Raw genomic sequence first — 72,089 nt, forward strand, 5'->3', positions numbered from 1 at the left:
AGAAAGATACGTTGCTTTTAGTAGCTATGTCCATGACTCAGTGTAGGAGAATCCTGCATGGGCCCCTGACCACCCCAACATTCTAACGTCTCCCTGGATGCAAACAAGCACTGTTATCCAACAGCATGAAACTCCATGTCAACTCAGGCCTCTTGGAACTTCGCCCCAGAGACACCAGATCGAACCTGCCATGTTTCTCAGCTGCAAAGGTCATTGGAGTTGTGCTTTCCTGGCATCCATGCGAGATTGCTCTGCTACCCAAACTTTCCATATGGGGAAACTGGACCAAAGAAACCAGACTCCCCCTGTCCAGTAGAAGGAAACCTTGCTGTTTGGAGCATCTCACAAGACCCAGCATGGGAAATCCTCCATGACCTCGGGACACCACCCCGCCATTTGTTGGTCATCATAGACTCAAACTCCAGTGTGGGCAAGCATCTGACATCCGCCCTTAGTTAGGTGCTGGATATCTCAAATCAACCACTGCACACTGGAGCTGCCTACCGCTTGGCATTGAATTTAACCATAGCTTGTGTTTACAATTCCATTTTCAACCTCCTGGTCCACAAACCCACTTTATAGGGAATTCTGGAGCCACAACACAGCATTCTGCCTACCACACAGAAAGAAGTTCTGCCTGTGATTCTGCCCAGAATCCCCACATGAGAATCCACCTGAATGGCCCTCGATGACACCTTAATATCATAGGCTGCAATGGGCACTCAGGCTCTGTCTGACACAACCTGAGCCACAATGTCCAGACAGCCATGCAGACAGGTGGTCCACATATTCTGCAGGAGGGAAATGCCGTGGCCCGAAGCCATCATCTCTACTCAACCTGGGTATTCATGTGTCTCTCCCCAGACTGTAGCTCAAATCCCTGCCTATAGGGGAACCTTAAGCACAAGAGTACTCCTCATTCCCGATGGCAGGAAACCTGGCTGTTGAGATGGGTGTCCACCCCTCAGAGTGGGAACCAGCTACATGGCCTATGAGATCACGGCCACTCATGAGAGCCGCCTTGGGCATAAAGAGTCATTGCAACTCTCAGCGTGAGCCTACATTCAAACAAACTCACTCAGTAGCTGGACTAGGAACCTGCAGAGCGGGCCTGTCAGGTTCCAAGGTCCAAATCCTCACATTCATTCATGTTTTCTAGGTGCCCAGAACAAGGATCTGTCTCTGGAATTCCTCTTGTGGGTGTCCCCTGAGACAGAAAACAGCAGTCTTCCCTTCCCCCAGAGACATCACACTCTTGGGAACTGGCAAAATCCCCAGAGACGAGAAATCTCCCATAGCACCATGAAACACTCTTACATTTTGTGACCGTCCTGGACACACAATCCAAATAAAAAAGCCTGCGCTACCGCCTCTATGACACCTTAATTTCAGTACAATATGAGCTGCACTCAGGGCCTGCAGATCGGGCCTGTGACCACCTCGGCCCTCACCCTAACCCTAGTTCATGTTTCCAGATTTCTGTCCCCAAAGCCCTGGCCCACATGCCCTCAGTTCAGGGCCTCTGGAGCCACACCAGACGACTGTTCCTACCCTCCTGAAGGAAACTCTATCTTCATTGTTGCCAAAACCCTGAAGATTAGGAGCAAAGTACAAAGCCCCTGAGCACACCTCTGTTTTTTTAAGAATGCTCTGCACCCAAATGCACATTCTGACACACAATGAGACCCTGCCTCCAGGCAGACATCCAAGTCAAAGGCTCTGAGTCTGCAGATTGAACCTGACATGCCTCTAGGACTTCATCGATACCAGAACTTAGATTTTCAGGTGCCTATTTAAAGGGGCCTGTTCCCCAATACCAACTTATATTCCAACATGTGGTCCCTGAGCCACACTACAAAACCACTCCTGTCCCCAGAAGTATGCCTTGCTTTTGGTAGCTGTGTCCAAGTCACAGTGTAGGAGAATCCTGCATGGCCCTCTGACAACACCAACATTCTAACTTCTTCATGGATCCCAACCAGAATTGTGATCCAAGAGCATGAAACTACATGTCAACTCAGGCCGCTTGGAACTTAGCCCCAAAGTCACCAGATCGAACCTGCCATTTCCTCAGCTGCAATGGATCATGGAGTTGTGCTTTCTAGGCATCAACGCAGGAGAGCTCTGCTACCCAAACTTTCCATATGGGGGACCCTGGAGCAAAAAAACAAATTTCCCCTGTCCAGTAAAAGGAAACCTTGCTGTTTGGAGCATCTTACAAGTCACAGCATGGGAAATCCTCCATGGCCTCTTGTGCCACCCCTCCATTTGTTGGTCATCATAGACACAAACTAAAATGTGAACAAACATCTGACATCCGTCATTACTCAGGTGCTGGATAGCTCGAATCAGCCTTCTGATTGGCACTAGATTGAACTGTAGTTTGTGTTTACCATTCCATCCTCACCCTTCTGGTCCCCAAAGCCTCTTGACAGGGAATTCTGGAGCCACGATTCAGCATTCTGCCTGTCCCACAGAAAGAAGTGCCTGGTAAGTCTGCCAAGAAAAGCCACATGAGGATCCACCTGCATGACCCTTGACGGAACCCTAATATCATAGGCCGCTGTGGGAACTCAGGCTCTGCCTGACACAGCCTGAGCCATGACCTCCATTCAGCCACGCAGACAGCGGGTCCCATATTCTGCAGGTGGGACCTGTTGGCCCGAAGCCTGATGGCCCGAAGCCATTACATCTACTCAACCTGGATATTCAGGCATCTCTCCCCAGACCATAGCTCAAATCCCTGCCTATGGGGAAAACTGAAGACCAGGAGTACTTTTTCTTCCTGATGGCAGGAAACCTGACTGTTGGGATTTGTGTTCAACCCTCAGATTGGGAACCAGCTGTGTGGCCCAAGAGGCCACGGTCACTCATGGGAGCCGCCCTGGGCACAAAGACACATTGTGACCTTCAGCCTGAGCATGCTTTCAAAAAATCCCTCTCAGCTTCACCACCAGGATCCCACATTGAAGGCCTGATACTCCCCTAGTCCCAAATACTAACCCTTGTTGGGATATTCCAGGGGCCCAGACCCAGAGCCTGTTTCTGGAATCACTGTTTGGGGTCACCCCTAAGATGGAAACAACACTCTTCATTTCCCCAAGTGAAGCCACCAAAAAAGGCAATAGTTTGGTGGCCTTTTTTACCCAGAAAAGCCACCAAACTATTGGGAGCTGCTAGGATCCTAAGAGAGGAAAAATTTCCCATGTAACCATGAGACAACATCTGCATTCCGAGGCCATCCAGGACAAGAGTCCAGATATAAAAGCTTGTGCTACTGTCTCGCATCACCCTAATTACAATTCCTGACGAACAGCCCGCCAGGTCTACGCACTGGGCCTGCGATCACTTCGTCACTAACCCTAGCCCTAGTTTGTGTTTGCAGACTTCTCTCTCAAACCATGGATCACATTCCCTCCAGGATGGTGTCTCTGGAGCCACACCACAGGACTTTGCCTGCCATACCCAAGGAAACTTTGCCCAACCCACTTGCCCAAACCCTCCAGATTAGAAAAACCTGCAAGGCCCCTGAGCCCACCCCAATACTGGAGGCTGCTCTAGACTCAAATGCACAGTCTGAAATACCCTTAGTCCCTACATCTAGGCAGACAATCAAGTCAATGGTCCGGCGTCTGAAGTCTGAATCACCATTAGTCCCTACATCTAGGCAGACAATCAAGTCAATGGTCCAGAGTCTGAAGATTGAAACACACATGCCACTAGGACCTCATTGGAACTCCAATTAGGTTTTCATGCATCTGTCCTCAAAGGCCTGTTCTGGAATACCAACTTATGATACAACATGTGGTCCCTAAGCTACACAGCAGAAAAACTCCTGTCCCCAGAAGGAAAACGTGCTCTTGAACCTGTGTCAAACCCTCAAGTAAGGATACTCCTGAATGGCATTTTAGCCACCACTACAGTCTAAGATCTCCCTGGTAACAAACCAGCATTGTAACCCCTGTGCAAGACATTCCATGTCAACTCAAGGCCTTGGTACTTCACCCCAGAGCCAACAGAACGAAACTGCCATGTTCCTCAGCTGCGTGATCCATTGAGTTATGCTTTCGGGGCATCCATGCGGGAGAGTTCTGCTACCCAAAATTGCCATTGGGGGACCCTGGAGCTAACACGCCAAACTCCACCTGTCCAGTAGGACAGGAGCATCTCACAAGCCTCAGTGTGGGAAATCCTCCATGTCTTCTGGATGCTAACACACCATTTGTCGGTCATCATAGACACAAACTCCAGTGTGAGCAAGCATCTGACATCCACCCTTACTCACATGCTGGATACCTCGCATAAAAAGCAGCCCATTGGAACTGCCTTCCGCCTGGCACTGAATTTAACCATAGCTTGTGTTTACAATTCCATCCTCACCCGACTGGTCTCCAAGCCCACTTGATAGGGAATGCTGGAGCCACAATGCAACTTTCTGCCTTCCCCATAAAAAGAAGAAGTGTCTGGTGAGTCTGCCCAGGAACCCCACATGAGGATCAATCTACTCCTGCCTTGAGGGAACCCTAATTTATAGACTGCCCTGGCCACTAATGCTGTGTCTGACAGAGCCTGTGCCCTGATCTCATATCAGCCTTCCAGAGAGCAGGGCCTGAATCCAGCATGTAAGACCATCCATGGCCCATGGCCATAATCTCTACCCATCCTTGGTATTCAGGCATTTGTCCCCAGACCTTTGCTGGAATCCCTGTCAATGGGGGAATCTGAAGCACAATGGAGAACTCCTCCTTCCCCATGGCAGGAAACCTGGCTGTTGGGATGGGTGTCCAACCCTCAAAGTGGGAGCCAGCTGCATGGCCAATTAGACCACGCCCACTCCTGAGAGCCGCCCTGGGCACAAACCAGCATTGTGACCCTAAACCTGAGCATGCTTTCAAACAAGCCCTCTCAGTTACACCACCAGGATACAGCATTGCAGGCCTGGGGCAAACCTAGGCCCAAATCCTAACGCTTGGTTGGATTATCCAGATGCCCAGACACAGAGACCATCTCTGGAATCCCTGTTTTGGGACACCCCTAAGATGGAAATAAGCACTCTTCCTTTCCCCGAAAAAGCCACCGAACTATTGGGAACTGCCAGGATACGTTGAGGGGAAAAATCTCTCATGGATTCATGAGACAACACTTGTATTCCGAGGCCATTGTGGACACACAATCCAGATATAAAAGCCTGTGCTACTGCCTAGAGTCAGCCTAATTACAATTCCTGTCAATCTGTGCTCCAGGTCTACACACTGGGCTTGTGATCACATCGGCACTAACCCTAACCAAAGTTTGTGTTGGCAGACTTCTCTCTCAAAACTATGGCTCACATGCCCTCCAGGATCTTGTCTCTGGAGCCACACCACATGACTGTGTCTCCATCCCCAAGGAAACTTTGGCCGTCATAGTTGCCCAAACCCTCCAGATTAGGAGAAACCTGCAAAGCTCCTGAGCCCACCCCAATATTGGAGGCCACTCTGGACGTGAATGCGCAGTCTGAAACACCCTGATTCCCTACATCCAGACAGATATCCAAGTCAGTGGTTCAGAGTCTGAAGATTGAATCTGACACGACCCTAGTACAGCATTGGAACTCCAATTCGGTTTTCAGGCATCTGTCCTCAGAGGCCTGTTCTGGAATAACAACCTATAATACAACATGTGGTCCCTGAGCCACACAACAGTGTATCTCCTGTCCCCAAAAGGAAACTGTGCTCTTGGACCTGTGTCAAACCCTCAGGGTAGGAGAATCCTGCATGGCACCTTAGCCACCAACACGTTCTAAGATCTCCCTTGTAACAAACCAGAATGGTGACCCCTTTGTTAGAGATTCCATATCAACTCAAGGCCTTGGTACTTCGTCACAGAGCCACCAGAATGAACTTGCCATGCTCCTAAGCTGCATGGTCCATGGAGATGTACTTTCCAGGCATCCATGTGGGAGAGCTCTGCTATCCAAACGTTCCACATGGGGGACCCTGGAGCAATCAAATGAGACTCCACCTGTCCAGTAGAGGGAAAACTTGCTGTTTGGAGCATCTCACAAGCCTCAGTGTGGGAAATCCTCCAGGGCATCTTTACGCCACCTTTCCATTTGTTGCTCATCATAGAGACAAACTCCAGTGTGAGCAAACATGTGACATCCGCCCTTTCTCACGTGCTGGATATCTCGAATAAGACACTGCAAATTAGAACCGTCTTCAGCCTGGCACTGAATTTAACCGTGTCTTTCATTTACAATTCCATTCTCACCCTACTCTTCACCATGCCCTCTTGATAGGTAATTCTGGAGCCAAAATGCAGCATTCTGCCTTCCCCATACAAAGAAGAAGTGCCTGAGAGACTGCCAGGAAATTCCACATGAGGATCTGTATGCTCGGCCCTCAAGGGAACCCCGATTTATAGGTTCACTGGCCACTAGTGCTATGTCTGACAGAGCCTGAGCCCCGACCTCGTTTCAGCCACACAGAGAGTTGGACCCATGTCCAGCATGTAAGAGCAGCCATGGCCAACATCCATCCTCTCGACCCATCCTTGGTAGTCAAGCATCTGTACCCAGACTTGTGCTAGAATCCCTGCCAATGGGGGAACCTTGAGCACAATAGTGAACTCTATTTTCCCCAAGGCAGGAAACGTGGCTTTTGGGATGGTTTTCCAACCCTCAGAGTAGAAGCCAGCTGCATTGCCAATGAGACTACGCCCACTAATGTGGGCCGCCCTGGGCACAAACAGGCAAGTAGACCCTCAGCCTGAGCATGCTTCCAAGGCAGCCCTCTTTTGCACCACCATGATATAGCTTTGAAGGCCTGGTATGCCCCTAGGCCGAACTCTTAACCCTTGGTGGAATTTTCCATGCGCCCAACCCAGAGTCCTTCTCTGGAATCCCTGTTTTGGATACCCATTAAATGGAAAACAGCACTCTTCCCTTCCCTGAAAAAGCCAACAAAAGATTGGGAAACACTGGGATCCTCAGAGAGGAAAAATCTCCCATGGATCCATGAGACCACACCTGCATTCCGAGCCATCCTGGACAAACAATCCAGATAGAAAAGCCTGTGCTACTGCCTTAGAGTCACAGTAAGGAGTTCCTGACGATCTGCCATCCAGGTCTATGCATTGGGCATGCGATCACCTCACCACTAACCCAAACCCAAGTTTTCGTTTGCAGACTTCTCTCCCAAAACCATGGCTCACATGCCCTCCAGGATTGGGTCTCTGGATCCACAACACAAGACTGTGCCTACCATTCCTAAGGAAAATGTGCCAATCACAGTTGCCCAAACCCTCCAGATTAGGAGAAACCTGCAAGGCCCCTGAGCCCACCCTAATATTGGAGGCCGCTCAGGATGCAAATGCGCAGTCTGTAAAACCCTGTTCACCTACATCCAGGCAGACACCCAAGTCAATCTTCCTGAGTCAGAAGATTGAACCTGACATACCTCTAGGATCTCATTGGAACCCTAGATTAGGTTTTCAGGCCTCTGTCCTCAGAAGCCTGTTCTGGAATACCAACGTATGATACAACATGTGGTCCCTGAGCCACACAACAGAACATCTCCTATCCCCATAAGGAAACCGTGCTCTTCGACCTGTGTCAAACCCTCAGGGTGGGAGAATCCTGCACAGCCCCTTAGCCACCAGCACATTCTAAGATCTCCCTGATAACAAACCAGCATTTTGACCCATCTGCAAGTGATTACCTCTCAACTCAAGGTCTTGGTACTCTCCCTAGAGCCATCAGAACAAACCTGCCATGTTCCTCAGCTACAATGGTCAATGGAGGTGTGCTTTCCAGGCATCCATGTGGTAGAGCTCTGCTACCCAAACTTTCCACATGGAGGACCGTGGAGCAAACAAACCAGTCTCCACCTGTCCAGTAGAAGGAAACCTTGCTCTTTGGAGCATCTCACAAGCCTCAGCTAAGGAGATCCCCCATGGCCGTTTGACGCCACCCCTCCATTTGTCAGTCATCATAGACACAAACTCCATTGTGAGCAAACATCTGACATTCACCCTTACTCAGGTGCTGGATATCTCGAATCAGCTGCTGCACATTGGAACTGCCTTTGCTTGGCACTGAATCAACCATAGGGTGTGTTTACAATTCCACCCTCACCTTACTGGTCGCCAAGCCCTCTTGATAAGGAATTCTGGAGCCACAACACAGCATTCTGCCTTCCCCACTGAAAGTAGTGGTGCCTGGTGAGATTGCCGGGAAATTCCATATGAGGTTCAATCTGCTTGGCCCTCGAGGGATTTATAGGCTGCCTCGATTTATAGGCTGCCCTGGCCATTAGTTCTGTGTCTGACAGGGCCTGAGCCCCGACCTCCTGTCAGCCACCCAGAGAGCCGGGCCCATATCCAGCAAGTTAGACCAGCCATGTCACAGGTCCTTCAGCTCTACCCATCCTTAGTATTCAGGCATCTGTCCCCAGACCTTTACTGGAATCCCTGCCAATGGGGGAACCTGAAGCACAATAGAGAACTCCTATTCCCGCAAGGCAGGAAACGTGGCTTTTGGGATAGGTTTCCAACCCTCAGAGGGGGAGCCAGCTGCATGACCAATGAGACCATGTCCACTCCTCAGGGCTGCCATGGGCACAAACAGGCATTGTGACACTCACCTTTAGCATACTTTCAAGCCAGCCCTCTCAGTTGCACAACCAGGATCGGGCATTGAAGGCCTAGTACGCCCCTAGGACCAAATACTAACCCTTGGTGGGATTTTCCAAGCACCCAGACCCAGATCCCATCTCTGCAATCCCTATTTTGGGGCACCCCTATGTTGGAAACCACCACTCTTCCCTTCCACGAAAAAGCCACCAAAGTATTGGGAGCCACTGGGATCCTTAGAGATGAAAAATCTCTCATGGACCCGTGAGACTACACCTGCATTTTGAGGGCATCCGGGACACACAATCCAGATATTAAAGCCTGTACTACCACTTTAGAGTCACCCTAATTACAGTTCCTGATCAACTCCAGTTCTATGCATTGGGCCTGCAATCACCTCGCCACTACCCCTAACCTGAGTTCGTATTTGCAGACTTCTCTCCGAAAACCATGCTCACATGCCCTCCAAGATGGGGTCTCTGCAGCCACACCAGAGGGCTGTGCCGGCCATCTCCAAGGAAACTGTGCCCATCACAGTTGCCCAAACCCACCAGTTCAGGAGAAACCTGCAAGGACCCTGAGCCCACCCCAATATTGGAAGCCGGTCTGGATGCAAATGTGTGTCTGAAACACCCTGATCACCTCCATCGAGGTAGACACCCAAATCAATGGGCCTGAGTCAGAAGATTGAACCTGACATGCCCCTAGGACCTCATTGGAACCCTAGATTAGGTTTTCAGGCATCTGTCCTCAGAGGCCTGTTCTGGAATACCAACGTATGATACAACATGTGTTCCTTGAGCCACGCAACAGAACATCTCCTGTACCTAGAAGAAAACTGTGCCCTTAGACCTGTGTCAGTCCCTCAAGGTGAGAGAATCCTGCATGATCCATTAGACACTAGCACATTCTACGATCTCCCTGGTAACAAACTAGCATTGAGACCCATCAGCAAGAAATTTCATGTGAAGTCAAGTGAATTCTCCAGCCACATCACAGCATTCTGCCATCCCCATAGAAAGAAGAAGTGCCTGGTGAGTCTGTCCCAAAACCCTACTTGAGGATCAATCTGCTTGGCCCTCGAGGGAACCACAATTTATAGGCTGCTTTGGCCACTAGTTCTTTGTCTGACAGAGCCTGAGCCCCTACCTAGTGCCCTCCTCCAAGAGAGCAGGGCCCATACCCAGCATGTGAGACCAATCATGGCTCAAGTCCATCATCTCTACCCATCCTTGTTATTCAGTCATCTCCCCCCTGTCCTTTCCTGGAATCCCTGAAAATTGGGGTGTTAGTGTCCATAATCAAAGAAGCAGGACTGATACAGAGTGGAGATCAAGCAAAGCTTTATTTCATGCCAAGCATCGAGAATCAAACTGACCGGTCAAAGCCATCTCTTGCAAAGAGGTGACCCCTCCCAGCTTCACAGACTAACTTTTATAGAGGTAGTTTAGCCAGGCTATACACAGGTGGCCAATGAGATTGCAGTACACAGAGAATACTGCACATGCATGGTATGTCTGCCTCACACAGAAAAAAAATGCTAAGTAACACACGTGTGCCCAACTGAATTTCAATTTACCTTAGGAGATATATGCGTGCCCCAATAATTGGATGTCTTCATCTGGCCTGACCCGCCCTTGTATCTAGGCTCTGCAATTAAGTTCATCTGGGAAGGGCAGGGTCAATCTAAGTTTAGTGCAGAGGGTCAATCTAAGTTCACTACATAAACACAAAATGACACCCTCTGGCCAACCAGGCCCTTACATTCCCTCTTTTCTTTGAAGAGTAGTCAAATCCTTGATTTTCAGCCAGTTCTATGTTCTCTGGTTTTAAGGGGTTATATTGAGCATTTAAGTCTAACATTTTTATCGCTCTAGTTTTCTGTTGTACAAATGACACTAGTGCACAGTCGGCTGATGAGTTAGCCATTTACTGCTTCATCTAAAATTTCCTACCTATACTTTACATAAACAGGTAACAATAAGAGCAACAATAAACTCATAGTCTTTTGAGTCTTAGCTTTAGTCACTGGTCAGCGGGGCCCATTGGCTGAGGCTTCTACATCTGGGGGGCATCTTCATACTCAGCTCGCTTGACGTGACCATCGTGAATCCAGGCTCTGATGCCTTCTACATTTATTGCTGTGGGGGTGGTCAGGATAACAGTAAATATTCCCTTTTTGCAAGGTTCCAAGTTCTCCACTTGATAGCGATGTATCCAATCCAAGTCCTTGTGTTGGTAAGGTTGTGGTTCCACCTCCATCTCCATACCAGTGCAGGCAGTCTGGATTTCAGCATGGGCTTTTTTAAAAGACTGACTGTAATGCCTGCAGTGCCTGGAGTACTGAGTGATCAGAAATTTCTGCTAGGGCAACCTCTTGTAGCCGAGGAGAGAGTGGGAGGGGTCTCCCAAACATTATTTCAAATGGGGTCACCTTGTTTAAATAGGGTGTACATCGTTCCCTGAGGAGGGCAAAGGAAGGAGATCTACCCATCCACCGCCAGTCTCCAGAATTAGCTTTGTCAAGGTCTCTTTAAGAGTCTGGTTCATTCTCTCTACTTGCTCGGAACTCTGGGGCCGATAGGCACAATGTAGTTTCCAATTTGTGCCCACGGTCTTGGCCAATGTCTGTGAGACTGAGCTCACAAATGCAGGGCCACTGTCTGACCCAATCGCGAGAGGCAGCCCAAACCTAGGAATTATTTCTTCTAGTAACCTTTTTTGGCCTACCACTCCTGCCATCTCACGTTTGGTGGAAAAAGCCTCTACCTAGCCTGAAAAGGTATCTACAAAAACTAACATATATTTGAGGCCATATTTTAGAGGTTTCATTTCTGTAAAATCAATTTCCCAATAAATTCCTGGTTCCTTAACTCTTTCTCTTTCCCCTCTTCGAATTCTATTTCCTCCCACCTCAACTGCCTGGCATTGAGCATATCTATCAAGTACATCCTGAACCATATGTCCTAATTTAGAAACCTGGAATTGCTTGCCTATAAGGTCCTTGGGTTTGCGTATCACCAAATAAGTACCCTGATGTATCTGGTCTACTAACTTCTTACCTAGTCTTCGAAGAAGAATTAAATTTCCTCTTTTAGTCTTAGCCCAGTCTCTTTCATAGTCTAATTTATCTCATTTTGGTAAATAGTTTAAATCTTCATCTGAATAGTCGGTTTTTCTCGTAGGGCTAGAGCCGGGAGTATAACCAGCTTTTGCACTTTTCTCAGGCTGCTCGCTTTGTGGCTTGATCTGCTAAGTGGTTTCCTTTTGAAATCAGATCAGTCCCCTTGGTAACATCTGGGATGGCCAATGCTGGGGCACTCAATAAGGCTGTTTGTAATTCCTGAAATGCTCCTTCTGCCTCAGCTGTCCACTCTATCATAGTGAGCCCTCCTTTTGCCAGTTCGTGGAGAAGTCAGGTAATCTCTGCAAACTGCAGTATCCACAGCCTACAGTAGCACACTGTCCCAAGAAACTCCCTTACTTGTCGGGACATGGTGGGGCAGGCGTATTGGGTGATCACCAGTTTCCTGGACTCAGACAATGAACACACTCCATCATGGAGATCAAAGCCTTTAAGTAGTATGGCTTTGACAGAGCTGTGCTTTCTTTGCTGACACCCAATACTCTTTTTCGTGCAGAGTCTGTAAGAGAGCTCTTGTCCCTTGCAAACATGACTCATAGTCCTCAGTGGCTACTGGCAAGTCATCAACGTACTGTAACAGAGTGAGTCCTGGGTTGGAGGTTCTGTACTCATGCAAATCCTCATGTAGGTGCTCATAGAAGATAGTGGGTGAATTCTTGAACCCTTGGGGAAGTCTTGTCCAGGTGAGCTGACCTTGGAATCCTTCCTGTGGGTCAGACCACTCAAAAGCAAAAAGGTGCTGAGAATTCCTTTGCTAAAGACATGCAGAAAAAATGCATCCTTGAGCTCTAAGATGGTATACACAGTTCTTTTGGGGCCCTGGAGGTAGAGTAGGGTATAGGGGTTAGGCACCATTGGGTGGATATCTTCAACCCATTTATTAACTTCCCACAAGTCCTGTACCGGTCGGTACACCCCAGTCACGGCCTTGTTGATGGGCAACGAAGGTGTGTTCCATGGAGATTTGTAAGGAACTAGGATCCCCTCTCCTTGGAGGTGGTTAATGTGTTTTCTTATCCCTTCCTTTGCTTCCTGGGGAAGGTGGGTATAACCAAATGCAAACAGCCATAGCTGACGCCTTTAATTGTACCACCACAGGAGGTTGTATCTTGGCCAAGACAATGGGTTTCCCTTTTGCCCAGACCTCGGGAAACTCCTCCTGTAGGATTTGGAGAAGGCTCTCCCAACTTTGTTTCCTCTGGGTTTGATACTGGCTGGTAAAGGAGGTATTCGTCTACTGCTGCCATAAGCACTTGTAGTGGGTTATCTCAAGGTTACAGTCATGCCTCCTTCTGAGAACTGAATGCCACCTCTTAACTTTTGGAGGAGATCTCTTCCCATCAACTTATATGAGGCATTAGGGAGGACCAAAAACTGATGTTTAACTCTTCCCGAGGCCAAATTTAAAGTCCTTTCTGTTGCCCATTTTTGTCTCTCTGTGCCATTTGCTCCTTGTACCCAGACTTCATCTCCAAGTAGTGTTCCCATAGGTTTAAGTAATGATGAAAATTGGGCTCCCATGTCCACCAAAAAATAAATTGATTTCCCCTCCACTTCAATTTTTACCTGAGGTTCGGGGAGGGGCTTCGAACCATAACCCCTTCAATCTCTGGTGGCAAGCATTGTTGTATTCATTTTGGGGCACTCCCTGGCCCAATGTCTTCTTTCCTTACAGTAAGCACACTGATCTGAAGCTAAGTCTTCCCGCCTGCCTTCTCGTGCTTAGGCTTTTCCTTCCATTTACTATCCTCTACCCATTTCCTCTCTGCCAAAACCTTAACCAGTTTTTTTTGTCTGTTTTTCATCCTCCTGTGCATCCCTGTTGTTAAACACCTTTTCTGCTATTCCCACTAACTCAGTCAGATTATTCCCTTCAAATCCTTCAATTTTCTGAAGTTCCCTATATCTGGGGTGACTGACTGACAAAGCAAGGTCGTCTAAGTGAGCTATTATGCAACTTCCCTGAAGTATACCTCAAGTTGTCTAGCTTAAGTAAACAAACACTTAAAGACAATCAAATCTAGAATTTAACGTCCATAAAGGTGTGTTATTAAAACATATTTTTTCTCTCTAAAATAACCCTCATTTTCAGAGATAGCTAAATCAGGACCAATTTATTTGAAAAACAAGTCCAGTTTTAACAAGCTTGGCCTAATTATTTACATAAGCTCAGCAAGAACAGTGAGGGATCATATAAATCTTTTAGAATCTGCTCTCTTGAACTTCTCATAAGGAATCTCTAGGTTGAACTTATGATATCCTCTCCAGGTCAGAAGCCAAGCTAAATACTTGCTGTCAGACATGCCTGCCGTACCTGTTGATTTGGGTGAATTCCTCTTCCTGAGGCCCCCAAAGAATCCTGAGGATCCTGCACCTGCCAGGAATTAACATCCTTTACTCACCTGGTGAGGCTGCTGGGAACTCTGTAAGCAAAGTATCAGGCCAACAGTTCCAAAGGGCTTTACAGTTCCAGGTTTTATAAAGTTACCCTTAGTTCCTTTAAGCTGTCTAGTCATATCTGAGTCTTTTCTAATATGACATTCCAGTCAAAGCCATGGTTAAATAAAATAACCAATGTTTCCTATGGTGTCCTGTTGCAAGGAGAACAGATTCTCATTGAACTTATGCAAATGACTGATTGCCATGGAAGAAAAAATACTTGCTGAGGCCTTTTGATTTCAGAGGATTCAGATAGAGAGAAAGAGTTGACTACCTTGATTTGGTTGCAAATGACTACATTTTATCTCTGTAAGTTACAGATAACTTAAGAATAAGTTTTCCTAGTCTGGAAGAGCAAACATAAACAAAACATCAAGAGATACAACATTGCAGTCTTTCAGTTCACCTAGTCCCATGTTAATAATTCTGGTTTAGTTCAAATGCAGCTTCTGTAAATTCTTACCCATTTCTGTTCCAGAATTTCAACATATCAAAGACCTGTATTTGTCCTGAAAGTCTCCCATATGAATTTTGAGACAGAATTTATCTTACAAGAGAATTAAAACAATTACAAATGACAAAAACTCAGAAGAGATATGGTAAAGAGCTGGTGAGATGAGAATTTACAATGTAACTGGCAAGAAAATCAGGTTACTTCTGTGACACGTAACATTTCCATAATCACAATATCAAGTGGTGATCTATCAACGTAGGTGATCCTAAAACTTTAGGAAATGCATGGCATTTTCCGAAATGTAACCCAAGGTTTATCATTGGTTTACATCCTGTAAACAATTGCTAAAACCTTAGAAAGTTTAAAACACGTGCCTAAATATAATTAGGGATGTTAAACACCGGATAAAACAGAACGTAGAAACTGAATTTTCTGGGCAGGCAAAGAGAAAACCATAACAGATCAATTAACTTAAGAAATCTCTGTCTTTTTAAACAAAGAGAAAACCAGCTTTTCTATACCAGTGTATTTTTATTTTAATAAGCAGATAATGAGTTTACTAGGTTTCCCTCCCATGGTGAATGATGTTGCAGACAAAGGGAGGGGTATCTTTCAGATGCTGTCCTGCTAGCATCCCTCGTGGGAACTTAGGAGCGTCTTAGCTAATGTCTGTTCATATAAACCCCTAACCAGGACACTCCGTGGAGTAGATGACCGTTATGCCATATGATGCCCCGTGAGCCTCAGGGTGCAGCCGACTCAGACTCCTTAATGGAAGTGGAGCCATACAGACACATTCACACAATCAGGCACTTTTCAGATTCAAACTTTTACAAATCTCCTAGTTTTTACATACAGAGTTGCTTTTCTAATTTCCATCAGTCTTAATTACACTTAACAGAATTTTGTACTCTTAGAAATACCTGAACCTCTACTGAAGACTAAATATAATCCAATTGTGAATTAGTACAACAGAATTCTTCAGATGGCAAATTTATCAATCAGTTAAGCACAGAACGTGTTCACCAGCAGATTTCAAAAGCACAAACCCAGTTCCAGCAACCAACTCTCTAGTATTTTATCCCATTTGGTTAAGACCTACATGTCCAACTAATTTAATTCTATTTGTCATTCAAGCAACCCTTCAGAGTTTCAGGTTACCAAAGACTTTGGAAGCCACTTTAACAATTACCCATTAAAACCTTGAGACAGTCAAATAACCATCTCCACGTCAGATGCCATGCTTTCTCGCCAGCAAGGGGGAGGGGCTATGCAGTCCACGTTGGGCCAGAAAAGGCAAGGAATTCCCCCAAACAAAGGGAGTTTCTGCAGCTGCTTGGGAATATTACTTAACATCTCTGTCTCGAGGTCGGTTCATCCAGCAGTGCCAGTTCTTTTTACCAAAAGTGGCCCACTGGGCACTATATTCCATGCCCGGCTCCAATGAGCCAGCATTGGGCACCTTAACCCGGCATTCAACTAACCCCAGTTGACTCCAGTCTTAGTCCTTAACACACAAAATGAGTGAGCGAGAAGTCTTACATCTATTATGAAGAATTTAAAGATGAAGTCAGAGTCCCCAAACTCTCTGCTTGCCCCATTCCTTAAATCATAACAAACAACACAACAGACAACAAAAGGACCAGGCAAAGACAACTGCAGGCCCAAGGATTCTTACCCGTAACCTGCCACTGGGTTTTATCCCCCAACCACCTAGGGGGATGCAAACCCCTCAACCACCCAGGGGGACTCGAACCCCTCAACCACCCATGGGGACTCAAAACCCCCAACTGTTTAGGGGAACTCAAACCCCCCGACCGCCCAGAGGGACTCGAACCCCTTGACTGTCTAGGGAGACTTGAACCCCCTCTCCTTCTATGGGGACTCGAATCCCCCAACCACCAAGGTGGACTCGAACCCCCCCACCATCTAGGAGGACTCGAACCCCCTGGCCATCTAGGGGGACACTACCCCCCCAACCATGTAGGGGGACTCAAAACCCCCGGCAGGCCCCTGACTGACTGGGGGACACGAACACCCCAGCTACAGCCTAGGGGGACTCGAAACCCCCAACCGCCTGGGGGACTCGACCCCCCCAATCAATCTACCAGCAGAGGAATGGTCATCCCCGCATCCACACCAGCCCTGGGGGGCATGGCTTCATCCATCTTCTCCCTGGTGGGCCATACCATGGAGCTCTAACCAGACAGACATATAGGATACCGTGATCTTACTTCTGGAGGCTTTTCCCAAAAATCCCAATGCTGGCTCAGTTCTCGTCATTTGAATCCAGGTGCCCACTCCAATGATAGGGTCCGTAATCAAAGGAGCGAGACTGAGACAAAATGAAGGTCAAGCAAAGCTTTATTTTGCGCCACCATTGAGAATCGAACTGACTGGTCAGGGCCGTCTTTTGCAAAGAGGTGACCCGTCCCAGCTGCAAGGCCAATGAGACCACACCCACACACCCACACCTGCCTAGGGCACAAACAGGCATTGTGACCCTCAGCCTGAGCATGCTTTCAAACAAGCCCTCTCAGTTGCACCACCAGGATCCCACATTGCAGGCCTGATATGCCCCTAGTCCCAAATCATAACACTTCGTGGGATTTTCCAGGCGCCCAGAGCTAGAGCCTGGCTCTGGAATGGATGTTTTGGGGCACGCCTAAGATAGAAAACAGCATTCTTCCCTTCCATGAAAAAGCCACCAAACTATGGGGAGCCTCCAGGATCCTTAGAGAGGAAAAAAATCTCCCATGGACCCATGAGACCACACATGCATTCCGAGGCCATCCTAGACACACAATCCCGATAGAAAAGTTTGTGCTACTGCCTTCCAGTCACCATAATTACATTTCCGGATGAGCTGCCCTTCAGGTTTAGGCATTGGGCCTGTTATCACCTCTCCACTAATCATAACCTGATTTGGGTTTGCAGACTTCTCTCCCAAAACCATGGCTCACATGTCCTCCAGAATGGGGTCTCTGGAGCCACAGCACAGGACTGTGCCTGCCATCCCCAAGGAAACTGTCCCTGTCACAGTTGCCCAAACTCTCTAGATTAGGATAAACCTGAAGGGCCCCTGAGCTCACCCCAATATGGGATGCAGCTCTGGATGCAAAAGCCCAGTCTGAAGCACCCTGATCAGCTCCATCCATGAAGACACACAAATCAATGGTCCAATGTCAGAAGATTGAAACTGACATGCCCCTAGGACCTCATTGGGTCCCTAGATTAAGTTTTCAAGCATCTGTACTCAGAGGCCTGTTCTGGAAAATCAACTTATAATACAACATGTGTTCCCTGAGCCAGACAACAGAATTTCTACTGTCCCCAGAAAGAAGCCATGATCTTGGACCAGTGTCAAACACTCAGGGTGGTAGAATCCTGCATGTCCCCTTAGCAACCAGCACATTCTAAGATCTCCCTGGCAACAAATTAGCATTGAGACCGATCTGCAAGAGATTCCATGTCAACTCAAGGCCTTGATACTTCACGACATAGACACCAGAACAAACCTGCCATGTTCCTCAGCTGCAATGGTCATTGGAGGTGTGCTTTCCACACATCCTTGCGGAAGTGCTCTGCTACCCAAACTTCCCACATGGAGGACACTGGAGTAAACAAACCAGACTCCACCTGTCCAGTAGAATGAAACCTTACTGTTTGGAGCATCTCCAAAGCCCCAGCGAAGGAAATACTCCATGGCTTCTTGACGCTACCCCTCCATTTGTTGTTCATCATAGACACAAACTCCAGTGTGAGCAAAACTCTGACATCATCCTTACTCAGGTGATGAATATCTCGAATAGGCCACTGCACACTAGAACTGCCTTCTGCGTGGCACTGAATTTAACTGTAGCTTGGGTTTACAATTCCATCCTAACCCCCATGGACCCAAATCCCTCTTGGTAGGGAATTCTCAAGCCACATTGCAGCATTCTGCCTTCCCCATAGAAAGAAGTGCCTGGTGAGTCTGCCCAGAAACGTGAAATGTGGCTCAATCTGCTCAACCATCGAGGGATTTATAGGCTGCCTCGATTTGCAGGTTACCCTGGCCACTAGAGTAGTGTCTGACAGAGCCTGAGCCCCAAACTCATGTAAGCCACCCAGAGAGAGGGCACCGTACCCAGCATGTGAGACTAGCCACGGCCCAAGTCCATCAACTCTACCCATCCTTGGTATTCAGTCAACTGTCCCCAGGCCTTTGCTGGAATCGCTGCCAATGGGGGAACCTGAAGCACAATAGAGAACTCCTTCTTTTCAATTGCAGGAAACCTGGCTGTTGGGATGGGTGTCCAACCCTCAAATTGAGAGCCAGCTACATGGCCAATGAGACCATGCCCGTTCCTAAGGGCCGCCCTGAGAACAAACAGGAATTGTGACCCTCAGCCAGAGTATGCTTTCAAACAAGCCCTCTCAGTTGCACCACCAGTACCCGCATTGCAGGCCTGGGACATCCCTAGGCCCGAATCCTAACCCTTCATGGGATTTTTCAGGCATGCAGACCCAGAACCCGTCTCTGGAATCCCTGTATTGGGACATGACTAAGATGGAAAACAGCACTCTTCCCTTCCCCGAAAAAGCCACCAAAGTATTGGGAGAAGAGGGGATCCTTAGAGCGGAAAAATTTCCCATGGACCCATGAGACCACACCTGCATTCCAAGGCCATACTGGTCACACAATCCAGGTAAAAAAGCCTGTGCTACCTCCTTCCAGTCACCTTAATTACAGTTCCTAACGAGCTGCCCTCCAGGTCTATGCATTGGAATGAGATCACCTTGCCACTAACCCTAAAACAAGTTTATGTTTGCACACTTCTCTCCCAAAACCATGGCTCACATGGCCTCCAGGATGGGGTCTCTGGAGCCACACCACAAGATGAGGCCTGCCATCCCCAAGGAATCTTTGCCAGTCACAGTTGCACAAACCCACCAAATTAGGAGAAATCTGCAAGGACCCTGAGCCAACTCCAATATTGGAGGCCGTTCTGGAAGCAAATGTGCAGTCTGAAACACCCTGATCACCTAAATGCAGGCAAACACGCAAGTCAATGGGCCTGAGGCAGAAGATTGTACCAGACATGCTCCTAGGACCTCATTGGAACACTAGAATAGGTTTCAGGCATCAAGGCCTGTTCTGGAATACCACCGTATAATATAACTTTTGGTCCCTGAGCCAAAAAACAGAACTTGTCCATTCCCCAGAATGAAGCCGTGCATTCAACCTGTGCCAAATCCTCAGGGTAGGAGAATCCTGCATGACACCTTAACCACCAGCACATTCTAAGATCTCCCTGGTAACAAACCAGCATTGTGGCCCATCTATAATAGATTCCCTGTCAAATTAAGACCTTGGTACTTCGCCCAGTACCACCAGAATGAACCTGCCATGTTCTTCAGCTGCAATGGTCAATGGAGGTGTGCTTTCCAGGCATCCATGTGGGAGAGATTTGCTACCCAAACTTTCCACATGGGGGACACTGTAGCAAACAAACCAGACTCCCCAATCTGGTAGAAGGAAACCTTGCTATTTGGAGCATCTACAAGCCTAAGCATGGGAAATCCTCCAAGCCTTCTTTACGCTACCCCTCCACTTGTCGGCCATCATAGACACAAACTCCAGTGTGAGCACACATCTGACATCCGCCCTTACTCAGGTGTTGGATATCTTGAATCCGACACTGCACATTGGAACTGCCTTTTTCTTGGCACTGAATTGAACCGTAGCTTGTGTTTACAATTCCATCCTCAACCTACTGGATCCCAAGACCTCTTGATAGGGAATTCTGGAGCCACAATGCAGCATTCTGCCTTCCCCATAGAAAGAAGAAGAGCCTGGAGAGTCTGCCCAACAACGACATATGAGGATCAATCTGCTCGGTCCTCGAGGGAATCCCGATGTATAGGCTGCCCTGGCTACTATTGCTTTGCTGACTGAGCCCGAGACCAGACATTTTTTCAACCCCCCAGAAAGTGGGCCCCATCTCCAGCATGTGAGACTGGCCATGGCCCAAGTCTGTCATCTCTACCCATACTTGGTATTCAGGCAACTGTTCCAGACATTTGCTGGAATCCCTGAAAATGGGGAACCTGAAGCACAATAGAGAACTCCTCCTTCCCCATGGCAGGAAACCTCGCTATGGGATGGGTGTTCAGCCCTCAAAGAGGGAGTCAGCTATATAGCCAATGAGACCACACCCACTCCTGAGATCTGCCCTGGCACAAACAGGCATTGTGACCCTCAGCCTGAGCATGCTTTCAAACAAGTCCTCACAGTGGCACCACCAGGATCCCGCATGCAGGCCAGGTATGCCCCTAGGCCTAAATCCTAACCTTTGGTGGGATTTTCCAGGTGCCCAGACCCAGACCCCAAATCTAGAATCCCTGTATTGGGCCACCCCTAAGATGTAAAACAGCACTCTTTCTTTCCCTGAAAAAGGTACCAACTATGGAGAGCTGCCAGGATCCTTAGAGAGGAAAATTATCCCATGGACCCATGAGACCACACCTGCAATCTGAGGCCATCTTGGACACACAATCCAGAAAGAAAATCCTGTGCTACTGCCTTCTATTCACCCTATTTACAGTTCCTGATGTGCTGCCCTCTAGGTCTATGCATTGGGACTATTCGCCTCCCCACTAACATTAACCCGAATTTCAGTTTTCAGAATTCTCTCCCAAAACCATGATCTCATGGACCAAGGATGGGGCATTTGGAGCCACAACACAGGACTGTGCCTGCCATCACCAAGGAAACTGTGCCCATCATAGTTGCCCAAACCTTCAAGATTAGGAGAAACCTGCAAATCCCCTGAGCCCACCCCTGTATTAGAGGTTGCTCTGGTGCAAACCTGCAGTCTGAAAAACCCTGATCACCTACATCCAGTCAGACAGCCATGTGAAAGGTCCTGAGTCAGAAGATTGAACCTGTCATGCCCGTATGACCTCATTGGAACCCTAGATTAGGTTTTCAGGCATCTGTCCTCAGGGTCCTGTTCTGGAATACCAACATATGATACATGTGGTCCCTAAGCCTCACAACAGAACATCTCCTGTCCTGGGAAGGAAACTGTGCTTTTTGACGTGTCCCAAATCCTCAGGGTTGGAGAATCCTGTAGGGCACCTTAGCCACCAGCACATTCTAAGATCTGCCTGGTAACAAACCAGCATTGTGGCACATCTGCCAGAGATTCCATGTCAACACAAGGCCTTGGTCCTTCGCCTCAGAGGCACCAGAAAGAACCTGCCTTGTTCCTCAGATGCAATGCTCAATCGAGGTGTGCTGTCCAGCCATCCATACGGGAGAGCTCTATTACCCAAACTGGAGGACTCTGGAGAAAACAATCCAGATTCCACCATTCCATTAGAAGGAAACCTTGCTACTTGGAGCATCTCACAAGCCTCAATGTGGGAAATCCCCCATGGCCTCTTGACGCCACCCCTCCATTTGTCGGTCATCAAGAAACAAACTCTAGTGTGAGCAAACATCTGACATCCGCCCTTATTCAGGTGCTGGATATCTCAAAAAAGAACTTCACATTTGAACTGCCTTCCGCTTCTCATTGAATTGTTCAGTAGCTTGTGTTTACAATTCCATCCTCACCGTACTGGTCCCCAAGGCCTCTTGATATTGAATTCTGGAGCAAAAACGCAGGATTCTACCTTCCCCATAGAAAGAAGTGACTGCTGAATCTGCCCAGAATCCCCACAAGAGGATCAATAGGCTCGGCTCTCAAGGGAACCCCGATTTCTAGGCTGCTCTGGCCACTAGTGCTGTTTCTGAGCCCAGACCTCGTGTCAGCCACCCAGAGAGTGGGCCCCATATCTAGCATGTGGGACTGGCCATGGCCCAAGTCCATCATCTCTACCCATCCTTGGTATTCTGGCTTCTTTCCCCAGACATTGCTGGAATCCTTCCAATGGGGGAACCTGAAGCACAATAGAATACTACTCCTTCCCCAAGGCAGGAAAACTGGCTGTTGGGATGGAAGTCCAACCCTCAAACTGAGAGTCAGCAGCATGGCCAAAGTGACCAGGCCCACTCATGAGGGCTGCCCTGGGCACAAGCAGGCATTGTGACCCACAGCCTGTGTATGCTTTCAAACAAGTCCTCTCAGTTCCACCACAAGGTTCCCGCATTGCAGGCCTGGTACGCCCCTAGACCCAAATTCTAAACCTCGGTTGGATTTTACAGGCACCCAGACCCAGAGCTGGTCTCTGGAATCCCTGTTTTGGGGCACCTCTAAGATGGAAAACAGCAATCTTACCTTCCTCAAGAAAGCTACCAAACTATGGGGAGCTGCCAGGGCCCTTAGAAAGGAAAAGTCTCCCATGGACCCATGAGACTACACCTGCATTCCGATGCCATTCTGGACACACAATCCAGATAGAAAAGCCTATGCTACCACCTTCCAGTCACCCTAATTACAGTTCCTGATGTGCTGCCCTCCAGGTCTATGCACTGTGCCTGCGATCACCTTGCAACTAACCCGAACCCGAATTTGTGTTTGCAGACTTCTCTCCCAAAACCATGGCTCACATGCCCTCCAGGATGGGGTCTCTGGAGCCACACCACAGGACTGTGCCTGCCATCCCAAAGGAAAATGTACCCATCACAGTTTCTGAAACCTTATAGATTAGGAGAAAACTGAAAGGCACCAGAGCCCACCCCAATATTGGCAGCCGCTCTGGATGCAAATGTGCAGTCTGAAACAACCTAAACAGCTCCATCCAGGCAGACAGCCAAGTCAATGGTCCTGAGTCAGAAGATTGAACCTGGCATGCCCCTAGGACCTCACTGGAACCCCAGATTGGGTTTTTAAGAACCTGCCCTCAGGGACCTGTTCTGAATACCTCCTTATGATGCAACGTGTGGTCCCTGAGCCACAAAACAGAAAATCTACTGTCCCCAGAAGGAAACCGTGCTCTTCAACCTGTGCCAAACCCTCAGTGTAGGAGAATCTTGAATGTAATGTTACACACTAGCACATTCTAAGATATCCCTGGTAAAAAATGCACATTGTGGCCCATCTGCAAGACATTCCATGTCAAATCAAGGCCTTTGTACTTTGCCTCACAGCCACCAGAAAGAACCTGACATGTTCCTCAGCTGCAATCATCAATAGAGGTGTGCTTTCCAGGCATCCATGCGGGAGAGCTCTTCATCCTAAACTTTACACATGGGGAAACCTGGAGCAAACAAACCGTACTCCACCTGTCCAGTGGTAGGAAACATTGTTGTTTGGAGCATCTCAAAAGCCTCAGTTTGGGAAATCCTCCATGGCCTCTTGATGCCACACCTCCATTTGTCAGTCATCATAGACACAAACTCCAGTGTGAGCAAATATCAGACATTGCCCTTCCTCAGGTGCTGGATATTCGAATCAGCCGCTACACACTGGAACTGCCTTTCACTTAGCACGGAATTGAACCCTAGCTAGTGTCTACAATTCCATCCTCACCCTACTGTTCCCCAAGGACTCTTGATAGGAATTGTAGAGCCTAAATGCAGCATTCTGCCTTCCCCATAGAAATAAGAAGTGTCTGGTAAGTCTGCCCAGAAAACCTACATGAAGATCAATCTGCTTGGCCCTTGAAGGAACTTCGATTTATAGGCTGTCCTGGCCACTAGTGCTGTGTCTGACAGAGGCTGAGCCCCGAGCTTGTGTCAGCCACCCAGTGAGCGGGACCTGTATCTAGCAGGTTGGGCTGAACATGGCCCTACTCCATCATCTTTACAAATCCTTGGTATTCAGGCACCCGCCGCCAGACCTTTGCTGTAATCCTTGCCATTGGGGGAACCTGGAGCACAATAGAGAACTCCTCCTTCCCATGGCAGGAAACCTGGCTGTTGGGATGGGTGTCCAACTCTCAACATGGGACCCAGCTCCATGGCCAATGCGCCAAAGCCCTCTCCTAGGGGCCGCTCTGGGCACAAACACGCATTTTGAAACTCAGCTTGAGCATGCTTTCAAACAAGCCCTCTCAGTGGCACCACCAGGATCCCGCATTGCAGACCTGGTATTACCCTAGGCCCAAATCCTAACTTTTGGTGGGATTTTCCAGTCAAACAGACTCAGAGCCCATCCTTGGAATCCCTGTTTTGGGTACCCCTAAGATGGAAAACAGCACTCTTCAGTTCGCCAAAAAGTTAACCAAACTATGGGGATTCCTGAGAGAGGAAAAGTTTCCCATGGACCCATGAGACCACACCTGCATTTGGAGTCCATCCTGGACACACAATCCAGATAGAAAAGCCTGTGCTACCGGCTTCCCAACACCCTAAGTACAGTTCCTGACTAGCTTCCCTCAATGTCTATGGATTGGGCCTGCGACCACCTTGCAACTAACACTAACCCGAATTTTTGTTTGCAGACTTCTCTCTCAAAACCATGGCTCACATGCCCTCTAGGATGGGGTCTTTGGAGCCACACCACAGGACTGTGCCTGCAATCCCCAAGGAAACTTTGCCCATCACATTTCCCCAAACCCTCTGATTAGGAGAAACCTCCAAGGCCCCTGATCCCACCCCAATACTGGAATCCATTCTGGATGCAAATGCACAATCAGAAACACCCTGATCACCTACATCCAGGCAGACACCCACGTCAATGGTCATGAGTCAGAAAATTGTACCTGATGTGCACCTAGGACATCATAGGAACCCTAGATTATGTTTCTGGTATCTGACCTCAGAGGCCTCTCCTGGAATACCAAGTTAGGATACAACATTGGACCCTGAGCCATACAACATAACATCTTCTGTCCCCAGAAGGAAACAGCGCATTCGACTTGTCAAACCCATAGGGTAGGAGAATCCCTCATGGCCCCTTAGCCACCAGCACATTCTAAGACCTACTGGGTTACCCAGTACTGGGTAACAAACCAGTATGGGGACCCATCTGTAAGAGATTCCATGTCAAGTCAACGCCTTGGCACTTGGCCCAATAGCCACCAATACAAACCTGTCATGTTTGTCAGCTGCAATGGTAATTGCACTTGTGCATTCCAGGCATCCATGCGGAAGGACTCTGCTACCAAAAATTCCCACATGAGGGACCCCTGAGCAAACAAATCAGACTCCACCTGTCCAGCAGGAGGAAACCTTGCTATATGGAGCATCTCACAAGCCTCAGCATGGGAAATCCTCTATGGCCTCTTGATGCCACGTCTCCATATGTTGGTTATCATAGACACAAACTCGTGTGTGAGCAAACATTTTTCATTTCTCCTTACTCAGGTGCTTGATGTCTCGAATGAATTGCTGCACATTTGAACTGCCTTCTGCTTTGAACTGAATTTAACCCTAGCTTGTGTTTACAATTCCATTATCATCCTACTGGTCCCGAAGTCGTCTTGATAGCGAATTCTGGAGCCACAACGCAGCATTCTGCCTTGCCCATAGAAGGAAGAAGTGCCTGGTAAGACTGCCCAAAAAACCCACATGAGTATCATCTGCTCGGCCCTCACGGATCCCCAATTTATAGGCTATTCTGTGGATCCCCAATTTATAGGCTAAGCTGTGTCTGACAGAGCCTGAGCCCCAACCTCGTGTTAGCCACCCAGAGAGTAGGACCCATATCCAGCATGTGAGACCACCATGGAACAGTCCGTCCTCACTACCCATCCTTGGTATTTTGGCATCTGTCTCCAGACCTTTGCTGGAATCCCTGCCAATGGAGGAACCTGAAGCCCAAGAGAGGGCTTCCTGCTCCTTCTCCATGGCAGGAAACCTAGCCATGGGTTGGGATGGGTGTCCAACCTTCAGAGAGGGAGCCAGCTGCATGGGCAATAAGACCATTCCCACTCCTGAAGGGTGTTCTGGGAAGAAACAGGTACTGTGACTGTTAGCCTGAGCATGCTTTCAAACAAGCCCTCTCAGTTGCACCACCAGGATCCTTCATTGCAGGCCTGGTAGGCCCCTAGGCCCGAATCCTAACCCTTGGTGGGAATTTCTTGGTGCCCAGACCCAGAGCCCGTCTCTGGTATCCCTGTTGTTGGGCACCCCTAAGATGGAAAACAGCACTCTTCCCTTCTCCGAAAAAGCCACCAAACTATGGGGATCCGCCAGGATCCTTAGAGAGGAAAAGTCTCCCATGGACCCATGAGACCATACCTGCATTCAGAGGCCATCCTGGACACACAATGCCAATAGAAAAGGCTATGCTACTGTGATTGAGTCACCCTAATTATAGTTCCTGACGAGCTGCCCTCCAAGTCGACTCATTGGACTGAGATCACCACACCACTAAGCCTAAACCTAGTTTTCATTTGCAGACTTCTCTCTCAAAACCATGCCTCACATGTCCTCCAGGATGGGGTATCTAGAGCCACACCACTGGACTCTGCCTGCCATCCCCAAGGAAACTTTGCCCATCACATTTGCCCAAAACCCCCCAATTAGGAGAAACCTCAAACTCCCCTGATCCCACCCCAATACAGGAATCCACTCTGGATGCAAACGCAAAGTCTGAAACACCCTTATCACATACATCCAGGGAGAAACCCAAGTCAATGATCCTGAGTCAGAAAATTGATCCTGACATGCCCCTAGGACATACTTGGAACCCTAGATTAGGCTTTAGGAATCTGTCCTCAGAGGCCTATTCTGGAATACCAAGTAAGGATACAACATCTGGACCCTGACCCATTCAACAGAACATCTCCTGTCCCAAGAAGGAAACTGTGATCTTTGACCTGTGCCAAACCCTCAGGGTAGGAGAATCCTGCATGGCACCTTAGCCACCAGCACATTCTAAGATCTCCATGGTAACAAACCAGCATTGGGACCCATCTGTAAGAGATTCCATGTAAACTCAAGGTCTTGGCACTTGGCCCCAGAGCTACCAGAACTAACCTGTCATGATCGGCAGCTGCAATGTTCATTGGACATGTGCTTTATAGACATCCATGCGGGAGAGCTCTGCTACCCAAAAGTTCCACATGGGAGACCCCACAGCAAACAAACCAGACTCCACCTGTTCAGTAGAAAGAAACCTTGTTGTTTGGAGCATCTCACAATCCTAAGCAAGGGTAATCCTCCATGGCCTCCTGAAGCCACCCCTCCGTTTGTTGGCCATCATAGACACAAACTCCAGTGTGAGCAAACATTCGAAATCTGCCCTTACTCAGGTGCTGGATATCTCAAATAAGCTGCTGCACATTGGAACTGCCTTCTGCTTGGCACTGAATGTAACCGTAGTTGGTGTTTACAATTCTATCATCAACCTACTTGTCCCCAAGCCCTCTTGATAGGGAATTCTGGAGCCACACCGCAGCATTCTGCCTTCCCCATAGAAAGAAGTGCCTGGTGAGACTGCCCAAAAACCCTACATGAGGATCATCTGCAAGGCCCTCGAGGATCCCCAATTTATAGGCTGCCCTGGCCACTAGTGCCGTGTCTGACAGAGCCTGACACCCAACCTCATGTCAGCCACCCAGAAAGCAAGGCCCATATCCAGCATGTGAGACTGGTCATGACCCAATCCGTCCTCTCTCCGCATTTTTGGTATTCGGGCATCTGTCTCCAGACCTTTGCTGGAATCCCCTCCAATGGGGGAACCTGAAGCCCAAGAGAGAACTGCTCCATCCCCATGGCAGGAAACCTAGCTGTCCAACCCTCAAAGAGGGAGCCAGCTGCATGGGCAATGAGAATATGCCCACTCCTGAGAGGCGACCTAAGAACAAACAGGCATTGCGATCCTCAGCCTGAGCATGCTTTCAAACAAGCCCTCTATTGCACCACCAGGATCCCACATTGCAGGCCCGGTATGCCCCTAGGACAAAATCCTAACCCTTGGTGGGAATTTCGTGGTTCCCAAACCCAGAGCCCATCTCTGGAATCCCTTTTTGCAGCACCCCAAGATGGAAAACAGCACTCTTCCCTTCACTGAAAATCCATCCAACAATTGGGTGCCACCAGGATCCTTAGAGAGGAAAAATCTCCCATGGACCCATGAGACGACACCACCATTCTGAGGCCATCCTGGACACACAATGCCGATAGAAAAGGCTGTGCTACCGTCATTGAGTTACACTAGGTACAGTTGCTGACGAGCACCATCCAGGTTGACGCATTGGGCTGCTATCACTGTGCCACTAAGCTTAAACCTAGTTTTCGTTTGCAGACTTCTCTCCCAAAACCATGCCTCACATGTCCTCCAGGATGGGATCTCTGGAGCCACACCACAGGACTGTGCCTGACATCCCCAAGGAAACTTTGCCCATTACATTTGCCCAAACCCTACAGATTAGGAGAAACCTCCAAGGCCCTCTGACCCCACCACAATATTGGAATTTGCTCTGGATGCAAGTGCACATTCTGAAACACCCTGATCACCTACATCCAGGCAGACACCCAAGTCAATGATCCTGAGTCAGAAAATTGAACCCGACATGCCCCAGGACATCATTGGAACCCAAGAATAGATTTTCAAGCATCTGTCCTCAGATGGCTGTTCTCTAATACCAACTTATGATACAACACATGTTCCCTGAGTCACACAACCGAACATCTCCTGTCCCTAGAAGGAAATTCTCCCCATTCCAATGTCTCCATGGACCCAAACCCACATTAGGACCCATCACAGGAGAGTCCATTTCAACTCAGCCCCCTCTGTTGCTCCCCCTGAGTCAGCAGATCGAAACTGTCTTGTCACTAGGAGACAATTGGAATGCAAGGCGGGCTTCCCAGGCATCCATCCTTAGAAACGTGCTCTGGAGTCCTTCCGTATGGGACATCCTGGAGCATTCTAACAGGTCCCAATCGTCTTGCAGAAGGAATACTTGTGGTTTGGAGCATCTCACAGGTCTCATTGTGGAAAAAATTCCATGCCCTCATGATGCTCCCCCTCCTTCATGAAGGGGCCATCATGGACAAAAACACCAACCTGAGCCAATGTCTGATCCTCGCCCTGACTTCAGATGCATGAGATCTTGATTCAGGTTTGCAGGGGGTGTCTTCCGTGCCCTCGCCCTGAAACCTAAGCCTAGCTTGAGTTATCAGACATCTGTCCTCACACTCCTGGCCCACAAGAACTCCAGTTTGGCAGTACTGGAGCCACAATGCAGCACTCTGCCTGCCCTCCAGAAGGAAAATGTTACCCTCTGGGGCTACCCAGAAACACCAAGTGACTATCAATCTGCACGCCACTAGACTCTACCCTAATTATACAGTCTATCCCTGGGCACTAATGCCCTGTCTGACACAGCCTGAGCCCAGAACTCCCGACTGACACACAGATAGCTGGCCACACACTGAGCACATTAGACCCGCCAAGGCCTTAGGTCATCATCTCTTCTCGACCTCGTTTTTCAGGCTTCGGAACCTAGACCTTATCTCCAATCACTGTCAAGGATTGAACGTGATGCAGAAATCAGAACTCATCCTTCCCCATGTCAAGAAATATTGTGGTTGGCATGTTGTCCACATTCAGTGTAGGAGAAACCATGTGGCCCATGAGGCCCCTCCCATGCTTGAGGGCAGCATTGGACACAATCACTAATTGTGACCCTCAGCATGAGCCCCGTCCTCAAGTAAGGCCTCCAGTGGCTGGAGCTAGAGCCCGCATATGGGGCTTGTGACGCTCCTAGGCCCCCAATCTTAACCAAAGTTTGGGATGTCCAGTAGCCTCTCCCCAGGGCTCTGCTCAAGAATCCCTCTTTTGGTGGGAGACCTGTTTGGAAACAGAAAGGACTCCTACCATCCCAAGAATGACCCCTAACTCTTGGGATCGGGCCAAATCCTCACAGTTTGGAGACTCGTCCATGTCCCATGAGGCCACACTGTCATTCCACGGCCATTGGTGACAGAAAATCCAGAGACAAAAGCCTCAGCATGTGCCTCACACTCACCCTTTGTTCATATCCTGAAGATTTCTCCTCATGATCTGTAGATTGGGCCTGCCATACTTACGTCCCCAAACCTAAGCCAAGTTTGTGTTTTCAGACTTCTGTTCCCACAGCCGTGACCAAACACCCTCCATGCTGGGGCCCCTGTTGCCACAGCTCAGGACAGTGCCTGTCCTCTCCAAGGGAATTCTGCCCATTCCATTGGCAACAACTGCAGAAATTAGGAGAAACCTTCAAAGTCCCTGAGGCCAACCCAATAGTGTAGGTCGCCCAGGACAAACAGGAGTGATCTGACACCAGCTGAGCAACAGCCTCCACTCAGCGCCGTAGACAGATGTCCACAGAGAAGAAGACTGAACTGGACAGGCCCTTAGGCCATAATCGGATCCATTTCTTTGTTCTCTAGGCATCTCTCCTCAGAGGCCTGGTTTCCAATACCAGCATATGGGGGTTTCCTGAGTCACCATCAGAGCAAATCTTGTCTCCACATGGGAAACTTGTGCGTTGGAGCTGTGTCAAACCCTCCGGTTAGGAGAATCCTTCAGGGCCTCGGTGCCACTGCCCTATTCCAAGGTCTGCATAGACACAAAACCACATTAAGACCCATTTGCAGGAGAGTCCATTTCAACTCAAAAACTCACTTTATCTACAAGAGCCAACCAATCAAACCTGTCTTGTCACTAGGAGACAATTGAAATGTGAGGCAGGCTGCCAAGGCATACATCCTTAAAACTGTGCTCTGGAGTCATTCCAGAGTATGGGGCATCCTGGAGCCCTCCAACAGTTTTCAATTGTCCTGTAGAAGGAATCCTGGCGGTTTGGAGCATCTCAAAAATCCCATTGAGGGAAAAACTCCATGGCCTTGTGTTGCCCCGTCCCCTTCATGAAAGGGCCATCATGGACAGAAACACCAAACTGAGCCAACGTCTGATCCTCGCCCTGCCTTCAGATGCATAGGATCTCGATTCAGCTCTGCAGAGTATGCCTGCCGTGACTTCGTCCTGAAACTTAAGCCTCTCTTGTGTTCTCAGACTTCCATCCTCACACTCCTGGCCCACAAGCCCTCCAGTTTGGGAATTCCAGAGTCACAGTGCAGCACTCTGCCTGCCCTCCTGAAGAAAAACGTTGCCCTATAGGGTTACCCAGAAACTACAAATGATTATTAACCTGCATGCCACTCGACTGTACCCCATTTATACAGCCTAAGTTGGGCACTAGTGCCCTGTCTGAAACAGCCTGAGCCTGACACTCCCGACTGACACCCAGACAGATGGTCGCACACTGAGCACATTGGATCCGCCAAGGCCTTAGGTCGTCATCTCTCCTAACCTAGCCTTCAGGCTTCAGAACCTAGACCTTAACTCGAATCAAGTCCCAGGGGTGAACGTGATGCAGAAATCAGAACTCATGGTTCCCCATGGCAAGAAACCTTGTGGATGGCATGTTGTCCACCATTCAGTATAGGAGAAATCAGCATGGTCCATGAGGACCCGGCCATGCTTTTTTGCTGCAAGGGCGCAAACACGCATTGGGACCCTCAGCGTGTGGCCTGTCCTCAAGAAAGGCCTTTCAGTGGCTGGACCAAGAGATGGCATATTGGACTTGCCATCCCCCTAGGCCCCAATCTTTAACAAGAGGTCAGGTTGTCCAGTGTCACCTCACCAGGGCTCTTCTCTGGAATCCCTCTTTTGGTGGACACCTGAGGTAACAAAACAGAAAAGACTCATCCCATCCCACAAATTGGCACAAAACTCATGGGAACGGGCCAAATCCACAGATAGGGAGACTCGTCCATGGACAATGAGGCCTCCCGACATTCCACGGCCATCGTTGACACAAAATCCATAGAAAAGCCTGAGCAAGTGCCTCACACTCGCCATTTGTTCATATCCCAAAGACTTCTCCTCATGGCCTGTAGATCGGGCCTGCCATACCTACGTCCCCAAACCTAAGCCAATTTTTTTTCAGACTTCTGTCCCCACAGTCCTGGCCCACACACCCTCCAGGCTGGGACCCTTGGAGCCACACATCAAGACTGAGCCTATCCACTCCACGGGAATTCTGACCATTCCATTGTCCACAATCATACAAATTAGGAGAAACCTCCAAAGTCCCTGAGGCCATCCAAATAGTGTAGGCTGTCTGGTCAAATATGGGCAGTCTGACACCAGGTGAGCATCTACCTCCACTATACTATAGATGGATGTCGCCAGAGAAGAAGATTGAACCGGACAGGCCCCTAGGCCCTAATCAGATCCATTGCTGTGGTTTCCAGGTATCTCTCCTCAGAGGCTTGTTTCTAATACCAGAATATGGGGGTTTCCTAAGGCACCAATTAGAACAAACCTTGTCTCCACATGGGAAGCTTGCTCATTGGAGCTGTCTCAAAATCTCCGGTTAGGAGAATCCTTTAGGACCCCAGGGCCACTGCCTCATTCCAAGGTCTCCAAGGACACAAACCCACATTAGGCCCCATCCGCAGGAGAGTCCATTTTTTTTTTTTGAAAAGGTAGACTTTTAATAACTGCTTTTATCACCAGGTTAAGTCATGCAGTTACAAAGTAGTTAGAAATTTCTGAAAGGATATTGTTGTTTAAAAAAAAGAAAAAAAAAAGCTCATTCTTACATAAATAATATCTAGTACTCCATTGGGACACTACTGTTCAAAAGGCCCTGGCGAAATAACTCCCAAGCAAAACACTCAACCCAAGGTTGTTTCCAGCCCAGTGGTAATGAAGCTATGCGCAGAACCCAGTTCTCTCAAAGAGGACACCAAGTCAGGCCGAGTCGGGCTCATTGGCAGGGCTCGGAGCCGCCAGCTAGACTCCAAAGTGGGAGCCCAAAGTGGTTTTTTACTGGGACACTGTACTTGAATTATTGTTCAATTAGACAACACAGTAGATCTTCATAAGAGAACAATTAATTAACATGATAAGGAGGTTACTGCACTCTTTGGACTATTATGTCATAATTGCAGTTAGTAAATTCTGACAGTCTTAACAAAAATAGCCTCCACCATTTGCAGGTATGAAGATAACTTAATTCTCCATCAGACTTTTCATTTTTTGCTGGACAATACATGATTGATAAGCTATAAATGATACTGTTTTATATTATAAAAATACTAGCTTTTTTTTCATTTATTACGTTTATAGGCATTCACTGTTTGAGTCAAGGTTAGGCTTGGTAAGTGATTAAAGGCAGTTTTATTACAGCAGCATGTACTTATTTTATTCTAAGAGAATAAAATGCATAAAGAGAAACAGCTTTTATTTTTGTCGCAATCTGTAAAACTGAGTTATTTTGCTGATGTCAAATACCAGTAACTCACTTGAGGACCATGCCACCTTCTGAAAATGCTCCACACCTGTGGCTCAGAGGCGGCCAATTCCAGGATGTGTCAGACTCATCCAGAGCTGAAGTAGCAAGCAACTGGCTGCTCTTGGCTAACAGGTGTGTTCCTGGCCCCAGCTCTGACCGTACTGGAAGTAGCTGCAGAGCACGCCACCACAGACAGACAGGAGAGACCTTCATTTGATAGCCAAATACCTATATGGCTCTCTGGCCTAGGGAATTTCTACTTCCATATTCATCAGCTTACATATGATCCCCAACCTTAATTTCTTTTTTCTCAAAGGGGCTGATTTCAACTGACTTGTTGAGAATGATGTCCATTTATCTAGTAAGTCGAGAGAGAGAGAGAGAGAGAGAGAGAGAGAGATTTCTGTGGTTACATGTAAACTTGTGAAGGGTCTGCAGATGAAGAGGGGAAGAGGGCAGTGAAGAGGTCAGCCACACTCTGTCTATGTGAAGGTCACACCAGCTTCATTGTTCACCTTGAAGACTTTCTCAATGGCGTTGACATAGGCAGCCATTCTCATATCCAAACCCAGATTGTACTTCATGGCCGTGCGCATGATTTGCCTGGCAGAGCGCTCCATGGTGTATGCCAAGCCGGAGTGCACGATGTCCTTCTCGGAGGCGCCCGATATCCTGTCTTGGAACTCGGCTGTAGGTACAATGGGAATAGTTCCACCATGCTTTCCAAACTTTCTTTCCAAGCTCTCTTGAACAGACATCAGCAAGTGGTAGTTAGAATCCCTTTCATATTTGAAGGTCAAACGGCCATAGCTGACATGATTTAGATTCTTCAGCCACTCAAAGTAAGACACTGTCACTCCTCCAGCATTCAAGTAGAGATCGGGAATCACCATAATGTTCCTCTCCAGGAAGATCTTATCAGCCTCTGGAGTTGTTGGCCCATTGGCACCCTCAGCAATAATCTTGGCTTTGACTCGGGGTGCATTGGACTTGGTCAGCTGCTTCTCGCTGGCAGCAGGGATCAGGATGTCACAGTCGGCTTCTAAGATGCTCCCTTCGTAGGGCTTTGCCTTGGGGAAGCCCAGGATTGATCCATGTTGCAATTTGAAGTCTTCCAGTTCCTTTGGGTCAATACCATCTGGATTCCATATGCTCCCGTCAGACTCACCAACACCCACACATTTAGCACCAAAACGATGTAAGTATCTCATAGAGTGTAGGCCCACATTACCAAATCCCTGAACAACAAATGTTTTATCTCCAAACCCTGGTGTCATTCCTAAAATACTCATGTAAGAAGCTTCGTTGATGAAATTTTCAATCCCATGGAAGACTCCTCGGCCAGTAGCAGAGATCCGCCCGTGGATCCCACCCTGACTGATAGGCTTACCAGTAACACAGGCATGGGCATTAATATCATAGTGCCCTATGGTGCTGGCGTAGGTGTCCGCAATCCAGGACATCTCCCGCTCACCTGTGCTCATGTCTGGGGCAGGCACATCAATGCCAGGACCAATAAAGCCCTTCTTCGCCAGCTCCATGGTAAACCTCCTTGTGATCTTTTCCAACTCATTATCAGTATAGTTCTTGGGATTGATCTTAACACCAGCCTTGGCACCCCCAAATGGCACATCGACCACCGCACACTTGTAGGTCATCAGCGAGGCCAGAGCTTTCACCTCATCCACACTCACATCCATGCTGTAACGAATCCCTCCCTTGCAGGGCGTGCGGTGCTGGCTGTGCTGGGCCCGGTAGCCTTCGATGACCTCCCAGGAGCCGTCGTCGCGTCGGATGGGGAAGGACAGGCTCAGCACATGGTTGCAGGGCTTGATGATCCGCAGGATGCCGCGCACCCGGTTCCGCTTCTGCTCCTCGCTCTCCCGGGTCTTGAGGTCCTCCACCAGCTTGTCCTCCACGATGCTGGCGCCGCGGTCGAAAAAGCCCTCCACCATCTTGAAGAAGTTAGGGTCGTCCTCGCGGTCGGCCGCCGCCTCGCTGTAGTGTCGCCGGGTGGGCGGCGCGAGCCCCAGCTGCGGGGCGGCAACGGCAGCGGCGGCGGCGGGCTGCCCGCGGGCCCGGCCCAGCAGCGCGGCCGAGTCGGCCGCCGCGGAGACCAAGGCGGCGGGCCCCGCGCTGCACAGCAGCAGCGCTTCGCCCAGGCAGCGGTACATGGCGGCGGGGCGGAGGCCGCAGAGCGGAGGCACTCGCAGACGCCGGGAACGGAGGGAGGGAGCAGGAGAGTCCATTTCAACTCAGCCACCTTGGTTGCTCCCTAAGAGCCAACGGATTGAACCTATCTAGTCGCTAGGAGACCATTGGAATGCGAGGCGGGCTTCCCAGGCATCCATCCTTAGAACCTGCTCTGGCGTCATTCTGTATGGGACATCCTGGAGCCAACCAACAGGTCTCAATGGTCCTGCAGACGAATTTTTGCAGTTTGGAACATCTCACAATTCCCATCGTGGGAAAACCTCCAGGGCCTCGTGATCCAATCCCCCTTCATGAAGGGGACATCAGGGACAGAAACTCCAACCTGAGCGATCATCTGATCCTCACCCTGACATCAGATGCATGAGATCTCCATTCAGCTCTGCAGAGTGTGCCTGCCGTGCCCTTGCCCAGAAAAATAAGCCTAGCTTGTGTTCTCAGATTTCTGTTCTCACACTCCTGGCCCACAAGCCCTCCAGTTTGGGAATTCCAGAACTACAATGCAGCACTCTGCCTGCCCTCCAGAAGAAAAACATTGCCTTCTGGGGCTACCCAGAAACCCCAAAAGAGGATCAACCTGCATGCCACTTGACGGTACCCCAATTATACAGGATGCCCTGGGCACTAAAGCCCTTTCTGACACAGCCTGAGCCTGGACCTCCCTGCCCACAACCAGCCAGCTGGCCGCACACTGAGCACATCGGACCCGCCATGGCTTAGGTTGTCATCTCTTCCCAACCTCGATTTTCAGGCTTTAGAACCTAGACCTTATCTCCAATCACTTCCAAGGGTTGAACATGATGCAGAAATCAGAACTCCTTCCCCATGGCAAGAAACCTTGTGGCTGGCATGTTGTCCAACGTTCAATGCAGTTGAAATCAGTGTGGCCCATGAGGCCCCGCCCATGCTTGAGGGCCGCATTGGTCACAAACATGCATTGAGACCCTCAGCGTGAGCCCAGTCCTCAAGTAAGGCCTCTCAGTGGCTGGACCAAGAGACTGCATATTGGACTTGCCATGCTCCTAGTCCCCAATTTTTTAACCATAGTTCAGGTTGTCCAGTTGCCCTTCCCCAGGGCTCTGCTTTGGAATTCCTCTTTTGTTGGGACACCTGAGGTAACAAAACTGAAAGGACTCCTCCTATCCCACAGATTGACCCAAACCATTGGGATCAGGCCAAATCCACAGAGAGGAAGACTCATCCATGGCCCATGAGGCCTTCCCGACATATCACGGCCTACGTCGACACAAAATCCAGAGACAAAATCCTGAATAAGTGCCTCACACTCGCTCTTTCTTCATATCCCAAAGAGTTCTCCTCACGGTCTGTAGATCGGGCCTGCCATACTTACGTCCCCAAACCTAAGCCGAGTTTCTGTTTTCAGATTTCTGTCCCCACAGTCCTGGTGCAAAACCCACCTGGCTGGGGCCCCTGGAGCCACACATCAGATCTGTGCCTGCCCACTCCATGGCAATTCTGCCCATTCCATTGTCCACAATCGTTCAAATTAGGAGAAACCTCCAAAGTCCCTGAGGCCATCCCAATAGTGTAGGCCGCCCGGGAAAACAAGAGCGGTCTGACATCAGCTGAGCATCTACCTCCACTCATACCATAGATGGATGTCCCCTGAGAATAAGATTGAACCAAACAGGCCCCAGGGCCCTAATCGGATTCATTGCTTTGGTTTCCAGGTATCTCTCGTCAGAGGCCTGGTTTCCAATATCAGCATATGGGGGTTTCCTGAGGCACCAATCAGAACAAATCTGGTCTCCACATGGGAAACTTGTCCTTTGGAGATGTCTCAAAACCTCGAGTTAGGAGAATCCTTCAGGGCCCATGTGCCACCACCCCATTCCAAGGTCTCCATGGACACAAACCTACATTAGGACCCATCGCAGAAGAGTCCATTTCAACTCAGCTCCCTCAGTTGCTCCCCCAGAGCCAGCATATCAAACTAGTCTATTCACTATGAGACAATTGGAATGCGAGGCGGGCTGCCCAGGCATCCATCCTTAGCTCCCTGCTCTGGCATCGTGCCGTATGGGATGTCTGCAAGTGATCCAACAGGTCTCAATTGTCGATCAGAAGGAATACTTGTGGTTTGGAGCATCTCACAGCTCCCATAGTGGGTAAACCTCCATGGCCTCGAGATGCTGCCCCCTTCATGAAGGGGCCAAGATGGACAGAAATTTGAACCTGAGCCTAGGGTTAGTGACTTTGTGGCGATGTGTACGCAGGCCCAGGTCTATGTGTGCGTAGACCTGGAGGGCAGCTCATCAGGAACTTTAATTAGGGTGACTGGAAGGCAATAGCACAGGATTTTCTCTCTGGATTGTGTGTCCAAGATGGCTCCGGAATGCAGGTGTGGTATCATGGGTCCATGGGATACTTTTCCTCTCTATGGATACTGGCGACTCTCCATAGTTTGGTGGTTTTTTCAGGGAAGGGAAGAGAGCTGTTTTCCATTTTAAGGGTGTCCCAAAACAGGGATTCCACAGACGGACTTTTGTTCTGGGCATCTAGGACATCTCACCAAGGGTTAGGATTTGGTCTAGTGGAGTATGAGACCTGAAATGCGGGATCATGGTGGGGCAACTGAGAGGGATTGTTTGAAAGATTGCTCAGGCTGAGAGTCACAATGCCAGTTTGAGTCCATGGTGGCACTCAGGAGTGGGTATGGTCTCATTGGTGTTGTAACTAGCTCCCTTTTTGAGCGTTGGACACCCATCCCAACAGCCAAATGTCCTGCCATGAGGAAGGTGAAGTTCTCTATTGTGCTTCAGGTTCCCCCATTGTCAGGGATTCCAGCAAAGGTCTGGGGAAAGGAGCCTGAATATTAAGGATGGGTAGAAATGACGTACTTGGCCTATGACCAATCCAAATGCTAGATATGGGGCCTGCTTTCTTGTGGATGAAACTTGGTCGGGGCTTACGCTCTCTCAGACACAGCACTAGTGGCCATGGCAGCCTATAAATCGGGGTTGACTCGAGGGCCGAGCAGATTGATCCTCATGTAGGCTTTTTGGACAGACTCCCAGGGATTTGTTCATTCTATGGGGAGGGCAGAATGCTGTGTTGTGGCTCCAGATTTCCCTATCAAGAGGGCCTGGTGACCAATCGGGTGAGGATGGAATTGTTAACACAAGCTACAGTTCAATTCAGTGCCAAGCAGAAGGCAGTTCCAATGTGCAGTGGTATATTCGAGACATCCAGCACCGGAATAAGGGTGACTGTCAGATGATTGCTCATAATGGAGTTTGTGTCTTTGATGACCGACCAGTGGAGGGGTGGAGTCAAGATGCCATGGAGGAGTTTACATGCTGAGAACTGTGAACTGCTGCAAAAAGTAACATTTCCTTGTACTGGGCTGGTGGAGTCTGGTTTGTTTGCTCTAGGTTCCCCCATGTGGAAAGTTTGTGAAAAAGGGCTCTCCGGCATGGAGGCCTGGAAAGCATACCTCCATTGACCAATGCAGCAGAGGAACAAGGCAGGTTAGTTCTGGGGGCCCTGGGGCAAAGAACCAAGGCCTTGTGTTGACATGGGATCTCTTGCATTTAAGTCACAATGCTGGTTTGTTACCAGGGAGATCTTAGAATGTGCTGGTTGCTAAGGTGCCTTTCAGTATTCTCCTACCCTGAGGGTTTGGCACAGTCGAAGAGCACGGTATCATTCTGGGGACAGGAGATGTTCTGTCGTGTGGCTCAGGGACCACATGATGTGTCATAAATTGGTATTCCAGAACAGGCCCTTGAGGACAGATGCCTGAAAACCTAATGGGGTTCCATTGAAGGCCTAGAGGCATTTCAGGTTCAATCTTATAACTCTCGATCATTGACTTGGCTGTCTACCTTGATGTAGGTGATCAGGGTGTTTCAGACTGCATATTTGCGTCCAGAGTGGCCGGCAATATTGGGGTGGGCTCAGGGGCCACACAGCTTTCTCCTAATCTGGAAGGTTTGGGCAGCTCTTTTATGCAAAGTGTCCTTGGAGGTGGCAACCAGAGTTCTGTTGTGTGGCTCCAGAGATCCCATTCTGGTGGGCATGTGAGCCATGGTTTTGGGAGAGAAGTCTGGAAACACAAATTCAGGTTAGCGAATTTGTGGTGATGTGATCGCAGGTCCAATGCATAGACCTTGAGGGCAGCTCGTCAGGAACTTTAATTAGGGTGAAAGGAAGGCAGTAGCACAGGCTTTTCTCTCTGAATTGTGTGTCCAGGACGGCCTCAGAATGCAGGTGTGTTCTCATGGGTCCATCGGAGACTTCTCCTGTCTATGGATCCTGGCGGCTCTCTATAATTTGTTGGCTTTTTAGGGGAAGGGAAGAGTGCTGTTTTTTATCTTAGTGGTGCCCCAAAACAGGGATTCCAGAAATGGGCTCTGGTTCTGGGCATCTGGGACATCTCCCCAAGGGTTAAGATTTAGGCCTAGGGGCCTATGAGGCCTGCAATACAGGATCATGGTGGTGCAACTGAGAGGGATTGTTTGAAAGCATGCTCAGGCTGAGGGACAAAATGCCTGTTTTCCACCCAGGGAGGCCCTCAGGAGTGGGCGTGGTCTCATTGGTCTTGTACTTTCTCCCCTTTTGAAGGTTGGACACCCATCCCAACAGACATGTGTCCTGCCATGAGGAAGGAGTTCTCTATTGTTATTCAGGTTCCCCCCATTGACAGGGATTCCAGCAAAGATGTGGGGACAGGTGTCTTAATACCAAGGATATGTAGAAATGACGTACTTGGGCCATGGCAATCCCAAATGCTAGATATGGGGCCCACTCTCTGTTGACTGACTCTAGGTCAGACTCAGGCTCTAGCAGACACAGAACTAGTGGCCAGCACAACCTAAAAATAGGGTTTCCCTCGAGGGCCGAGCAGATTAACCCTCATGTGGGTTTCTGGCCATACTCAACAGGCACTTCTTTCTATAGGGAAGGCAGAAAGCTGCGTTGTGGCTCCAGATTTCCTTATCAAGAGGGCTTGGACACCATTCAGGTGAGGATGGAACTGTAAACACAAGCTATGTTTCAATTCAGTGCCAAGCGGAAGGCAGTTCCTATATGCAGCATCTTATTCCAGAAATCCAACACCTAAGTAAGGGTTATGTCAGATATTAGCTCACACTGGAGTTTGTGTTTATGATGACTGACAAATGGAGGTGTGGCATCATGAGGCCATGGAGGTGTTTTCACGTTGAGGCTTATGCACTGCTCCAAACAGCAAGGTTTCATTCTACTGGAAAGGTGGAGTCTGGTTTATTTGCTCCAGGGTCCCCCATGTGGAAAGTTTGGGTAACAGAGCTCTACCGCATGGAAGCCTGGAAAGCTCAACTCCATTGACCATTGCAGCTGAGGTACATGGCAGGTTCTTTCTGGTGTCTCTGGAGCAAAGTACCAAGTCCTAAGTTGACATGGAATCTCTTGCAGATGGGCCACAATGCTGGTTTGTTTACAGGGAGACCTTAGAATTGTGCTTGTGGCAAAGGTGCTGTGCAGGATTCTACTAACCTGGGTTTTGGCACAGATGGAAGGGCACGGCTTCCTTCTGGAGACAGGAGATATTCTGTTGTGTGGCCCAGGGACCACATGTTGTATCGTAAGTTTGAATTCCCGAACATTCCTCTGAAGACAGATGTCTGCAAACCGAATGTCGGGTTCCAATGTCGTCCTAGAGGCATCTTAGGTTCACTATTCTGACTCAGGACCATTGATTGGCTGTCTGCGTGGATGTAGGTGTTCAGGGTGTTTCAGACTGCTCATTGGCTTTCATAGAGGCCGCCAATATTGGAGTAGGCTCAGCGGTCTTGCAGGCTTCTCCTAATCTAGAAGTTTTGGGCAGCTGTGACAGGCACAGTTTCCATGGGGATGGCAGGGACAATCCTGTGGTGTGGATCCAGAGACCCCATCCTTGAAGGCATGTGTGCCATGGTTTTGGTAGAGAAGTCTGCAAACACAAATTTGGATTCGGGTTAGGTACGAGGTGATCGCAAGCCCAATGCATAGACCAGGAGAGCAGCTTGTCTGGAACTGTAATTAGGGTGCTGGAAGGCGGTAGCACAGGCTTTTCTCTCTGGATTGTGTAACCAGGATGGCCTCGGAATGCAGGGGTGTTCTCATGGTTCCATGGAAGACTTTTCCTCTCCAAACATCCTGGTGGCTCCCCATAGATTGGTGGCTTTTTCGGGGAAGGGAAGAATGCTGATTTCCATCATTGGGGTGCCCGAAAACAGGGATTCCAGACACATGCTCTGGTTCTGGGCATCTGGGACTTCCCCCCAAGGGTTAGCATTTGGGCCTAGGGCCATACGAGGCCTGCAATGCGGGATCATGGTGATGCGACTGAGAGGGAGTGTTTGAAAGCATGCTCAGGCTGAGGGTCAAAATGCCTGTTTGCACCCAGGGCGGCCCTCAGGTGTGAGCATGGTATTGGTCTTGTAAATGGCTCCCCCCTTGAGGGTTGGGCACCCATCCCAACAGCCAAGTGTCCTGCCATGAGGAAGGAGGAGTTCTCTATTGTGCTTCAGGTTCCCCCATTGGCAGGGATTCCAGCAAAGGTCGTGGACAGGTGCCTGAATACCAAGGATGGGTAGAAATGACATACTTTGGCCATGGCAATCCCAAATGCTAGATCTGGGGCCCACTCTCTGGTGAGTGACACTAGGTCGGGGCTCAGGCTTTATCAGACACAGCACTAGTGGCCAGGCAACCTATAAATCGGGGTTCCCTTGAGGGCCGAGGTGATTGACCCTCTTGTGGGGTTTCTGGAGAGACTCACCAGGCACTTCTTTCTATAGGGAAGGCAGAATACTGCGTGTGGCTCCAGAATTCCCTATCAAGGGTGCTTGAGGACCAGTCGGGTGAGGATGGAATAGTAAACTCAAGCTACGGTTCAATTCAGTGCCAAGCAGAAGGCAGTTCCTATGTGCAGCGGCTTATTCGAAATATCCAGCACCTGAGTAAGGGCGCATGACAGATATTTGCTCACACTGCAGTTTTTGTCTATGATGACTGACAAATGGAGGGGTGGCATCTAGAGGCCATGGAGGGATTTTCACGTTGAGGCTTATGAGCTGTTCCAAACAGCAAGATTTCATTCTACTGGACTGGTGGAGTCTGGTTTATTTGCTCCAGTTTATTTTCTCTGGTTTATCTGCTTTCCATGTGGCAAGTTTGGGTAGCAGAGCTCTATCTCATGGATGCCTGGAAAGCTCAACTCCATTAACCATTGCAGCTGAGGAACATGGGAGGTTCGTTCTGTTCTTTCTGGAGCGAAGTACCAAGTCATTGAGTTGACAGGGAATCTCTTGCAGATGGGCCACAATGCTGGTTTGTTACCAGAGAGATCCTAAAATATGCTGGTAGCTAAGGTGCTGTGCAGTATCCTACTACCCTTGTCTTTGGCACAGATGGAAGGGCACATTTTCCTTCTGGAGACAGGAGATATTCTGTTGTGTGGCCCAGGGACCACATGTTGTATCATAAGTTCGCATTGCAGAACAGGCCTCTGAGGACAGATGTCTGAAAACCGAATCTAGGGTTGCAATGACTTCCTAGGCGTATGTTAAGTTCACTGTTCTGACTCAGGACCATTGATTTGTCTCTCTGTCTGGATGTAGGTGATCAGGGTGTTTCAGACTGCTCAATTGCGTTCAGAGTGGCCGCCAATATTGGGGTCGACTTAGGGGCTTTGCAGATTTCTCCTAATTAAGAAGTTTTGGGCAACGGTGAGGGGCGCTGTTTCCTTGGGGATGGCAGGGACATTCCTGGGGTGTGGACCCAGAGACCCCATCCTGGAGGCCATGTGTGCCATGGTTTTGGTAGAGAAGTCTGCAAACACAAAATCAGATTAGGGTTAGTGGTGTGGTGATCAAAGGCCCAATGCATAGCCCTGTAGGGCAGCTCATCTGGAACTGTAATAGGGTGACTGGAAGGCAGTAGCACAGCCTTTTCTCTCTGGATTGTGTGTCCAGGATGGTCTCAGAATGCAGGTGTGTTCTCATGGGTCCATGGTAGACTTTTCATCTCTATGGATCCTGGTGGCTCCCCACGTTTGGTGGCTTTCTCGGGGAAGGGAAGAATGCTGATCTCCATCTTAGCAGTGCCCCAGAACAGGGATTCCAGACACAGACTCTTGGTCTGAGCACCTGGAAAATCCCAAGTTTTAGGATTTGTGCCTAGAGGCATACCAGGCCTGCAATGCAGGATCATGGTGGTGCAACTGAGAGAGATTGTTTGAAAACATGCTCAGGCAGATGGTCAAAATGCCTGTTTGTGCCCAAGGTGGCACTTAGGAGTGGGCGTGTTCTCTTTGTTCTTGTAACTGGCTCTCCTTTGAGGGTTGGACACCTATCCCAACAGCCGGGTATATTGCCATGGGAAAAGCGGAGTTCTCTATTGTGCTTCAGGTTTCCCCATTGGCAGGGATTCCAGCAAAAGTCTGGAGACAGGTGTCTGAATACCAAGGATGGGTAGAGATGACGTACTTGGTCCATGACCACCCCAATTGCTAGATATGGGGCACGCTCTCTGGAGGCCGAAACTCGGTCGGGGCACAGGCTCTGACAGACACAGCACTAGTGGCCCTGGCAGCCAATAAATCGGTGTTGACTCAAAGGCCGAGCAGATTGATCCTCATGTGTGGTTTCTGGAAAGACTCCCTAGGCACTTCTTCATTTGGTGGGGAAGGCAGAATGCTGCATTGTGGGTCCAGATTTTCCTATCAAGAGAGCTTGGGGACCAGTGCGGTGAGGATGGAATTGTAAACACAAGCTACGGTTCAATTCAGTACCAAGCAGAAGGCAGTTCCTATGTGCAGTGGCTTATTTGAGATATCCAGTACCTGAGTAAGAGCGGATGTCAGATATTTGCTCACACTGAAGTTTGTTTCTATGATGAATGACAAATGTAGGGGTGGCGTCAAGAGGCCAAGGAGTGATTTTCACTTTGAGGCTTATGAGCTACTCCAAACAGCAAGGTTTCGTTCTACTGGACTGGTTGAACCTGGTTTATTTGCTCCAGTGTCCCCCATGTGGAAAGTTTGGGTGGCAGAGCCCTATCACATGGATGCCTGGAAAGCTCAACTCCATTGACCATTGCAGCTGAGGAACTCCATTGACCATTGCAGCTGAGGAACATGGCAGGTTCTTCCTGGTATCTCTGGAGCAAAATACCAAGTCCTTGAGTTGACATGGAATCTCTTTCAGATGGGCCACAATGCTGGTTTGTTACCAGAGAGATCTTAGATTGTGCTGGTTGCTAAGATGCTAGTAGGTTTCTACTCCCCTGGGCTTGGGCACAGATGGAAGGGCACGGTTTCCTTCTGGGGACAGGAGACGTTCTGTTGTGTGGCCCAGGGACCACAAGTTGTATCATAAGTTTGCATTGCAGAACAGGCCTCTGAGGACAGATGTCTGAAAACCAAATCGGGTTCTAATTACATCCTACGGGCATTTTACGTTCATTGTTCTGACTCAGGACCATTGATTTGACTGTCTGTCTTGATGTTGGTGATCAGGGTGGTCAGTTTCAGACTGCGCACTTTTCAGAGCGGCCGTCTATATTGGGGTCGGCTCAGGGGCCTTGCAGGTTTCTCCTAATCTAGAAGGTTTGGGCAACGGTGAAGGACACAGTTTCCTTGGGGATGACAGGGACTGTCCTGTGGTGTGGATCCAAGGACCCCATCCTGGAGGGCATGTGTGACATTGTTTTGGTAGAGAGGTCTGCAAACACAAATTTGGGTTAGGGTTAGTGCAGAGGTGATAGCAGGCCCAATGCTTAGAGCTGGAGGGCAGCTCGTCTGGAACTGTAATTAGGGTGATGGGAGGTCAGAAGCACAGGATTTTCTCTCTGGATTGTGTGTCCAGGATGGCCTCAGAATGCAGGTGTGTTCTCATGGGTCCATGGGAGATTTTTTCTCTCTATGGATTCTGGTGGCTCCCCATAGTTTGGTGGCTTTTTCGGGGAAGGGAAGAGTGCTGATTTCCATCTTATGGGTGCCCAAAAACAGAGATTCCAGAGACAGGCTCTGGGTCTGGGCACCTGAAAAATCCCACCAAGTTTTAGGATTTGTTCCTAGAGGCATACCAGGCCTGCAATGTGGAATGATGTTGGTGCAACTAAGAGGGATTGTTTGAAAGCATGCTCAGGCTGAGGGTCACAATGCCTGTTTGTGCCCAGGGTAGCCCTCAGGAGTGGGCATGATCTCAAAGCTCTTGTAACTGGCTCTCCTTTGAGGGTTGGACACCCATCCCAATAGCCAGGTTTATTGCCATGGGGTAAGAGGAGTTCTCTATTGTGCTTCAGGTTTCCCAATGGCAGGGATTCCTGAAAAGGTCGGGGGCAGGTGTTTGAATGCCAAGGATGTGTAGAGATGACATACTTGGACCATGACCATCTCAAACGTTAGATATGGGGCTGGCTCTCTGGTGGCTGAAACTCCGTCGGGGCTCAGGCTCTATTAGACACAGCACTAGTGGCCGTGGCACCCTATAAATAGAGGTTGACTTGTGGGCCGAGGAGATTGATCCTCATGTGGGGTGTCTGGGCAGACTCACCAGGTACTTCTTCATTCAATGGGGAAGGCAGAATGCTGCGTGTGGCTCCAGATTTCCCTATCAAGAGGGCTTGGGCACCAGTCAGGTGAGGATAGAATTGTAAACAGAAGCTACGGTTCAATTCAGTGCCAAGCGGAAGGCAGTTCCAATGTGCAGTGGTTTACTCGACACATCCAGTACCGGGATAAGGGTGGATACCAGATGTTTGATCACACTGGAGTTTGTGTCTATGATGTCTGAAAAATGGAGGCATGGAGTCAAGAGGCCATGGAGGAGATCACACGTTGAGGCTTGTGAACTGCTCCAAACAGTAAGGTTTCCTTCTACTGGGCAGGTGAAGTCTGGTTTGTTTGCTTTAGGCTCCCCCATGTGGAAAGTTTGTGAAGCAGAACTCTCCGCCATGGATGCCTGGAAAGCAAACCACCATCGACCATTGCTGCTGAGGAACATGGCAGTTTCGGTCTGGTGACTCTGGAGCAAAGTACCAAGATCTTGAGTTGACATGGAAACTCTTGCAGATGGGCCACAATGCTGGTTTGTTACCAAGGAGGTCTTAGAATGTGCTGGTTGCTAAGGTGCCATGCAGGATTCTCCTACCATGAGGGTTTGGGACAGGTCGAAGGGCACGGTATCCATCTGGGGACAGGAGATGTTCTGCCGTGTGGCTCCTGGATCACACGTTGTATTATAAGTTGGTATTCCAGAACAGGCCCCTGAGGACAGATGCCTGAAAACCCAATTGGGTTCCATTGAGGGCCTAGGGGCATTTCAGGTTAAATCCTCCAACTGACGATCACTGACTTGGCTGTCTCCCTGGATGGAGGTGATCAGGGTGTTTCAGACTGCACATTTGCGTCCAGAGTGGATGGCAGTTTTGGTGTGGGCTCAGGGGCCTAACAGTTTTATCCTAATCTGGAAGGTTTGGGAAACTCTGATATGCACAGTGTCTGGGGATGGCAGCCAGAGTTCTGTGATGTGGCTCCAGAGATCCCATTCTGGTGGGTATGTGAGCCATTGTTTTGGGAGAGAAGTCTGGAAACACAAATTCGGCTATGGTTAATGGTGATGTGATTGCAGGCCCAATGCGTAGACCTGTAGGGCAGCTCATCAGGAACATTAATTAGGGTGACTGGAAGGCAGTAGCCCAAGCGTTTATCTCTGGATTGTGTGTCCAGGATGGCCTTGGAATGCAGGTGTGGTCTCATGGGTCCATGGGAGACTTCTCCTCTCTATGGATCCTGGCGGCTCTCCATAATTTGGTGGCGAAGGGAATAGTGCTGTTTTCCATCTTAGGGGTTCCCCAAAACAGGGAATCCAGAGACGTGCTCTGGTTCTGGGCGTCTGGGACATCCACCCAAGGGTTAGCATTTGGGCCTAGGAGCGAATGAGGCCTGCAATGCGGAATCATGGTGCTGCAACTGAGAGGGATTGTTTGAAAGCATGGTCAGGCTGAACGTCAAAATGGTGGTTTGCGCCCAGGGCAGCCCTCAGGAGTGGGAGTGGTCTCATTTGTCTTGTAACTGGCTCCCCCGTTGAGGGTTGGACACCCATCCCAACAGACAAGAGTCCTGCCATGAGGAACGAGGAGCTCTGTATTGTGCTTCAGGTTCCCCCATTGGCAGGGATTCCAGCAAAGGTCTGGGGACAAGTGCCTTAATACCAAGGATGGGTAGAGATGACGTACTTGGGCCATGGCAATCCCAAATTCTAGATGTGGGGCCCACTCTCTTGTGACTGACTCTAGGTCGGGGCTCAGGCTTTGTCAGACATTGCACTTGTGGCCAGGACAACCTATAAATCAGGGTTCCCTTGAGGGAAGAGCAGATTGATCCTTATGTGGGGTTTCTAGCCTGACTCACTAGGCACTTCTTTCTATAGGGAAGACAGAATACTGCGTTGTGACTCCAGAATTCTCTATCAAGTGGGCTTGGGGACCAGTCGGGTGAGGATGGAATTGTAAACACAAGCTACGGTTCAATTCAGTGCCAAGCAGAAGGCAGTTCCTATGTGCAGTGCCTTATTCGAAATATCCAGCACCTGAGTAAGGATGGATGTCGGATATTTGCTCACACTAGAGTTTGTGTCTATGATGACTGACAAATGGAGGGGTGGCATCAAGAGGCCATGGAGGGCTTTTCACGTTGAGGCTTATGAGCAGCTCCAAACAGCAAGGTTCCATTCTACTGGACAGGTGGATTCTGGTTTATTTACTCCAGGGTGTCCCATGTGGAAAGATTGGTTAGCAGAGCTCTACTGCATGCATGCCTGGAAAGCTCAACTCCATTGACCATTACAGCTGAGGAAAATGGCAGGTTCGTTCTGCTGTCTCTGGAGCGAAGAACCAAGTCCTTGAGTTGACATGGAATCTCTTGCAGATGGGCCACAATGCTGATTTGTTACCAGGGATATCTTACAATGTGCTGGTTTCTAAGGTGCTGGGCAGGATTCTACTACCCTGGGACTTGGCACAGATGGAAGGGCACCCTTTTCTTCTGGGGACAGGAGTTGTTCTGTTGTGTGGCCCAAGACCACATGTTGAATCATAAGTTCGCATTCCAGAAGAGGCCTCTGAGTACATATGTCTGAAAACCGAATCTAGGGTTCCAATGACGTCTTAGGGGTATATTAGGTTCACTATTCTGACACACGTACATTGATTTGACTGTCTGCCAGGGTGTAGGTGATCAGGGTGTTTCAGAATGTTTACTTGCGTTCAAAGCCGCCACCAATATTGGGTTCGGCTCAGGGGCCTTGCAAGTTTCTCCTAATCTAGAAATTTTGGGCAACTGTGATGGGCACAGTTTCCTTGGGGATGACAGGGACAGTCCTGTGGTGTGGATCCAGAGACCCCATCCTGGAGGGCATGTGTGCTATGGTTTTGGTAGTGAAGTCTGCAAACACAAATTCAGATTAGGGTGAGTGGCGATGTGATCACAGGCCCAATGCATAGACTTGGAGGGTAGCTCTTCTAGAACTATAATTAGGGTAACTAGAAAGCGGTAACACAGGCTTTTCTCTCTGAATTGTGTGTCCTGGATGGCCTCGTAATGCAGGTGTGTTCTCATGGGTCCATGGAGACTTTTCCTCTCTATGGATCCTGGTGGCTCCCCATAGTTTGGTGACTTTTTCGGGGAAGGGAAGAGTGCCGTTTTCCATCTGAGGGGTGCCCTAAAACAGGGATCCCAGACTCTGAGTCTGGGCACCTGGAAAATCAGACCAAGTTTTAGGATTTGTGCCTAGAGGCATACCAGGCCTGCAATGTGGGATAATGGTGGTGCAACTGAGAGGGATTGTATGAAAATATGCTCAGGCTGATGGTCTCAATGCCTTTTGTGACCAGGGTGGCCCTCACGAGTGGGCGTGGTCTCTTTGGTCTTGTAACTGGCTCCCCTTTGAGGGTTGGACACCCTTCCCAACAGCCAGGTTAATTGCCTTAGGGAAAGAGGAGTTCTCTATTGTACTTCAGGTTTTCCCCATTGGTAGGGATTCCAGCAAAAGTCTGGAGACAGGTGTCTGAATACCAAGGATGGGTAGAGATGATGTATTTGGTCCATGACCACCCCAAATGCTAGATATGGGGCCTGCTCTCTCGTGGCCGAAACTTGGTCGGGGCTCAGGCTCTGACACACACAGCACTAGTGGCCATGGAAGCCTATAAATCAGGGTTGACTCAAGGGCCGAGCAGATTAATCCTCATGTGTGGTTTCTGGGCAGACTCCCCAGGCCTTTCTTCATTCAGTGGGGAAGGCAGAATGCTGCGTTGTGGCTCCAGATTTTTCTATCAAGAGTGCCTGGGGACCAGTCGGGTTGAGATTTATTGTAAACACAAGCTACGGTTCAATTCAGTACCAAGCAAAAGGCAGTTCCAATGTGCAGCAGTTTATTCGAGACATCCAGCACCTGAATAAGGGTGGATGTCAGATGTTTTCTCACACTAGAGTTTGTGCCTATGATGACCGACAAATGGAGGCATGGCATCAAGAGGCCATGGAGGAGATCACACGTTGAGGCTTGTGAGTTGCTCCAACAAGTAAAATTTCCTTCTACTGGGAACGTGAAGTCTGGTTTGATTGCTCTAGATTCCCCCAAGTGGAATGTTTGTGAAGCAGAGCTCTCCGGCATGGATGCCTGGAAAGCACACCTCCATTGACCATTGCAGCTTAGGAACACGGCAGGTTCGTTCTGGTGGCTCTGGGGTGAAGTACCAAGGTTTGAGTTGACATGGAATCTCTTGCAGATGGGCCACAATGCTGGTTTGTTACCAAGGAGGTCTTAGAATGTGATGGTTGCTAAGGTGCCATGAAGGATTCTCCTACATTCAGGGTTGGGCACAGATCGAAGAGCACGGTATCATTCTGAAGACAGGAGATGTTCTGTTGTGTGGCTCAGGGACCACATGATGTGTCATAAATTGGTATTCCCAGAACAGGACCCTGAGGACATATGCCTGAAAACATAGTGGCGTTCCATTGAGGGCCTAGGGGCATTTCAGGTTCAATCTTCTAACTCACGATCATTGACTTGGCTGTCTCCCTAGGTGTAGGAGATCAGGGTGTTTCAGACTGCGCATTTGCGTCCAGAGTGGCCAGCAATATTGAGGTAGGCACAGGGTCCTCATAGGTTTCTCCTAATCTGGAAGGTTTGGGCAACTCTGATATGCACAGTGTCCTTTGGGATGGCAGCCAGAGTTCTGTGGTGTGGCTCCAGAGATACCATTCTGGTGGGTGTTAGGGTCCGTGATCAAAGGAACAAGACTGATACAAAGCGAAGGTCAAGCAAAGCTTTATTTCGCGCCAAGCATCAAGAATCACACTGACCGGTCAGGGTTGTCTTTTACGGAAAGGTGACAACATTGTCCCCGGCAAGCCCACTCCCAACGTGGTTGCTCTCACAGGGCCGCTCACTGAGGAGGCCTCTTCCCCAACAAAGCCGCTCCCTGGAATAACACAGCTCCAGTGAGGCTGTGGCTCAGGATGACAAGGTCGCTTGTGGCTTGAGGTTGCGAGATCATTCGCAGCAAGGTTGCTGGCATCTAGGCCATTTCCCACTGCGACGCTGCTGAGGGCCTTGGTGTGTGGGGCAGGGCCGCTGGCGTCGGGACTGCTGACAGCTGGACTGCTAGTGTCTCAGGACAGCTGGCGTCTAGGGCTGCAGGCGTCGGGACCACTGACAGCTGGACCGCTGGTGTCTCAGGACCACAGGCATCGGGACTGCTGACAGCTGGACTGCTGGTATCTCAGGACCATAGGCATCGAGGGACAGCTGATAGCTGGACCGCTGGTGTCTCAGGACCGCAGGCATCGAGGGACCTCTGACAGCTGGAATGCAGGTGTCTCGGGACCACTGGCGTCTAGGGGCTTCAGGCGTTGGGACTGCTGACAGCTGGACCGCTGGTGTCTCGGGACCGCTGGCGTCTAGGGGCTGCAGGCGTCGGGACTGCTGACAGCAGGTCCGCTGGTGTCTCAGGACCGCAGGCGTCAAGGGACTGCTGTCCGCTGGGCCGCTGGTGTCTCGAGACCGCTGGCGTCTAGGGGCTGCAGGTGTCGGGACCGCTGACAGCTGGACTGCTGGTGTCTCAGGACCACAGGTGTCGAGAGACTGCTGACAGCTGGACCGCTGGTTTTTCAAGACTGCAGACATTGAGGGACCCCTGACAGCTGGACCGCTATTGTCTTGGGACCACTGGCGTCTAAGGGCTGCAAGCGTCAGTACCGCTGACCACTGGACTGCTGGTGTCTCGGGACCACCGTCAGCACAACTGCCAGAGGCTACAGCTCAGGGTTGCTGAAGGCGGGGCCGCAGGCCGCTGGAGGCTGCAGGTGGCTCAGGGCCGCCAGCGGCAGGACCGCTGGAGATGGGACCGTAGGCAGCTGGAGGCTGCAGGTGGCGGCTCGGGGCCACCGGGGCGGGACCGCTGGAGGCAGTTATAGCTCTTACAAGAGATGTTACAGCCTTTATAGCTCTTACAAGAGTTATTACAACTCTACTATTCACCGCCGACTCCCCTGTTCTCTGCCAACTCTCCTGCTTTCCAGTGACTCTCCTGCTCTCTGCCGACTCTCCAGCTCTCTGCCAACTCTCCTGCTCTCCACCTACTCTCCAGCTCTCTGACAAATCCACACACCCCGAGACAGCCTCGCAGAGTAACCTTTATGGGGGTGGTTGAGTCCCGCCCCTACACAGGCAGTCAATTGAATTCCAATTTCCCCAGGAGATATACATATGCCTCACTGATTGGATGTCTCCACTCAGTCTGCCCCACCCCTATATCCAGGGTCCACAAGCAAGTTCCTCTGGAAGGGGCAGACCCTTACATTCCCCCCTTTTCTTTGGAGATTAGTCAAATCATTGACTTTTCAGCTAGTTCTATGTTATTTCAAGCATATAAGCTAAACATTTTGTCACGCCAAATTTCTTTAGTATAGCACAAATAAACTCACAGTTTCTTTAGTCTTAGTTTCAGTCCATGGTCAGCAGGGTCTGTTGGCTGCATCTCCCATCTCTGGGGGCGTCCTTACTCTCGGCTCGTTTGATGTGACCCGCATGAACCCAGGCCCTAATGCCTTCCTCTTTTACTGCTGTGGGGGTAGTTAGGATAACAGTAAACGGTCCTTTCCAGCGAGTCTCCAAATTCCCCACTTGATAGCGGTGTATCCAAACCAAGTCCCCGGGTTGGTAAGGATGTGGTTCCACCACCGTCTCTGTTCCAGTGTGGGTTTAACATAGGATGTGATGTCCTAGCAACAGCAATCAGACAACAAATAGAAATAAAAGGTACCCAAGTTGGCAACCAAGAAGTCAAACTCTCTCTCCTCATACATGACATACTTGATATGGAAATCCCAAAATACACCGCCCTCAAAATGTCAGAACTCATACCGCAATTCAATAATGTGTCATGATATAAAATCATCATACAAAAATCAGTGGCTATCTCCTACATTATCAATGAAAATACAGAAAGGGAAATTAGAGAATCAATTCCATTTACCACAGCACCTAAAACATAAGAAACCTGGGAATAAGCCAAACCAAAGAAGTAAAGGATTTGTACTCGAGGAACTAAAGAACACTCATGAAAGAAATGGAAGAAAACAAAAAAGACGGAAAATCATTGTATTCTCATGGATCAGAAGAATAAATATTGTTAAAATGTCTACACTACCTAGAGAAATCGATCCATTTAATGCCATTCCAATCAAAATTCCACCGGTATATTTCAAAGAGTTGGAACAAATACACGCCGCAAATTTGTGTGAAATCAGAACCGATCTTGTATTGCTAAGAATTACTGAAAAGAGAAACAAAACTGGGAGCACCACCTTTGCCCAATATCAAAGGTTACTATGAAGCTGTGATCACCAAGACAGCATGGGACTGGCATAAAAACAGATCCATAAACCAGTGGAACAGAGTAGAGAGCTCAGATATGGAACATCAACTCTATGGCCAATAATCTTCAAGAAAGCAGGAAAAAATATACAGTGGAAAAAAGACAGGCTCTTCAACAACTGGTGCAGGGAAAACTGGGAAGCTCTATGTTGAAGAATGAAACTTGACATCCTCTTACACCATCCAAAAAAATAAACTCATAATGGATAAAAGACCTCAACGTGAGACAGGAATCCATCAGAATCCTAGAGGAGAACATAGGCAGTAATCTCTTCGATATCAGCCACAGAGACTTCTTTCAAGATATGCCTCCAAACCAAGGAAACAAAAGCCAAAGTAAACTTCAGGAACTCATAAAAATCATAACCCTCAGCACTGCATAGGAAACAGTAAAGAAAGAAAAGGGTCAACACATGGAATGCAATATGATATTAGCAAATGACAGGACAGACAGAAGGTTGATATCTAGGATCTATGAAGAACCCCTCAAACTCAACACACACAAAACAGATAATTATATCAAAAAATAGGCAGAAGGTATGAACAGACACTTCTCCATGAGGACACACAGATGGCTATCAGACACCTGAAAAAAATGTTCATCATCACTAAGCATCAGGGAGATTCAAATGAAGACCCTATTAAGATGTCACTTTACACCAGTTAGAATGGCCTAAATTAGCAAGACGGGAAACAGCATGTGTTGGAGAGGATGTGGATAAAGGGGAGTGTTGGAGAGGATATGGAGAAAGGGGAATCCTCTTACACTGTGGGTGGGAATGCAAGTTGGTGCAGCCTCATAGGAGAAGAATGTGGAGATTCCTCAGGAAATTAAAAATAGAACTTCCCTATAACCCTGCAATTGCACTCCTAAGTATTTACCCCATGATACAAATGGCATGAAAAGAAGGGCCATATGTAACGCAAATTTATAGCAACAATGGACACGGTTGCCAAACTGTGGAAAGAACCAAGATGCCCTCCAATGGAAGAATGGACAAGGAAGATGTGGTCCATATACACTATGGAGTGTTATGCCTCTATTCAGAATGGATGAATACCCAATTTGATCACAACATGGATGGGACTGGAAGAGATTCTGCTGAGTGAAATAAATCAAGCAGAGAGAGTCAATTATCATATGGTTTTACCTTTGTGTGGAGTATAACAAATAGCATGGAGGACAAGTGGCGATGGAGAGGAGAAGGGAGTGGAGGGAAATTGGAAGGGGAGGTGAATTACGAGAGACGATGGACTCTGAAAATGAGTCAGAGGACTTTAAGGGGCGGGGGTTCGGGGGTTGTTGGAACCAATACTTGGGTATTAGAGAGGGCACAGATTGCATGGAACACTGGGTGTGCTTCTAAAACAATGAATAGGGTAACACTGAAAGGAAATTTTAAAAATGAACAGTTGTATGCCAATAATCTAAGCCACCTATGTAAAATGGATGCATTTCTAGAAAACTATACAATCCCAACATTGAACCAGGAAGAAATTCACAACCTGCATAGACTGTTATCCAGAATGGGATTGAAGCAGTGATCAAAAACCTCCCAAAAAACAAGAGCCCAGGACCTGATGGATTTGCTGGGGAAGTCTACCAAACCTTCAGTGAAGAAAGAACACCTCTTCTCCTGAAGCTCTTTCAAAAATTGAAGCAGAAAGAGAAGTTCCTGACACTTTTTATGAAGCCAACATTACCCTGATGCACAAACCAGGCAAAGAGCTCATCAAAAAGGAGAATTTCAGACCAATATCACTGATGAATATGGATGCTAAGATTCTCAACAAGATCCTCACTAATAGGATCCAACAGTACATTAAAAAGATTATCTGATTGGAGAAGTGTCTGTTCATATCTTCTGCCCATTTTTTGATGTGTTTGTCTGTTTCGTGTGGGTTGAGTTTGAGGAGTTCATTATAGATCCTGGATATCAACCTTTTGTCTGTACTGTCATTTGCAAATATCTTCTCCCATTCCGTGGGTTGCCTCTTTGTTTTTTTTGACTGTTTCCTTTGCTGTGCAGAAGCTTTTGATTTTGATGAAGTCCCAGAAGTTTATTTTCGCTTTTGTTTCCTTTGCCTTTGGAGACGTATCTTGAAAGAAGTTGCTGTGGTTGATATACAAATGGCTATCAGACACATGAAAAAATGTTCATCATCATTAGCCCTCAGGGAGATTCAAATTAAAACCACATTGAGATATCACCTTACACCAGTTAGAATGGCCAAAATTAACAAAACAGGAAACAACATGTGTTGGAGAGGATGTGGAGAAAGGGGAACCCTCTTACACTGTTGGTGGGAATGCAAGTTGGTGCAGCCTCTTTGGAGAACAGTGTGGAGATTCCTCAAGATATTAAAAATAGAGCTTCCCTACGACCCTGCAATTGGACTCCTGGGTATTTATGCCAAAGATACAGATGTCGTGAAAAGAAGGGCCATCTGTACCCCAATGTTTATAGCAGCAATGGCCACAGTCGCCAAACTATGGAAAGAACCAAGATGCCCTACAACGGATGAATGGATAAGGAAGATGTGGTCCATATACACTATGGAGTATCATGCCTCCATCAGAAAGGACGAATATCCAACTTTTGTAGCAACATGGACGGGACTGTAAGAGATTATGCTGAGTGAAATCAGTCAAGCAGAGAGAGTCAATTATCATATGGTTTCACTCATTTGTGGAGCATAACCAATAGCATGGAGGAAAAGGGGCGTTAGAGAGGAGTAGGGAATTTGGGTAAATTGGAAGGGGAGGTGAACCCTGAGAGACTATGGACTCTGAAAAACGGTCTGAGGGGTTTGAAGTGGCGGGGGGGTGGGAGGTTGGGGTACCAGGTGGTGGGTATTATAGAGGGCACAGCTTGCATGGAGCACTGGGTGTGGTGAAAAAATAATGAATACTGTTTTTCTGAAAATAAATAAATTGGGAAAAAAAAAAGATTATCTGACATGACCGGGTGAGGTCTATCCCTAGGTCACAAGGGTGGTTCAATATTTTCAATTCAATGTCATAGAACAAATTAAGAAGAGAGGCGAGGGAACCACATGGTCCTCTCAAATGATGAAAAAAAAAGCGTTGACAGCATCCATTCCTGTTTAAAATGCTTCAAAGTATAGGGATAGAGGGAATATTTGTCAACTTCATAAAATGTTTATATGAAAAATTCACAGTAAATATCCTCCTCAATGGGTAAAGGCTGACAGCCTTCCCTTTGAGATCAGGAACATGACAAGGATGCCCACTCTCACCACTCAACATAGTATTTGAAGTCCTCGCATCAGCAAACAGACAATAAAGAGAAATAAAATGTATCCCTATTGGCAATGAAGTCAATTTCTCTCTTCATGGTTGACATAATTTATATGGAATACCCAAAAGTCTCCACCCCCAAACTACTAGAACTCATTCAGCAATTCAATAATGTGGCAGGATACAAAATCATTGTACAGGAATCATTAGCTTTCTTAGACATTACCAATGAAAATACATAAAGGGAAATAAGAGAATTGATTCCATTTACTACAACACCCAAACGATAATATATCTGGAAAGAAACCAAACCAAAGAGGTAAAGTATCTGTAAGCTAGGAACTACACAGCACTCAGGAAAGAAATTGAAGAAAACAAAAATGACAGAAGCCCATTGCATGCTTATGGATCAGAAGAATAAACATTGCTAAAATGTCTAGACATTTAATGTTAAGTGACTGCCTAGAGCAATCGATCCTTTTAGTGCCTTTGTGATGAATATTCCACTGGTATGTTTTAAAGCGCTGGAGCTAACACAAGCCTAAAATTTGTGTGGAATCAGAGAGACCCTGTATTGCTAAGGAAATGCCGAAAAGGAAAACAAAACTGGGAGCATCACATTGACTGTTTTCCAGGGTTATACAAAGCTGTGATCACCAATACAGAATGGGACTCACATAAAAACAGAACCATAGACCAGTGGAACTGAGTAGAGTGCCCAGATATGGGCCATAAACTCTATTGTCAAATAATCTTCAACAAAGTAGGAAAAAATATACAGTGGAAAAAAGGCAGTCTCTTCAACAAATGGTGCTGCGAAAATTGGGACAGCTATGTGTAGATGAATGAAAGTCGACCATTTTCTTACACCAACACAAAGAGAACTCGGAATGGGTAAAAGACCTAAACTTGAGGTAGGAATCCATGAGAATCATAGAGGGGAACATAGGCAGTAACCGCCTCAACACTGGCCACAACAACTTCTTTCAAGATATGTCTCCAAAGGCAAAGCAAACAAAAGCGAAGATGAACTTTTGGGACTTCATCAATTCAAAAGCTTCTGCACAGCAAAGGAAAGAGTCAACAAAACACAGAGGCAACCCACCGAATGGGAGAATATATTTGCAAATGATAGTACAGACAAAATGTTGATATCCAGGATCTAAAAAGAACTCCTCAAACTCAACACACACAAAGCAGAAAACCATATAAAAAATGGGCAGAATATAGGAACAGACATGTCTCCAATGAAGACATACAAATGGCTATCAGACACATGAAAAAATGTTTATCATTACTAGCCCTCATGGAGACTCAAATTAAAACACATTGTGATAACACGTGACACCAGTTAGAATGGCCCAAATCAGCAAGATAGGAATCAACATGTGTTTGAAAGGATGTGGAGAAAGGGAAACCCATCTCTCAACTCTGCTCCAGGAAGTCTCCTCTGCACTGGTGCCCCTAGGTGGGTCGTGTCATCTCTCCCATTTTCCAGGTGTCCGCATCATATCCCGAGCAAGAAAGGGCCCATGACCATGGGGACAAGGGTGTTCCTCAGGGCTGCCCAACGCCAGCCAATTCTCAGGAGTATTCTGTCCAAACCTATCCCAGTTTGGGAAGAACGTTCCTGAAATTTGGCCGGACAGCACCCAACGAACTCTCTTCTGGTGCCGCATGTCTGCATGACCGACTCCTGGGCATGGCCCGGCATCATGGGTGATCATGTCCGAACCCCACCAGAATGTTCAAGTGTTAATACAAAACTGTCAGGCCCCAGTGGTTCCAAGGCCTCCTGCTCCTCAGCTTCTGGTGGTCCCTTCCCTTGCACTGTCCCATGGAGCCGGGCCTGCCCTGAGTCCCAGGCACGAGCCCTCACTTTCTTCCTCAACTCAGGACCTGGTAATGGGTGCTCAATTCTTTTTTCCCAACTTCCTGCCTCAAGGGGCCTGTCCCTAAGGCCTCCAACTGGGGAACCCTGACTCCCGCAGCCACTCCTCCCCCTCCCACCCCTGCATCAATGGTGATTTTTGGCACTTCAGACAAGCCTTGGAGCAAGAGAAACCTGCATGCCCACTCTGAGGTCAACCCCATTCTTGGGCACCTCAGCCACCTGAAAAGTCGGAGGCACACGCCCGGCAGCAACCCGTGCCACAACTCTGCTCCAGGAATGCTCCCCTTCACTGGGGCCCCCGGGTGGGCACCTCTTCTTGCCGCGTTTTCTGAGCTGGATAGGTTTGGGCAGAATGCTCGTGAGAATTGGCCAGAAAACGCCTGGAGAACTCGCTACGGGTGCCGCACATGTGCTGGACTGCTTACCCGGGCCTGGCCCGGCATCGCAAGTGAACCCCGCCAGGAAGCCCTCCACGAGGCAGGCTGCGGCGAGGCAGATGCCTGCTGATAATCGGCCTTCAGGGTACCCTCACTGGCGCTGTCCCATCAGGCCGGGCCCGCCACGAGGTCCATGCTCGAACCCTCACCTGCTTCCCCAGCCCTCTGATTTCAGGGTCCTGTTCCTCGGGGCCTCCATCTGGGGAACCCTGAGACCTGCGGCCATGCCTCCTACTTCCACCCCGGCACCAACGGTGCCTTTCACTGCTTGGGACAAGCCTCGGAACGAGAGAAATCTGCATGCCCCTACTGAAGTCAGCCCCATCTTTGGGTGCCCAGCGGCTGAAAACTTGGAGACCCATGCCCAGCCGCCACAAGTCCCTCAACTCTGCTCTGGGAACACTCCCCTGCGCTGGAGCTCCCAGGTGGGCAGCGTCGTCTTGGAGCATTTTCCAGGCAGCAGCAACATTCCCATGCGAGAAAGGGCCCTGGGCCATGGGGAGCAGGTCGGTCCGCAGGGGTGCCAAACGCCAGCCAATTTTCACAAGTGTTCTGCCCAAACCGATGCAGGTTTGGGCAGAACGCTCGTGAGAACTGGACAGAAAATATGCGGCGAACTTGCTTCGGGCGCCACACGTCTGCAGGGCCGTTCCCCTGGGCCTGGCCCGGCATCGCGAGTGCTCGCGCCCGAACCCCACCAAAAAGCCCTCCGCAAGGCAGACTGCGGCAAGGCCAACACCTCCTGCTACTCGGCCTGTGGGGGTCCCCTTGCTGGCACTGTCCCATGGTGCCAGGCCAGTCCTGACGCCCGGGCTCGAACCCTCACCTGCTTCCGAAGCCTTCCGCTTCAGGGTTCCTGTCCCTGGGGGCCTTCATTTGGGGAAACCTGAGTCCCGCGCCATGCATCCCCATCCCACCACGGCAGCAACGGTGCCTTTCGGCACTTCAGACAAGCCTCGAGGCGAGAGAAACCTGCGTGCCCCCACTGAGGTCAGCCCCATCCTTGGGAGCCCCAGGTGCCCGAAAAGTTGGAGGTGCACGCGTGGATGCCAAACGTCCCTCAACTCTGCTCCGGGAACGCTCACCTTTGCTGGGGCTCCTGGGTGGGCCGCGTAGTCTCGGTGCATTTTCCGGGTGAGAAAGGGCCCTGGGCCAAGGGGAGCAGGGCGGTCCACAGGGGTGCCCAACGTCGGCCAATTCTCACGAGGGTTCTGCCCAAACCCATACTGGTTTGGGACGAATGCTCGTGAGAATTGGCCAGAAAATGCCCGGAAAACTCGCTTTGGGTGCTGCACGTCTGCATGGCCGCATCCCCGGGCCTGGCCTGGCATCGCCCTCCAGAAACCCCTGTGCGAGGCAAGCTGCATTGAGGCCTAGGCCTCCTGCTTCTCGGACTGTGGGGGTCCCCTCCCTGGTGCTGTCCCATTGTGTGAGGCCAGCCATGCAGCCCAGGCTCGAACCCTCTCCTGCTTCCCCAGCCTTCAGCTTCTGGGATCCTGTCCCTCGGGGCCTTCATCTGGGGAACACTGAGTGCTACAACATGCCTCCCCCTCACACACAGGCGCCAGCGGTGCCTGTCATCGCTTCGGACAAGCCTCGGAGCGAGAGAAACCTGCATGCCCCCACTGAGGTCATCCCCGTCTTGGGCGCCCCAACAGCCCAAAAAGTCGGAGGCCCACGCCCTACCGCCACCTATCCTTCAACTCTGCTCTGGGAATGCTCCTCTGCGCTGGAGCCCCTGGGTGGGCCGTATCGTCTTGGCAAGTTTTCCGGACAGCCGCCCATGCCCCGGGGGAGAAAGGGCCCTGGGCCACGGGGAGCAGGGCGTTCCACAGGGCTGCACAACGCTGGCCAATTCTCAAAACCGATCCTGGTTTGGGCAGAACGCTCGAGAGAATTGGCCAGAAATTGCCCGGCAAACGCACTTTGGGCACCGCACTTCTGCAGGGCCGCCACCCTGGGCCTGGCCCGGCATCATGAGCACTTGCACCTGAACCCCACCAGGAAGCCCTCTGAGAGGCAGGCTGGGGCGAGGCTGATGCCTCCTGATCCTCGGCCTGTGGTGGTCCCCTTCCTGGCGCTGTCCCATGTGGCCGGGCCCGCCTCGAGGCCCAGGCTCGAACCCGTGTCTGCTTCCCCTATTTCCGCTTCCAGGGTCCTGTCCCTCCTGCCATCCATATCGGGAGCCCTGAGCTCGTGGCCACTCATCTCCCTCCGACTCTGGAGCCAATGATGCCTTTCGATGCTTCGGACAACCCTCAGAACGAGATATACCTGTGTGCCCACACTGAGGTAAGCCCCATCCTTGGACGCCCCATTCGCCCGAAAATCCGGAGGCGCACGCCCGGCTGCCAACCGTCCTACAACTCTGCTCCAGGAACTCTCCCCTGCCCCAGAGACCCCTGTCGGCTGGGTCATCTCATCGCATTTTCCGGGCGGCCGCCCCATGTGCCGGGCGAGAGAGGAACCTTGGCCACGGGGAGCAGGGCGGTCCGCAGGGCTGCCCAACGCCGGCCAATTCTAATAAGAATTCTGCCCAAACCAATCCAAGTTTGGGCATAACCCTCGTGAGAATTGGCCGGAAAACGCCCAGCGAACTTGCTTCGGGCGCTGCACGTCTGCTGAGCCGCCCTTCCCGGGCCTGGCCTGGCATCTCGAGGGCTCTTGCCCGAACCCCGCCAGGAAGTCCTCTGCGAGGCAGGCTGCAGCAAGGCCGACGCTTCCTTCTCCTCGGCCAGCGGGGTCCCCTCCCTGGCGCTGTCCCATGGGGACGGGCCCGCCCCGAGGCCCGGTGTCGAAAACTCGACTATTCACCAACCTTCCGCTTTCGGGGTCCTGTCCCTCGGGGCCTCTAATTGGGGAATCCTGAGATCCGTGGTGACGCTACCCCTTCCCACCCTGGTAACAATGGTGCTTTTCGGCACTTCGGAAAAGACTCGGAGCGAGAGGAACCTGCCTGACCCCACTGACGTCAGCCACATCCTTGGGCACTCTAGCCGCCAGAAAAGTCGGAGACGCATGCCCGGCCGCCACCCGTCCCTCAACTCTGCTCCGGGTACGCTCCCCTGCGTCGAGGACTCCAGGTGGGCCATGTCGTCTCGGCACATTTTCCGAGCAGCTGCACCATACCCCCAGTGAAAAACTGCCCTTGGCAACAGGGATCAGGGCAGTCTGCAAGGCTGCAAACGCCAGCGAATTCTCATGAGTGTTCTGCCCAAATAGATCCCGATTTGGGCAGAACGCTCGTGAGAACTGGTCAGAAAACGCTCTGCAAACACGCTTTGGGCACCGCACGTCTGCAGGGCCGCCCCCCGGGCCAGGCCCGACATTGCGAGCGCTTGCGCCTGAACCCCACCAGGAAGCCCTCCGCGAGGCAGGCTGTGGCGAGGCTGAAGCCTCTTGCTACTCATCCTGTGGGGGTCCCCTCCATGGCGCAATCCCATGGGGCTGGGCCGGCCCCGAGGCCCCGGGTATAACCCTCCCCTACTTCACCAGCCATCCACTTTTGGGATCCTGCCCCTCGGGGCCTCAATCTGGGGAACCGTGAGTCCCATGGCCATGCCTCCCCCTCCCATCCCGGCAACAACGATGCCTTTTCGTGCTTCAGACAAGCCTTGGAGCGAGAGAAACCTGCATTCCCCCCCTGAGGTCAGCCCCATACTTGGGTGCCCCAGCTGCCCGAAATGTCAGAGGTGCAAGCCCGCCCACCATCCGTCTCTCAACTCCGCTCCAGGAACGCTCCCCTGTGCCAGGGACCACGGGTGGGCCACGTCATCTCGGCGCATTTTCCGGGCGGCCGCCCCATGCTCCAGGCGAGAAAGGGCCCAGGGCCACGGGGAGCAGGGCGGTCTGGAGGGCCGCCCAATGCTGGCCAATTCTCACGAGCGTTCTGACCAAACCGATCCTGGATTAGGCAGAACGCTCAAAAGACTTGGACGGATTACGCCTGGTGAACTCTTACCGGACTCCGCACGTCTGCAGGGCCGCCCTCCAGGCGAGGCCTCGCGAGTGCTCGTGCCCGAACCCTGCCAGGAAGCCCTCTGTGAGGCAGGCTGCGGGGAAGCTGATGCCTGCTAGGCCTCGGCCTATGGGGGTCCCCTCCCTGGCGCTGTCCCATGGGGCCTGGCCTGAACCGAGGCCCGGGTTCAAACCCTCGCCCTCTTGACCAGACTTCCGCTTTCGGGGCCCTGTACTTCGGGGCATCTATCTGGGGAACACTGAGTCCGCGGCCATGCATCCCTTTCCCACCCCGGCGCATATGGTGCCTTTCAGCCCTTCGGACAAGCCTCAGAGCAAGGGAAACCTGCGTTCCCCCACTGAGGTCAGCCCCATCCTTGGGCACCCCTGTCTCCTGAATAGAGAAAGTCGCACTGCTGACTGCCACCCGTCCCTCAGCTCCTCTCTGGGAATGCTCCCCTGCCCCTGCGTATTGGCGCTTTTTCTTTTGGGCGCCACCTGCCACGATTTTTAAGTGACCTTGGCCACTGGGGTCACGGCGGTCCTCAGGGCCCCTTAATTACACCCAATTCCCACGAGCGTCCTCTCCATGTTGATCCCGGGTTGGAGCAGAACCAGCCTGGTCTCTCTTGTAAACCACCTCTACCTTCGTTGTTTTCCATGCCCACAAACCCGGATTCTGCCATGCTGCAAGTTTCATTTCCAGAAGTAAATGTGGAAGGGAACCCTCTCGGCATTGGCAGATAGGTGCAGCCATTGCCCATGTCCATCAACCGAACCCTAAGTCGTGTTTTCAAGTTTCCTTCAACAGGGGCCTGTCTTGCAAACTCTCTGGCTTGGGAAACCTGAAGTCACACCGTAGGAGGCCGCCAGCCACCTAGCAGGTCACCAGTCTGTTTGGAGCTGCACGGGGCCATCAGAGCAAGTGAAAAATGCCGTGTCCCCATGAGTTCTCACCCACGTTCTGGTGCCCCCAGAGCATGATGCTCCACCTGACCAACATCCTCATCTCGGCTCCTCGGGGTTCCAACCTCCAGATCAGCAGTTCGGATTTGCAACACCCCTACCTCAGCTCTCTTCAGGGACCCCTGTCAGCTCTAGGCAGACCTGGAACTCCCCTGCCTGCCAAAAACACTGGGTTCTCCTCTCCTTCTTCTCAATGGACATCGGTCCAAGGCTTCCTTGACAAAGGGGGAAGGCAACCTCTTGACTGCTTCACACCTCCTTTCCTCTTCTTCCTTATTTCTCTCCACTTAACTTTGTACCTGGGTGAACTGCAAGTAACATATCCATGGAACATGGACATGCTCTGACATCTGAAACTTCCTAACAGCTTTCTGAGGGCGCTTTATGCAAACAGAATCTAGTGGATCCTAACACAGTATATTTGCTAATGATCATCAAGACAAGAAGAGAGTGAAAATCACTCCATTTTTACCTCCGTCTTCATGAAGTAGAACACGGTCTTCTTCTTTCCTTCCTTCACTTCCATTCCAATTCCTTTCCATGCAGTGTTCGTTCTGATGCTTCAGGGATAGGATTTCAGGATTCCCTGCCTGCACAGAACACCCAGAGCTCATCACAACGACTGCCCTCCCTAGGAGCCATCACCCATTGAATCCTGCCCCTCCACACCCCTGCTCTCTAGCTACCTTCGGTTGGTCCTCTATGTTGGAGTCTCTTTCCTCACTGACATCTCTTTCTACCCCTACTATGTTCATGTTTTCTTTCTGATATTCCATAAATGGCAAATGATAGGCTATTGGTCATTTCTTACGATATGGCTTAGCCAAATCCACTCTAGATCCATCCACATCCTCGCTAATGGTAAGATTACATTCTTTCTGAACCTGGCTCCTATTCCAGTGAGAATATGTGGGATATTAGATGTCTACATTCATATATATATATATATATATAGACATCTAATGACATATATATATATATATATATATGTCATCAGCGAATGGACATTTTTACGCCCTCCATCATTCACCATGGTTGATAATCCTGCTGTCCATATCACTGTGCTTGTACCCCATTGGTTCTGAATTTTTGTGCCCTTGAGGGAAATTCTTAGGAGGGCAATGGCTGTTTCCTAGGGTTGTTCTCTTTTTAGCATTCAGAGGAACCACCGTGCTCTTTTCCAGAGGAGCTGCAAGAACCCGCATGCCCACCGACACTATAGAAGTGTTCCTCCTGATGCATAACCTTCCCTGCCAGCAATTTTCTAAGGAGGAAACAGCAAACATGGGGGATAATATGACTCAGACAGAGTTTGGCAAGCAGCCCCAAAAAATCACCCCAGGGTTCCTGACGTCTTGCCGTGGGAAGCCATCAGAATGCCTCTATCCAGGGAAATTCCCAAACTCCCCTTCTGACTTCAGCACCCATGTTACTACAGAGAAAGGATGCCATGGCCAACTCTCAAGACGCTCCACTGAGTGAAAGTAGAAAGTCAAGCTTCCCTTTTCAATCCTCCAAGGCTCCTTGGAATCCTTTTGAATGTTCCCTCTGCCCTCCTAGGAACTCTTTGGATAAAAAAGACAAATCCATTAGGATCCATCCCGTTGGACAATGGAGAAGCCATCCCCCAAGCATCTATCTGACCACAAACAGCCATGTCCCTCTAGATGCCGGCCATTCTACCATACCCTAGGACCCATGGAATCAACCTTGTTCAAAAAAGGAACACATTATATGTCCCAAACACACCGAGATCATTTCAACTTCCTGTTTAAATCCAAGGGATTGCCTAGGAAAGAGATGTTCCAAATACGTCTGGGAGCCAGAAAGAAGCAGAGAAAATGAGAGCCCCTGCCAGGTGCTCTCTGCAAGGAAACTAAGGGACCCTAGCATCTACCTCCATGGATTACAGCTATGTTCATGGAACTTTTTGTCTCCCCTGGAGGTGAGAGAAGACCCAGGATGTTTGGGGTGAATGAGAACTTTGACCTCCCTTGTTGGCATGGATGTGACACTGGTGCCCACTGGCCTGCTGTTTTCTCTGAATGCCAACGTCCTGGGACAAGCTGCAGGACGGATTCAGATGCTGATTTCCAGACTGTAGGTCTCGTGGAGCCAGAGCGAAGAAGGGTTGTCAGGTGCGGATATGGAGGCACCTCCCACATAAAGCCTACAACCTGCTCCGATTCCTGGGAGAAGGAGAGACACATGCTTGTTTCTTAAGTGGTCATCCACTTCCTTCTCAAGCCGGCCCATACCAATGTCCTTTCTGGAGAAGCAAATAGACTCTTCCAAACAAACACTCCACCCCTCGGTTCCAAAGGCACCATGGGTTGAATTGGGTTCCCCGGTCTCCAGTCTCCGACCGGAAGGGCCCTCCTGAACCATCCTGACAGCACGTTCCCATCAACATGGGGCAACGGGTCACAGTACTGACTGAGTGGGGGCCTAACTCCAGCAATTCTTACCACCATTCCTGAGTATGGGGAAACAGAGGCTTCAGCTCAACACTCTGTCCAGGAACAATAAGCAGCTGTACCTCACGTTTCCTGCAGCCCCTCACCACTGCTCATAGAACCACCAGGCTGCACAGTCAGATCTTCTGGTGTGTTGGCCTTGGTAGATCGATAGGGGCAAGCAGCATTGCACCCTAATGAGCTCTAGGAACCACAACTCACCACGCAGTCCTGTGGCATGAATCAGTACTGCTGATCATACCACAGACCCCTAAGGGAGCTCCGAAAAGCCTCTGTATGTCTAAAGCCACATGAACTCTGTTCCTGCGGATTGGAACCTCTAGGCCATGTTGTTTCTCCAATCAAGACATACAAATGGCTATCAGACACATGAAAAAATGCTCATCATCATTAGCCCTCAGGGAGATTCAAATTAAAACCACATTGAGATATCACCATACACCAGTTAGAATGGCCAAAATTAACAACAGGAAACAACATGTGTTGGAGGGGATGTGGAGAAAGGGAAATCCTCTTACACTGTTGGTGGGAATGCAAGTTGGTGCAGCCTCTTTGGAGAACAGTGTGGAGATTCCTCAAGAAATTAAAAATAGAACTTCCCTATGACCCTGCAATTACACTGCTAGGTATTTACCTCAAATATACAGATGGAGTGAAAAGAAGGGCCATCTATAACCTAATGTTTAGAGCAGCAATGGCCATGATTTCCAAACTGTGGAAAGAACCAAGATGCCCTTCAACGGAAGAATGGATAAGGAAGATTGGTCTATATACTCTATGTAGCATTATGCCTCAATTCAGAAAGGATGAATACCCAACTTTGTTAGCAACATGGACGGGACTAGAAAAGATTCTGCTCAGTTAAATAAATAAAGCAGTGAGCGACAATAATCATACAGTTTCATTTATGTGTGGAGTGTAACAAAGAGGATGGAGGACAAGGGGAGATGTAGAGGAGAAGGGAGTGGAGGGAAATTGGAAGGGGAAAAAACCATGAGAGACAATGGTCTCTGACAAAGAACCAGAGGGCTTTGAAAGAGCGGGGGAGGAAGGTTGGAGTAACATGTGAAGGGTAATAGAGAGGGCACGGATTGCATGGAGGACTGGGTGTGGGGCTAAAACAATGAATACGGTAATACTGAAAAGAAATTGGAAAAAAAATAAAACAATATATGCCAATAAGCTAAACGACCTAGGTGAAATAGATGCATTCCTAGAAAACTGTACAATCCCAAAACTGAACCAGGAAAAAATGTACAACCTGAATGGACCGTTATCCAGTAAAGAGATAAATGCAGTGATCAAAAACCTCCCAAAAGACAAGACTCCGTGACCTGAAGGATGCCATAGCGAATTCTACCAATCTTTAAGAAAAGAACTAACACCTCTTCTCCCGAAGCTCTTTCCAAAATTTGTAGCAGAAGGAAAACTTCCAGACACTTTGTATGAAGCCAGTATTACCCTGATCCACAAACTAGGCAAAGACCTCACCAAAAAGGCGAATTTAAAACCAATATCCCTGATGAATATGGATGATAAGATTCTCAGCAAGATTCTAGCTCCTAGGAACCTACAGTACATTAAACAGTCATTCCACCAAGACCGAGTAAGATCTATCCCTGGGTTGCAAGGTTGGTTCAACATTCGCAAATCAATCAATGTCATAGAACCAATTAAGAATTGAAGAGAGAAGACCCAACCGCTTCTCTCAAATGGTGAAAAAACAGCATTTGACAAAATCCAGCAACCGCTCCTGAATAAAACGGTGCAAAGTATAGGGATAGAAGGAATATTCGTCAACTTCATAAAATGTTTCTATGATAAACCCACAGTGAATACCACCCTCAAAGGGTAAAAGATAACAGCATTCGCTTTGAAATCAGGAATATGAAAAGGATGCCCACTCTCACCACTCTTGTTCAACATAGGATGTGAAGTGCTAGCAACAGCAATCAGACAACAAAAAGAAATAAAAGTTATACAGTTGGAAACGAAGGAGTCAAACTCTCTCTCCTCAAACATGACATAATTGTTATGGAAAACCCAAAAGTCTCTGCCCTCAAACTACCAGAACGTATACAGGACTTCAATAATGTGGCAGGATACAAAATCATGGTGCAGAAATCAGTGGCTTTCTTCTACATTATCAATAAAAATAAAGAAAGGGAAATTATAGAATCAATTCAATTTACTACAGCACCCAAACCATAGGATACCTGGGAATAAACTCAACCAAAGAGTTAAAAGATTTGTACTCGAGGAACTAGAGAACACTCATGAAAGAAATGCAAGAAAACCAAAAAGAAGGGAAACCATTGCATTCTCATGGAGCAGAAGAATAAACATTGTGAAAATGTCTATAATGCTCTGAGCCATTGATCCATTTAATGCCATTGCAAAAAAAAATTCCCCCGGTATCTTTCAAAGAGCTGCAACAAACACATGCCTAAAATTTGTGTGGAATCAGAAGCGACCCCATATTGCTAAGAATTGCTGAGTAGATAAACAAAATGGGAGCACCAAGTTGCCTGATTTCAAGAGTTACTATGAAGCTGTGATCACCAAGACAGCATGGGACAGGCATAAAAACAGACACATAGACCAGTGGAACACAATAGAGAGGTCAGATATGTACCATCAACTCTATGGCCAAATATCTTCAAGAAAACAGGAAAAAATATAAAGTGGAAAAAAAGCAGTCTCTTCAATAAATGGTGCAGGGAAAACTGGACAGCTTTATGTAGAAGAATGAAACTCGACCATCCTCTTACACCATACACAAAGATAAAATTATAATGGATAAAAGACCTCTACATGTTGCAGGAATACATCAGAATCCTAGAGGAGAACATAGGCAGTAATCTCTTCGATATCAGCCACAGCGACGTCTTTCAAGATATGTCTCCAAAGGCAAAGGAAACAAAAGTCAAAATAAACTTCGGGGACTTCATCAAAATCAGATATTTGCAAATGACAGTACAGACAAAAGGTTGATATCCAGGATCTATGAAGAACACCTCAAACTCAAAACACACAAAACAGATAATCACATCCAAAATGGGCAGAAGATATGAACAGACACTTTTCCAATGAAGACATACAAATGGCTATCAGACACCTGAAGAAATGTTCATCATCACTAGGCATCAAGGAGATTCAAATGAAAACCATATTAAGATGTCACCTTACACCAGTTAGAATGACCTAAAAAAGCAAGACGGGAAACAACATGTGAGGATGTGGAGAAAGGGGAATATCTTAACTGTGGATGGGAATGCAAGTTGGTGCAGCCTCTTTAGAGAACAGTGTGGAGATTCCTCAAGAAATTAAAATAGAACTTCCCTATAACCCTGCAATTAAACACTTGGAATTTACCCCCAAAATTGAGATGGCATGAAAAGAAGGGCCGTCTGTAACCCAAATTTATAGCAGCAATGACCACACTTGCCAAACTGCGGAAAGGACCAAGATGCTCTTCAACGGAAGAATGGATAAGGAAGATGTGGTCCATATACACTATGGAGTATTATGCCTCCATTCAGAAAAAATGAATACCCAACTTTGGTAGCAGCATGGATGGGACTGGAAGAGATTCTGGTGAGTGAAATAAATCAAGCAGAGAGAGGCAATTATCTTATGGTTTCCCTTATGTCAGGAGTGTAACAAATAGCATGGAGGACAAGGGGAGATGGAGATGAGAAGGGAGTGGAGGGAAAATGGAAGGGGAGGGAAAAATGAGAGACAATGGACTCTGAAAATGAAACTGAGGGCTTTGAAACAGCAGGTTTAGGAGGTTGGGAAAACACGTGGTGGGTAATAGAGAGGGCACAGATTGCGTGGAGGACTGGGTGTGGTTCTAAAACAATGAAAATGGTTACACTGAAAAGAAATTGGAAAAAAAATAAAACAATATATGCCAATAAGCTAAGTAACCTAGGTGAAATGGATGTATTCCTAGAAAAATGTACAATCCCAAAATCGAACCAGGAAGAAATCGGCAACCTGAATGGACAGTTATCCAGTAATAAGATTAAAGCAGTGATCAAAAACCTCCCAAAAGACAAGACCCCGCGACCTGAAGGATGCCATAGCGAATTCCACCAAACTTTAAGAAAAGAATTAACACCTCTTCTCCCGAAGCTCTTTCAAAAATGTGTAGCAGAAGGAAAACGTCCAGACACTTTTTATGAAGCCAGCATTACGCTGATCCACACGCCAGGCAAAGATCTCACCAAAAAGAAGAATTTCAAACCAATATCACTGATGAATAAGGATACTAAGATTCTCAACAAGATTCTAGCTCCTAGGAACCTATAGTACATTAAAAAGTCATTCCACCAAGACTGAGTAGGATCTATCCCTGGGTTGCAAGGTTGGTTCGACATTGGCAAATCAATCAATGTCATAGAAGATATCAAGAAGTGAAGAAAAAATAACCACATGGTCCTCTCAATTGGTGAAGTAAAAGCATTTAACTAAATCCAGCAACCACTCCTGTAAAATGCTGCAAGTTATAGGGATAGAGGGAATATTTGTCACCTTCATAAAATGTTTCTATGAAAAACCCACAGTGAATACCATCCTCAAAGGTTAAAAGCTGACACTCTTCGCTTTGAAATCAGGAACATAACAAGGATGCCCACTCTCACCACTCTTGTTCAACATAGGATGTGAAGTTCTAGCAACAGCAATCAGACAACAAAGAGAAATAAAAGGTATCTAACTGGAAACCAAGAAGTCAAACTCTCTCTCCTCACAGATGACATACTTGATATGGGAAACCCAAAAGACTCCGTGCCCAAACTACCAGAAATCAAACAGCAATTCAATAATGTGGCAGGATCAAAATCATGATCATGATATAGAAATCAGTGGTTTTTTTCTACACTATCAATGAAAATACAGAAAGGGAGATTAGAGGATCAATTTCACTTACTACAGCTCCCAAACCATAAGATACCTGGGAATAAACCAAACCAAACAGGTAACGGATTTGTACTTGAGATACTAAAGAACACTCATGAAAACCATTGCATTCTCATGGATCAGAAGAATATTCATTGTAAAAGTGTTTATACTGCTTAGAGTAATTGGTCCATTTAATGTCATTGCAGTCAAAATTCCA

The 72,089-nt window shown here is 49.0% G+C and overlaps 1 protein-coding gene across 1 annotated transcript; it reads right to left on the reverse strand.

The window, feature by feature from the left end:
* Positions 1 to 33,690: 33,690 nt before the first annotated feature.
* On the reverse strand, positions 33,691 to 36,030 carry LOC122902786 (glutamate dehydrogenase 1, mitochondrial-like). Its single transcript, XM_044242759.1, has one exon. It carries the CDS (start codon positions 35,996 to 35,998, stop codon positions 34,307 to 34,309), a length of 1,692 nt encoding a protein of 563 aa, XP_044098694.1. The 5' UTR covers positions 35,999 to 36,030; the 3' UTR covers positions 33,691 to 34,306.
* Positions 36,031 to 72,089: the final 36,059 nt, after the last annotated feature.

The sequence above is a fragment of the Neovison vison genome, chromosome 3 (genome assembly GCF_020171115.1).
Source record: "Neovison vison isolate M4711 chromosome 3, ASM_NN_V1, whole genome shotgun sequence".
In the NCBI taxonomy this organism is placed as follows: domain Eukaryota; kingdom Metazoa; phylum Chordata; class Mammalia; order Carnivora; family Mustelidae; genus Neogale; species Neogale vison.

Excerpts from the sequence above, each read along its gene's own strand:
- LOC122902786 (XM_044242759.1), bottom strand. The coding sequence starts at position 35,998 with ATGTACCGCTGCCTGGGCGAAGCGCTGCTGCTGTGCAGCGCGGGGCCC.